The 72,089-nt window shown below is 38.0% G+C and overlaps 1 pseudogene; it reads left to right on the top strand.

The window, feature by feature from the left end:
- Positions 1-26,631: 26,631 nt before the first annotated feature.
- Positions 26,632-57,735, top strand: LOC145098830 (histidine--tRNA ligase, cytoplasmic-like; annotated as a pseudogene).
- The last annotated feature ends 14,354 nt before the right edge of the window (positions 57,736-72,089 follow it).

The following is a 72,089-nucleotide window of genomic DNA, read 5'->3' as shown; positions in this document are numbered from 1 at the left end:
ATATCTAATCACAAAGTCTACCCCTTATCTCTTAATTCCCATCGAAATCACCTTAGGAAAAGGATCAGATTGGTGATTTCGGCCAAGGCATAACCGAAATCACCTTGTACGTCATGCGATTTCCCTCCTAATCCCTCAACGAATGGTGTTTTCGGTCCTAGTGGTTTTGATCTTGGTGTGTTTTCGGCACAGGCATGTGATTTTGGCCCATCACAACCGAAACCTCACGTTCTTGGGTCCCCAAAAACTGAATCCCAAAGGCATGGCATAAGTCTTAAATCGGATCCTAACTATTTGACTTGGCTTGACTTGTTATAACTTGTTAACTCTTAAGTGTTTATTACATATATGATCTTCAAGGTATATATACCTATATATACACTTACACAAATAACGCCCTTTTGATTTTCAAGGATCTATCGCAACAAGGTTACATTGTGAATTCATTTATATATAGTTACAATTTAGACCTTGCTTGTTCCAAAATTTTCCAGTTGTCATAGTAAGGAACAGGTAGATTAGCGTAGCTGATCGTACTTAAATACTAAGGCGAGTACCGCTGTCTTTTCCCCAAAATCAAGGACAAGAAAATTGTTTATAAAACATTTTATGGTGTCAATACACTTTCGCAACCTTTTATAGAGGTCAAAGGGACATCCTATGTTAAGTTTAAAGCTCAAGGTGGAAACAACCTAGAGCGAAATCGTAGTGTAGAAAGAACGTCTCACATATTAGTAATAGGTTAAACCTCCGTGTTTCCTCGTGAGTCGAATCCGAAATGTCCGCCAATGCTATCCAAGTAATTAGTTAATGGCGAATCTTCTACCTACTTACGCGATGCTCTAATTCTCATCTGTGTTGGTATCAAAATGCTTTTCCTATTTGTAACTCTAGTACGAAAACGGTGAAGAGGTATTGAGGTACAATTGGCATTGGTTTCAACATAAGATTATTACTAGTTTCTATCTAGCTGCTAACCTTACGTCTAAAGTCAATAGCTACTAACGAATACTCATTCTCAGTACTAAGCAGATTGCTCCTAGAGTGGCTAGTGATATAGCCTAACTTGTTCGCCTAGCACTTGGTAAGGGATAAGAACATTTCTAAATAAGGCATTGTGATAAAAGTGCACTTAGTTTCTAAGTGTACCTAAATGAATGCCTATAATATGCAATGCCCATACGCACACCGAAAAATTTTGTTTTTCAAAAGTTCGAGTTAAAAATTGTTTTGAACATAATTCTACTATAATCGTTTCGAGCCTCGCATTAATTTTCCATTAATTATGCAGAGTTGGCCAGGCTATACTTAATTAGAGTCCAATAATGTGTACTCGACTTAGTTATACTAGTAGTATGTTCAATATTTTGAAAATTTTAGACTATAGTTGTGGTTCCCCAAAGGAAAACCGATATTCTCTATAACCTTCGGCTTTGATACCATTTCTGGTTGTGAACTCATGAATGGAAAATTGATGCATATATGAATCTTACAACACATTTTAGCAACGAAACTTGGATACTTATTTTAGTGATGAAACTTGTATACTCATTTTATTAACGAACCTTGTATACTCATTTTAGCGACGAAATTTGTATACTCATTTTATCAACGAAACTTGTACACTCATTTTAGCAACGCACCTTATTTACTCATTTTAGCAATGAACTTTATTTCCCATGAGAATATGAACTTTGCATCTCATTTTCGCAGCGTACTTTATTTCTCCTGAAGACAACGAACTTTGTTTATGCAAACTTATTTACTCATTTTAGCAATGTACTTATATTTATGGAAACTTCTATTAAAACTCTGATTATGATTCATGAAACCAATATTATTTTAACATGTGATTACTCACCAACTATTTTTATAGTTGACGCTCGTTTTACATGCTTTTCTAGGAATCATCTAGTAAGAGGCATGTAGAGACACAACACTTGTAGGAGCATTTGCATGTGTTGACTTTTAAATACGTTGTAATTTCTTTTAAAAAAGTTGTTCAAACTCGTTGTAAATTTTTTATGATTTTTAATACTATGGCTGGTGTTGTCTTTTAGCTTTTGCTATGAAACTGTTTGTATTGCCACACCCTGTATTTCCATTTTAGCAAGGTGTGACCTTAACTATTGGTAATATTTCTAAATTATAACAGGGTCCTTTTGGGTTGCCCTCACGACATAAAGGAGGAATTAAAAGAAATTGACATAAGGTGAAGATAAATTTATTATTTTACTAAGTTTAATAAATTAATCAGAAAATGTTTTAGAATTAGTTAATTCAAGGGTTGAATATTAATTAGTTAAAGGATTGGCTAACTGGAATATTCTAGAACCCTTAGGGAAAAGGGAAAAAGGAAAAGTTCGAAATCTCCATCCCGCATGGGAGAGGGGCGCGGGGGGGGGGGGGGGGGGGGTAGATTTCGAATTATATCTCCATCTTGCACGGGATGGGAAATGAAACTTGGAAAGGGGTGCTAGGGATTTCAATCCTCTTATCTTGGATTGAAATTTTCAACATATTCTTCCTTTTCCATACATGGGATGATTTCTAAACCCTCTTAGGGTTTGTTGAGATTAATCCCTCCCATAGTTTTCTTTTGGTTCTCTCTTTGGAGTCATTGAGTATGATTCCATTAGGGGATTCTACGTTGGGTCCTCTCATCCAAGTAACATGGTGGGATTAAGAAGGGATCAAGAAGCTTCAAGAAGGGTTCTTGAAGATTCAAGATTGAGCTGCATAAGAGGTTAGTACTTTTATCTTTCTTATTCACTTTACAGTTTTGAAGTATGTTGCTATAATTAGTAAAACCTAAGATCCTAGGGTGCATGTACATTTAGGTAAATTTTTGATTATTTTCGCTATCTTGATAGAGTTTATTGATGCGTAGAAAACCCAACGGGAAGAATGTGTAAAATTTGCAAAGGAATGAAACTGGAGCATGACAATGAACGAAATGAATAGCCAAGGGAAATCTACTTAGTTTTGTTGCTATAAAAGGGAAGAAAATGGTAATGGAGACACAATTACATGATTTATCAATGTCAGTGTTTGGCAATGAGAGTCAAAACTAATAATATACTAATAATTGTGCTAAAGTCATTTAATTGGTAACATGATTTTCAAGTTGGAAGGAATGGAATGTCATGGATGATAATGTGGAAAAAAAACTATTAAGTAATAGGTTGTTATGTGTATGGAACATACATTGGAAACTAATCATCCATTCCATCAAGGTTCTAAATAACGTTAGACGTGACTTGGTGGCCATGTCAAGTCTAAACTTTTTACGAACTGTGGCGAGCCAAATCATTTGTAATGTTTACATAAGTTGGCAATTTTGTATATAATTAATAGTTCTATATTTATTTTCTAATATTATTCATTATATATATATATATATATATATATGACTTATGGTGACATTATTTTGAAGCGTGGCGTAAAGTACAAGGCTTAGAGCCATGGAGAGCTTTTTAGAACCTTGAATTCCGTTAAAACAATTATATAAGGATCAGAAAGGTAATGAAGTTGGCTCTACGCAAATGTAAAGAGAAGTATTGTAGTTAGTGACCTAATTTCCTAAGGTGAGTACATAATAGTACTTTTTCAACTATGGAACACATATATTGATTGATTGTTGTGATTACATGAATAATTGAATATTATATGCTTGATTTTTTATTTGAATGAGTTGGAAGGAGTTTGTAACATGAATCATTGAATATTATATGCTTGATTTTTTATTTGAATGAGTTGGAAGGAGTTTGTAACACCTGCGTTCCAGTAATTGTTTAGTTTAATATTAGGGTTCAAAGATGGAGTTTTTATTAAAAACTCTGACGTCACCACATGGCGCAAGGATGTCGACGACGTGGCATACATGAAATGTTATGTATGTTTTAATGAGTTCCACAACACTAGAATAGGAGGTCGCGGTGTGGCAGCTGTTCCAGTCCATTTCCGAAATTTTAGGGTTTCATCCCATATTTAAACAACATTTATAGAGGATTAGGGAATCCTTGTAACATCTAGAAATTATGAGGTAAAAATTTCATTTTTAATTCAACCAAAACATTAATTATCTTTAAGTCAACATTCAATATCAAATATTTGAAGGTTCTTGTATAATAAAACAATTATCAGATTACAATCCCAAAATCATCATAACACGGAAACATGGGTGGATCCGCTGCGATCAAGCCGGACCCTAGCCTTTCAAACCGGATGTTCCGGAAACCATAACCATAAAAACCATATGAAAAAAGCTTCATGAGTTCCCCAAAATACAACATATCTTACATAATAAACACATATTACGCCCACGCCCTTCATCGGGCCTCACCCGGCATCGAGTCCCACTCGGCCTCGTGCCCCGCCCGACATCCATCCACACTCAGATTACAAATTTGTCATTGATTAGGCCCTGTCTGACACTGGGCCCCGCCCGGTACACATAATAAACATATAAACATATAATCATGCTAATACATGCAAAAACCACAAACCCATATCATACAATACAATCATCAGGCCTCGCCCGACATTAATCCTCGGCTAATAGACATACGAACACATAACACATGCAAGAGTCACACAAACGTCTAGAATCCTATCATAATAATCATGGGTCGGCATTGGTGCCTTCGACCCGCTAAATACAATGAAGAAACTTAACTCAATCTACTGATAATCAAATAACTGATCGGACCGTTGAACCGGATAACCTAGTGCCAACTAACAATAAATTCAATCTTAATCAATAATTAACCCGATGCTCAAAAATTTGAGGCCCACTCCATAATCCAACTTCCTAAAGGGTAAAAGATCATGTTACCATTTTCTTACCTGTTCCATAAGGAAGGTCCAGGCCAAAAGCCAAAATGCTCAAAATCTCAATATGGTAACCCAAAGCCCAAATCAAAAACAACAAAAGCCCATTATGGTCCAAAGTCAGGAGTCCAATGGCTTAACAAGGACCAAATCTCAAAAAGCCCAAAATGGCAAACTAGGGAGTATGCCATGTGTATTAGAATGGTACGCCCAACATACTCACTCTTGATGCGCAGAGTACAAATGGCCAACTCACAAAACTTCCATTACGCTGAGCATACTTCCTGAGTACGCCCAATATACTCATCAAGGACCAAAAATCCATATTAAGCTATTAACGGTTAAGACAATGACTTTCAAAATCATATATGACCCTAATGAGATGTCTTAACACGTAATGTTGACAATTTTACTCCTTTGCATGGCTTAATGAGACCAAAATCTTAATAACATTCAAACTCATGCATGTCTAACATAATTCATCAAGATGACATTTCCCAAAAGCCAAGATCCAACATTCTAAGCTCTTGGAGTAGCTTATACTCACAAGGATGACTCTAAGGACAAAAATGACCCCAAAATACTCCTTAAACTAGATATAACACCCAGAGTCATCAAGATAGAAATTGTATACCTCTAAAATTTAGATCAAGATGCAACAAGCCTGGATCCAAAAGCTTCAAGTAATGCCACACTTCTCCAAGAAGTTCCTTCTTCCTCTATGAACACCAAAAAGCATGAAATACCACCAAAAGCTCAAAAACCCACTCAAATGGGGGCTAGGATTTCTATAGTAGGGTTTAGAAGGATGGAGGATGATGATAATAGGTTTTGGTGGATAGTTATGGAGCTTAAATAGGGTCTAAGACCCTAAATTAGGGTTTGGGTCTGATTGGAGTACGCCCAACATACTCTTTAGAGCACCCGCCATCAAATTTCTTAGTTCGCCCAATGTACACTATTGCACTCCCCACATACTAGCCTTAGCAGTAGTACGCCATGCGTACACTTGTGTACGCCCCGCGTAATCTGTTTAACCCTAAAACCACCAAAGTTCTGAAGGCCATAACTTCTTAATTATAAGTCAGTTTCCGATGATCCTTATATCCATGAAAAGGTAACGAGAAGCTCTACACTTCTATCAACTCATACTTGCCTTAAAACTTCCCAAACAAAAATCCGATTTCCATAAAATTCTAAACTGACACTTTACCAAAATACCCCATGGCGCCAAAGCACAAACCAAACTCACAGATCATCTAAATTACATTACCCACACCTAATTGGGTCTAAATCTCTTTTCCTCAAAGTCCCAAATCCTGATGATACTCAGTCTTCAGGTCAGCACACCACATTAGGAAATGATTCGGAATAGGGTGTTACAACTCTCCCCCGAATAAATTAGATTTTGTCCTTGAAATCACTCCTACCACCCTCCTAGAAACCAACGCTCCGATCAAAACCTTCTAGTGCTAAACAAATGAATGACACGATAACCATCGATCCAATACGGCACTGCTAAAATCCCAAAATCCCATAACTTGCCTAACCTCCACATAGTTGGAACCAATACATAACATAATCACAAGAGTCTCGACCAAAAGCCACCTTTGTACATAACTCATAACCGGAGATCCAAAGATTTACACTTGTATTTCACCTAAAATCTTCTGATCCATTACATCCATTCACTAAACTGGGATATAAAATCCCCAATCCACCACTGAGACTACCAATCTCACACCTAGTCCAGCCACCAGGTTCCTGAAAGTCCAACAGATAAGGCTACTTTACCCTATGCACCACATTATGTCACACCCTGACCACATAATCATCCTACTAAAACCATAATCCAATTCCTTGACCCAACCCGTCTCTACCAGGTCTTACCTGTATTGCCAAAATCATACGGGCCTCGCCCACAGGTCTCACCCAGTCTATACCAATGGACGGTCCATGCCCACATGTCTCACCCTATCGAGAGCTACACGAGCCGAACCTTGCCTTGAGCCCCAATGGTCCTCATACCATAAAAGAGATAGATGCTCTCCGACCCCACTTTCCGCGATTCCCCAGCCCCTATGGTGCTTTGTACTCAAGACCACGCCAACGATGGTCTACCTTAAACTGGTAAATGCTACAATCCCACCACATACTTACAGCACTTTCATACTATCTATCGATCCAATGAAATCTACGGCCACCCCCGCAGTCTTACGACACATCTATCCCGCCATGGTCACCGCCCATGGTCTTACCACACATCTACCATATCAACCACAATCATCATGAGTCGAACCCATGTTGGATTGAACCCCAATCAGGTGTTCAGGTCATGCTTCGAACCTCAAATCCTTAGTCAGACAATAACATGCAGAGAGGCTCTAACACCGACCTCGACCTGAGTCCTTCCACATAACCGCTGTGCGCCACTACTGATGTGCAACGAAACAAAAATATCCTTTCTTGTGAAGTCCCTTACCCCAAAAGATTCTCCCCCACATGGATCCCACTGCACTCTTCCAATGCTCAAGATCTGATGGATTTCCAATCCATCTCACAACCTTACAATTCAAACTATTGACAACCTGAGTTTACAACTACCAGTGTTCCATTACTGTCTAATCTCGATGATCGCACAATTCTTAAAATCTAGATGAATACTCCCTGAAATTTTAAAAGCCCGATAACCCCAGTGGATTCCTATGATACAGCACCAAATCCTTAAGTCGTTTATGCTGGTGTCAAAACCATAACCCTTGCTCTGAATCTGGAGAACCTTCACTTCAAATTCCCATCCTCGAAATCATTTCTCAATCATAACCATCTTCAACCCTTGCGATATTAAAATTCCCCTGGCACTTCCAAAGACCAAACAAACTCCTGTTGTTTCCACCTTCATTTTTTGCTACCGCTCATTTCCTAGTAACGGTAGTGATTGAACCAAAAGGTTCTTCCATAGACAACCGTCGATACTTGTAGATCAAATGCTAACACGATTGAACTGTGGATTCATTAGAGAAGTAACCAGCTAATCTGACCATGCACCTTCCAGACGATAACCCTGAATTGAACCCATTAAGGAACCATAACAACAATCTGACAATCTCAAATCCACCCAGCAAGATACGACCCACTAATGAATTTTGGCATGAAAAATGACATATAACAATTCTTGATGATATAACCCAGGCAATAATGGAAAGATAAACCTTACCCATACCAAAGCAAGATCCCAAGGCTATATATATATATATATATATATATATATATATATATATATATATATATATATATATATATATACTGAAAATAAACATGAAGAACGCAAAAGATAACATATTCGCAACAAAATTTGATGAAACTCTGGCATCCACTGACTGACATTGCAATGCTTGGCTCTTCACTACCGGGGCTCTTGCCCTACCCTCACGACCACCGGTGATCCTCAAAGTAATGGAAGCCGGTACACTCACAATTCCACCCCTCAACATCGAACATTCTCCCTTCTCCTGGCCCACCTGGTTGCAGATAAAACACATTAGAAATGACCCATGAGCCAATCCCTAATAAAATGACTCATCTAACCACAACTAAAACATCGTCAACATGTATCCCAACATCCTCCCTCATGGGTCCCCCCACACTGGGCACAATGGCCCTTACCTGTAACTGCCCGAATTTCACAGAAAAATTTTCATTAAATAATTAGTAATATCAACCACATTTGTTTTCCAAAAATCCCATACACAGCCACATTGTTTAAAAGATCAGAGTATTCAAATACTAAGTGCGGAAATATTGGATAATGCATGTTGTGCCATCAAGCCGGGCCCTTGCCCTTAGAACCATAAGTACCTGAAACACCCAACAAAACTATAAGCACACGCTTAGCGAGTTCCTCAAAACACCTGAAACACATAACCACATAATTCCATGCACACATGAATAAAATTTTGCCATGGACTCCCTCCATGGTCTTCATTTGGAATGCCATGGGCTACCCTATGGTCTTGTATCCCAGAGCCATGGGCTCCCCCATGGTCTTGCCGAATGCATGAGCTCCCCCCATGGTTTTCACATAAGTCAATTAGAAAACCATAGCATATTTAATTATTATACACCTCATAACAAATAATAGGCTGACCTTGGTGCCTTCGACCCCTGGGTGTAGTGAGAAGCCTGAACTCAATCTACTGAACACAACAGTTGCTCGCCTAGCAATCTAAAACCTCCTACTAAACAATAATACAAATACCCCAAAATTAGGATAACAATTATGATGGGTTTTAAGCACTATAACATCCCTATGGTGTATATACAACCCTAATGCTTTGGATCTAAGTTTTCTCTAGTTATACATGAAATTTTCATTATTTCCAAAGCATGAAGCCTTACTAGCATACAACATTGATATTTGAAACATAAAACATTTAGTTAGATGATTACCACTTTGTCGTAGCTTGTAGAACTTGGTCTTTCAAGAGCTTAGCACCTTAAGTGTGATTCCTCTAATGTGTCACAAACACCATAAGCAAATGGAGGATAATGAGAGAGAGTGGCTAGGAGGCACACAAAAATGGCTAGGGTTCTTCTTGGAACTCTTAGTAGACTTTGTGGTGATGCTAGGGGTTACATTTATAGTGTCGAATTCCTAGGGTTTCACTTGTAAACCCTAAGTCACTTCCTTGGGCCTTTAGTTCAATAATTCATATGATAAGCCCTTTGTACTAACTCTTCATGGACTCCCACATAAAATTAGTCCATCCTAATCAACATGGATCATTAGCCCAAACTAAATGTATTACTGATTTACTTAATCAGTGTCTATTGATCACTAAATTAATTATTGACCAATACCAATTAAATAATATGATTTCTCAATTAATATATTATTCTTATAATATATTAATAAATCACAAATAACCTCTTTCTCAAGTATCCATCCTATGAAATTACTCTGGTGAAGGCAACCCAAAAAGGACCATGCTACTATCGGGTCACGTACATACCAATTATAGTTATGGGCTTAGACACCTAATCCAACAGTCTCCCACTTGGATTAGTCTGATAACTATAACTGCCAATACAACTTCAAAATCCGATTAGCAAGCGTAGCTATCAAAATCTGTTGTTGAACTCTGGTCAATAACGCGTCCTTTAGATAAGGGATCAAATATTCCTCCTTTCTACAAGATATCGTACGGACTGAGACATGGATTATAATCATTCTCTCTGTCCATGTGTTGTTTCCCGACTTCCGATTTATGACGAATGACAACAGACTACATTAAATACATCAACTTAGTCCAGGCTTGGCCAAGCGCTTAGGATGTCATCAATAAATCATCAAGTGGCCCACTGATATCTCTTTTATCCCTCTAAGGGTAAAAGGAACGGATAAACTTCGACTCATATGCTTGTACTATTTACTCATCAAACCACACACAACAACATGTTTTATAACATCAAGTTACTGATGCGTTTACGTATTATCAATGTGCAATCGAATTGTAAACAACAACTCATATCTCTTCGTTTCAAGAATATAAGATATTATTGTCTCACAATCACTCGTGATAAAATCCATGAAGTGATTCAGATGAGCTTGGGTTTAATCCAATACTCAAATCTTATTACAGGAGTACTCATGAACACTGCAACAAACTTGTGATATGTCTAAACACTTAGACAATGTACAGTTGGATTCATGACAGTCTTACCTCATTACTTACTTCCAAAGTATGATTGACTGTGGATGTTTAAATAATCTTTATTATTTGGGAAGTAAAACATGCAAAGTGAAACACAAGAGTAATCCAATCCAATATGGATTCAACCATATTGATTACACATTATTCATTGTATAATGTTTCAATTAATCAACTTAATACTTGAATTAAAACAACAATTATACCATGCTCCAAGCATGCATACTATGTTCGCCTATGGTCCTTACCTTGTGATATAGATCAACTGAACACATTTCCAATGATGGTCATTTCATAATTTCCTAACCTTATCACAAGTGTAAGAATGCCAGATTCTTGCCACTACTGGGATATGTTAAATTCTAAACTTTCATGCAATAATACTTTCGTAATGTCAAGGTATCAAAGTCACTGAGACTTGGACAATGATACAACAAAGCCTTCCATTGCAGATTTGTTACACAACAATTCCATGGATACGAAGTCTCATATTCAAAGTATATTCCTTTGAACATCCTTCTTGCATAAAAGTTTCTACACATAGATTCTTAACATCCAACTCCCATTATGAAACATTTCAATATTTTCCATATGATAATTCATTCTTAATAGAATCCCATCTATTCATGATTATGTCAATAGGGTCCATCCATTACTATACTTCCAACTGCCTATAAGCGACCAATTCTTACCGAACCTTAGATCGTTCTTGACAGTTGCTTAATTACTTAGTCATATCCGATTCTGGTCCTTTTTCCCTCTTAATGCCCTACACATTTGGAAACATCAGAACAGACGAATATTATAGCATATGCAATCGATCATATACCCGAAGCATATGGGATACGATTCATAATGTCTCACATAAAAATATGATACTAGACAAGTCTCTTGCTATAATATATAGAAATTCAAATGTTTAAACATTTCAACACAACATTTACATATATCCATGACTAAGTTCCATTAACATTTCACTTTAAGCTTTTAGATTTGAAATGAAGTATAAGTATCCTCTCCCTTACTATAGCGAAACAACTTTTCAAACCTTGCAACTTTGCAATTTAAAACTTGGTTTTCTATAAACAACATTGGTTGACTCGCAATATTTAGTTTAACAATTACGCTCCCACTGGCATAATAATTACATACTTATAGGCATAACACTTTTGCTCCCACTAGATTTGACATGTACCCATAAATCAGCTGGACTTTTAGAAATCAATACTTATTGACTTTCTTAGCAAAGTTCATATTTCTGATACAAGATGCTTTGATAAGTCTTTATCTACGCTTCTCAAACTCATATACCTTTACTTAGATAGCTCATATGTGTGTCTAAACTATTTCAGAACTTACAACAGTAAGTCCCGAATGTTCAGACTATTTGCCATTTCTCACAATTCGAACTATCAAGAGGGATGTCGTAATTGTTGGGTTTTATGTACTATAACATTCCTATGATGCATATATAACCCTAATACTTTGGATCTAAGTTTTCTCTTGTTATACATGAAACAAAAAATATCCAAAGCATGAAACCTATCTAGCATACAAATTTGGTACATGAATCATAAAACTAGTTAGAAGAATACCTCTTATTTGTAGCTTGTCGTTGTTGGCCTTTCAAGAGCTTAGCACCTCAAGTGTGATGCCTCAAACAAGTCACAAACACCATGAACAAATGGAGGACTTTGAGAGAGAGGCTAGAACCGCCAAAATCGGCTAGGGTTCTCTTAGATCCCTTAGGGTAATGAATTTGGAGGTAAGGGGTTACTTTTATAGTGTGGAATTCCTAGGGTTTCAACTTGTAAACCCCAATTCATTCCTTGGGGCTTTATCCAATAATCCATATGACAAGTCTTATGGACTAACACTTCATGGAATCTCATATAAACTTAGTCCATCACTAATCACTCATGGACCATTGGCCCAAATTATATGTATTGCTGATTTACTCAATCAGTCCCATTAATTTAATTAATCTCTTTTGATCACTATATTAATTATTGACCAATATTAATTAAATAATATGATTTGTCAATTAATATATTATACTTATAATATATTAATAAGTCACAAATAACATCTTTCTCAAATATCCATCCTGTCAAATTGTTCTGGTGAAGGAAACATGAAATGGACCATGCTACTCTCGGGTCAAGTACATACCAATTATAGTTATGTTCTTAGACACTTAATCAAACAGTAATCATAATCGAATTTGACATTTCAATTAACACAACTGCTATCTCTTTAAATCTACTTAGTGAAAGTGTTTCCTCACAATCATTTTCATGAAGTGGAGAGAAACCTTACGCCACTTAGATTTTATGGTGTATGCATTCCTATCCATGTGAATTTGTCATAACCATAATCAAAAGACCTGGTTTGTGACAAATCCAAACTCATATGGACTGAATTTGTTCAATCTTAATTTCTTGCCATGTGGTAGCGTAAGGGCCTACCATTGCTTCCAAGTTATTGAGCAGCTCACCCACACTGATCAATGTACTTTCACTGATCAAGGTGTTTTGCCTTACGCGAACAAATGACGACTCAGAACTCACATGCATAGTTAACTTAACTGGAATGGCATAGAAACAAGAATATGTCTACACGATGGGTTACAAACCTCAAGTCGTGTGCTAATGATTAACAATAGGTTTACTTTTGATTAGTTCTTGAAACTTTTCATGATCTTTAAGACTCCCACTGACATATTGACATATAAGATTCTTTTGTCAAGAAACATTCTTTGACAAACAAATATTCAAGAGTTAGTCCGGGTTCTTATCAAGAAAACACTTCATGCAATTGGTCTTAGTTGGTCTTTGTTTTATCCAAAACATCACAACTACCAATTCCAAACGTGCAATAGTAAGAAACATTTCTACTCCACATTTGATGAATGTTATAAAACTTCTTAAGATTATGTCACTCAAGTCACAATCTTGGAGTGTGACTCTAAGACTTGATTTTGGAACGAAGTATGATTCATCTTGTTGATTTAACCATTTCAACAATTCCCGATTCCTCTTCTTAGCCATATAGGTGTACTAAGGTGTCCTTAGAGGATCAATTGTGATATGGTTCCATAATCATTAGGATGATCATAAAACACGACACTAAAGTTCTCTCCTTTCCTTTCAAATTGGAGAAATGTTTGTCTTTCTGCCTAATTGATTCTTCCTATTCGTTTTGCTATACATTGAAAATTTTTCAATGATTTAAAATTACACCTAATCTTGTAAGCATAACTATATTTAACAGACTTCCAGTAAATCATGACAAATATAATTTATCATTCTTTGTGGTGGATCTGACAAGTACACATCAATGTGCACTAGATCCTTAAGTCTTTCACATGACTCACATACATATGTTAACAAGGAATTAGTCTTAATTTTCCAAGTACCAAGATTTTCATACTTCATATAATTCAAATCACATGATCCCAAGTTTCTGTCCAATTGAAACTTGGGCGATGAGAATCTTTCCTTACTTAGAAAATTACGACACTACCATAATCGATATAACTAAGAATCAAAGCATTTTCAACATTGCTATGAATATAAACATACAAACAACAATTTTCATAAATGTCATTGCAAGGATGATATAAGACAACATCAAGATTTTTCTGTATTTATAAAAATGCGGAAAACTTGTCCTTACAATGAAAATACATATGAAAACTATGTTTCTAAATATTCTTAAGCGATCTATCATAACTCCTAAACAGCAGCTCCAAAAATCTGATCATCAAACCATGCGATCAAAATTCATCTCTTCGCAAGCTGTCTCACTCACTCTTCCTTTTAAGATACCATTCTTTTTTTTATCCTACAAAACATCAAAATGCAATCTGATCACATCATGTGTTAAAAATATATAAATAGGAACTTAATAGAGTGAGTTATAGGATTTACCTGAAGTAGAGACATACGGTTTGACTTTACCATCCTTACGATCTTTTAGGTAGGTATGGCAGTTTCACATCCAATGCCCCTTGTCTTGGCAATAAAAACAAACAGACCCTTTCGGAATGGTACATGGGACTATCTCAGATTCAACCTTTCTCTTTACCATTTGGTCAAATGGTTTGACCTAGGTAATCCCTTTCCATCGGGAAGAGAAAACTTTTCTGGACTTCCAATGTTGCCATTGTCAATGTCCATGGAAGTTTGGGAGGTAGATCTTCCAATCAAATTTGCTTTACTAGTGCACCAAATCATTTCTGATTCAGCAACAATTAGCAAATATGTTAGCTCTATGTGGGTTACGTCATGACCTGTCATATAGTAGTCCTTAACAAATTGACTATAGGACTCGGGAAGTGACTGAAGAACCAAGTCAACAACCAACTTCCTCGGGAAAGCGACACCCAACATTCCCAACCTATCAATATGCAACTTCATCTCCAAGCCGTGAGCACATATAGACTTTCCATCTGTGTGTTTTATTGCGAATAAGGCTTGAGTGACCTTGAACTTTTCAAGTCGTCGAACATGTGGGTCAGGGAGAACTATTGGAGGAGGTGGAGGAAGTGAAGTTCCACCAATGCACGAAGAAGGGATTGATCTTTCACCTCGATCGTCATGTGGAATATCATCTTCAAATGGAAAGCTTTTTCTGAAAGGATAAGGAAGACCACAGTTGTCAAAACTAGACATCTACAAGGGAGAAATTCAAGTTAGTTGATTTAGTCCCTAATATAAGACCCAAATGAAATATTACGGCTGGGAACCGACACAATAATTTACAATTCAGAAGAGGGATGTTGTAATCCAATTGAAAACTATTTGTCAGTAGGTAAATGATGATTTACCAATTCCACCACGAAAATGAAATTTTTTAAACGAATTAAGTTTTAGATGAAATTCCTAGATCTTTTGATATTCATTGAATTTTTCAATGGCATGTTTAATCTCGATTATTCCCTTCAAGTTTTTGACTGGGATATCGAGGATCACAAATAAGGTGTGAATAACCATGCAAATTAGCTTGGTACTCTTGATGTCATTAATCACCTAATCAATGTGCCGGTTAACCACACACGCTCCATTGATCAATGAGAATTCATGAGCTACCCATTTTCATCCTTCATTAGTCCCATATTAGTGTGCCAGTTAACCACACACACTCCACTAATGACTAATAAGGTACAATGTACAATTTCATGGGTTAGCATCAATTCCACATTTTTCCTAAAGTGATTAAGATTGGGAATTTATAAAACATTTAGTTACTTTATATTTCCTAAAGTGATTAATATTCAGCTAACGACCCTCCACTGGTCAAGTGTGCGGTGAGTAAGAGTGTATATCCATTGGCGGTCATTTTATAGGCCACTTCATTAAACACCCCTTATAAACAAGCTTCGGGAATGACGTTGTGACAACTCGGATATTTCATTCGGTCAAACCCTAGAAGTGTGACATCCCCAAAATCTCGGCCAGAAAAGACCGATTTTCATTTATGCTTTTAAAATATTTTCAGAGTAAATCCTTTTGATTTGAAAGAGTTGCTGAATTTGTTCCCAAAAACAAAACATGATAAAACAATGTTTACCAAAGCATTTCATAAAAGAAATGTATTTTTCATTATATAATCAAAACTCGGGGTGTCATGTTCCGATACAGACCAGTAAGCATAAACGATAATATTACAAGTCATTCAACAAATATATACATATACAGACTTGTAAACAAAACAACTTGATGGTTCATCCATCTTATGCCCTCGCGCCACTTCCTGTAATACAAATTAACACGATAATATTACAAGTCATTCAACAAATATATACATATACAGACTTGTAAACAAAACAACTTGATGGTTCATCCATCTTATGCCCTCGCGCCACTTCCTGTAATACAAATTAAAACTGAGTGGGTCAGGCTTGGGAGCCTGGTGAGCATATAGGGTTTTCAACCCACAATAAATAATCATATTTAATTTTCACCAACCAACAATAACCCAATTACCCATTCCCGTTATTCTCACTTTGTGTCCCTAAAACAACTAACATAAGGGACCTAGTCTAAGAATATTTCATCGGAGCGACAACACATGCTTCAGGGGTACCTCAGCAATATAAGTCAAATAAGGCAACCATGAGGGGGATGGAGTACAGCGAATGAACACCCAAGTTCATTAACACCTACAGGTGGCGAACCTGCTAATGTTTCCACAGGACTATCTAGAAAAGTCCGTGGTCGTCATCTAAACTCCGCTAGATGACTAAACCAAACAACAACGAGGCCTCTCATCTGTTTATTACACACCAACTATCTACCCATGTTCTACCCAGCATATTAGTAGATAAGAATATAAATTTTTATACATAGTTTAAAAACCTGTATAGCATGCTTTAATCAATACATATTCCACATAACAGATGAGGCACACAGACATAACACGTATTTCATAGAAAACAAATAAGATCCATGAGATAGAAGAGAGTGAATATACATTCACACATATAAACAACAATATACTTAATACACTCAAACCATACTTGTATTATTATCGTGTTTATGAAAGGTAATATACACTCACTTGATCAGAAGATGATCGGACAGCACTACGACTTGCAGAAGTAGAAATCCTCAACAGATCTGAAAGATCTTCACAAAAATCAAACTTCTCGCAGGCAGAGCTTAGGCTCGGGAACCACACTTCTCGAGATCTTCGGGATCTCGGGACTTGCCTCGGGGATCGAGAATAATACCAGGGCTTCGGGGTATTTCTGGCACGCAAATCGATGCAATACGGGAGAGAGAAGAGAGAAAATAGCAAAAGAGCTCGGCTGCCCTCGCATCCTATTTATAGGAGGCTGGAGCCTCGGAGTACGCGGGGCGTACTGGTCCGAATGCGTCATGGCGTTCGTCATCCGAAGCCACTTGCTGCGAATGTCGACACTTCGGAGTACGCGGGGCGTACTCGAGTACGCGGTGACTCCTTCGGATAAGGCTTCCGAATTAAAGATTAAAAATAAATACAAATTATTTAATAAACTCCGGAAATTCATATCTTCTTCATACGAACTCCGTTTTCGACGTTCTTTATATCCACGCGAAGGTGAGACTACGCTCTACAACTTTCGTTTAGACTCCGTCGGCTAATTTTAACTTTATTTTTATTATTTATTTTTAATAGTCCGCGACAGAACAACTTCGTTATAAATTCATAACTTCTTCGTTTGACGTCCGTTCTTGCCTAACTTTTTATCGCTTCGATACCAACAACGAGACCTTCGATCCTCGTTTAGATTACTTCGGCTAAAAACTGCTCGATATCAAATCGAGTATTTCGGGCTGCACACCGCTAAGTCGAAACTTCAATAAATCATAACTTCCTCATACGAAGTCAGATTTGGGCGTTCTATATATATTTGGAAACCTCGTTTCAACTACTACAACATTAACTAAAGATATCAAGTTTATTTTACACTTAAATTTTGACGCTTATTTTTATTCTTAATTAATCAAACCACATAATTAAGCAATTAAGCACAAAACACATAATACTCAAATAATACAATCTTATTATTTCAAAATGGGTTACAAAGGTTAACCTAGACTATTACTTCAATCAACCTTTTGTTCTCATCAATTCTCAATTCAGAAATTGGAATTATGTCAGGAACTTCTCCCGTGAACTTCCTCAAATAACACACATGAAAAGTGTTGTGAATTCCATTCAGTTCTTCTGGCAATTCGAGCTTGTAAGCTTGGTTCCCAATCCTCTGAAGAACTTTAAACGGTCCAATAAACCTTGGACTCAACTTTCCCCTTTTACCAAATCTTATAAGTCCCTTCCACAGCGAGACTTTAAGCAAAACCGAAATCTCCAATTTCAAAAGTCATCGGTCTTCGCTTCTTGTCAGCATAACTCTTTTGACGATCCTGAGCTGCTAACATTCTTTCTCTAATTATTTTTAACTTTTCAGCAGTTTGATGAACCATCTCCGGTCCCATAAACTGCTTTTCCCCAGCCTCAAGCCAACAAGACGGCGTACGACACTTCTGTCCATACAAAGCTTGATAAGGTGCCATCTTAATGCTCGAGTGGAAACTATTATTGTAGGAAAATTCTACCAAAGGTAAATGTTCATCCCAGTTACCTAGGAATTCCAAGGTACATGCTCTCAGCATATCTTCAAGTGTTTGTATTGTTCTTTCACTCTGACCATCAGTCTGTGGATGGTAAGCTGTGCTTAAACATAACTTGGTACCCATTTCCTCTTGTAGACTTTTCCAAAACCTTGAGTGAAACGGCTATCACGATCTGACACAATCGTTAACGGAACACCGTGAAGCCTCAGAATTTCTTTCACATAAGAATTTGCAAGCTTCTCCATAGACCATTTCTCCTTGGCTGCTATGAAATGCGCACTCTTAGTGAATCGATCAACGACCACCCAAATCATGTCGTGATCATTCTTTGTTCTGGGCAGTTTAGTGACAAAATCCATAGCAATGTCTTCCCACTTACCCATAGGCACAGGCAATGGTTCTAAACTCCCGTAAGGTTTCTGATGTTGTGTCTTGACTCTCGCACAAGTCACACACTCAGTCACATACTTTGCAACATCTAGCTTCATCGTCGGCCACCAATAGTAGGGTTTCAGGTCCCTATACATTTTAGTGCTACCCGGATGAATTGAGTACATGGTTTTGTGAGCTTCTTCCATCAAAAGGTCCCTAATTCCTCCTAACTTAGGTACCCAAATACGATCTTGGAATACCTTCAGTCCATGACCGTTTGTACCAAACACTAACGTTTTACCCAAACGTTCCTCCTTTTGGTCATTCTTCTCAGAAGCTTCGCTTTGAGCTTTCTTTATACTTTCCACAATGGTCGAGACAACTTCAATTCTCAACGCTCTTGGCCTTCTCCTTTCAAGATTGACTTTCCGACTGAGAGCATCAGCAACAACATTAGCTTTACCGGGATGGTAAAGTATCTCGCAGTCGTAGTCTTTAAGTAATTCTAGCAACGTCGTTGCCTCATATTCAATTCCTTCTGATTAAAGAGATATTGGAGACTCTTATGATCAGTAAAAAGTTTGCACTTCGTGCCATAGAGGTAATGCCTCCATATTTTCAGAGTGAAAACTACCGCTGCCAACTCCAAATCATGAGTCGGGTAATTCTTTTCATGCTCTTTCAGCTGTCGAGACGCATATGCTATCACCTTTTCTCTTTGGGTCAAAACACAACCCAATCCAACCCTAGATGCATCACTATAAACAACGAAGTCTTCAACTCCATCGGGTAAAGAAAGTATTGGTGCCTCGCATAGCTTCTTCTTTAGCTTCTCGAATGCTTCTTTATGCTTATCACTCCAAGCATAAGTAGCTCCTTTGTGGGTCAAAGTTGTTAATGGAGTAGCGATCGAAGAAAAGCCTTGGATAAACCTTCGGTAATATCCGGCTAATCCTAAAAAGCTTCGAATCTCCGTGCGACTTTTCGGTTGTTCCCATTTCATCACAGCTTCAATCTTTGCTGGATCAACCATGATCCCTTCTTGGTTGACCACGTGACCCAAGAATTGGACTTCACGAATCCAAAAATCACACTTACAGAACTTTGCATACAACTTCTCCTTCTTCAAGACTTCTAACACTTCTCGCAAGTGTCTGCCATGCTCCTCCTGGCTTTTCGAGTAAATCAGAATGTCGTCTATGAACACTATCACGGATTTATCAAGGAACGTATTACAAACCATATTCATTAAATCCATAAATGTTGCCGGAGCATTGGTTAGTCCAAACGACATAACCAAGAACTCGTAGTGTCCATATCACGTTCTGAATGCAGTCTTCTCTATATCTTGCTCTCTTACTTTTAGCTGATGATATCCTGACCTAAGATCGATCTTCAAGAAATAGCTCGAACCTTGCAATTGATCAAATAGGTCATCAATCCTCGGCAACAGATATCTATTCTTTATTGTTGCCTTGTTTAGCTCTCTGTAATCGATGCACATTCTCATGCTTCCATCTTTCTTCTTCACAAATAACACCGGAGCTCCCCAGGGCGATGAACTAGGTCTAATGAAACCTTTGTCCAATAACTCCTGAAGTTGCATCATCAGCTCCTTCATCTCCATCGGTGCTAATCGATAGGGTGCTTTTGTTATTGGCGTGGTTCCTGGTAACAAGTCTATTCTGAACTCCACTTGTCTATCAGGTGGTAATCCAGGAAGATCTTCGGGAAATACTTTCGGATAATCACACACCACTGGAATACTCTGCATCACCTTCTTTTACCTCTTAGCATCAATCACGAATGCTAAATATGATGTACATCCCTTGGTCAAACACTTTCTGGCTTTCATTAGAGAAATGATTCCAGAATTCACTCTGCGTTTGTCCCCATACACCATAAACGAATCTTTCCCAGGTGGGTTTACTTTAACTATCTTCTTCTTGCATAAAATTTCGGCATCATTGGCGCTAAGCCAATCCATTCCCAACACGATGTCGAAACCATTAAGATCGATGGGCAATAATTCCTCGTGAAACTTATTCCCATTAAGGTCAATTAAGATGTCTTTCATACGATGGCTAACAGGTACAAACTTGCCACTAGCTACTTCGACTAATAAAGCATCATCTAATCTATCAATAGGCAAAGCTAGCTTTCTACCAAACTCATGCGAAATAAAGGAGTAGTTGGCTCCAGAATCAAACAAAATTTGAGCAGGTAATTCATTTACGAGAAAGGTACCTAAAGCGACATCAGCTTCATCTTTCGCAGCCTCGAGTGTCATCTGGAAGGCTCTCGCCTTCGGCTTTGGTGGAATGTTGGGCCTAGCTGCCTCCTTCTTCTTCGGACAGTCTTTCAAAATATGCCCCTCTTCATTACAGCCAAAACACATCCTTTTGTTGTTCGGACATTCATTGGCAAAATGTCCAACCTTTCCACACTTGTAGCAGGTCACATCCTCGCTACATTTCCCAAAGTGCTTTTTCTTACACTTATCACACCACTTCGCTTCGCCTCCTTTTCCTCCAAACCTTTTCGAATCAGATTTCGAAAATTTGCTTTTCTTACCGGAACCAGATGTTCCCTCAAACTTTCTTTTCTCACCAACCTCAACCTTGACGGTGGTTCTTCCCTTTATCATGTTCTCAACAGACTTGGCAGCCCAGATAGCTGCCTCTAGAGTAAGTGCCTGACGTACTGGCACCTCGTACTCCCATGGGAGTCCCTTCGCATACCGGTCCACCTTTGTCAACTCGTCTGGAACAATACGCAAAGCAAACTCCATCTTATCGGTGAAGTTATTGGTGTATTCATCAACTGACATGCTGCCTTTCGTCAATGTCAGGAACTTGTTCTCCAACTCCAACAAATTTTGAGCCGAACAGAACTTGCGCTTGAACTACGCCAAGAATTCTGCCCATGACAATTGTAGTGGCTCATTAGGGCTTAAGGTCTTCCCTAGAGTGTTCCACCAACGAACGGCTCCACCTCGGAACTGACGCACGGCATAGATAGTCTGCAACTTACCTCTGCAGCCACAAGTCATAAAGGCCAATTCCATTTCGGAGATCCAATCCATAACCCCAATCGGATCCTCCTTTCCATTGAAGGTCAATGGTTTGCAAGTTAGAAAGTCCTTGTACTTGCATCCCATTCCATCATTCCTTCCATCATGGTTATTTTGCCTAACTATCGGTGGGTTGGCTTGACCAATAGACCCACTGAAGTTTTCCCCTTCCGAGTGCCCTTCGTTTAATTCAGGCTCCTCCACACGAATTGATAGTTCTTCATGATTCTGTTGAAGCAAGTGTCTAGTTTCATCCATCTGACGATCCAACATCGTCTGAATCATCATTTGCACACCAGCCATGGCTATTGGCTCAGGTGTTGCTGCTATGACATGTACTTGCTTAATCACAGGTGGTTGATTCCTGTTTTCATCAGCATTTCCAACTCCACTTCTTGTTCTCACCATTTTGATCTACACACCAAATAAGGTGAAATTAGATCCTCAATCATGATAGATATTCAAATCATCCTTATCGCTCCAAAACGTTTACATGCTAGTTCTAATATCGTAGACGTACGCTTAGAATCCTACACACATAAGGTTTCTAGATCTGGTCGGCAACAGACCATAGATCCGAACAAATAATATCATATATGGCAACATATAACATTTAGCACATAAAAGCATTTCAGGCAACTTTCCTAAAATAAACCAGTGCTCGTGTCTAAAACATAACAGACACACATCTCAAAACTTCACATAGCATCCTAAGTTTAAGTCTAGAAATCCTACAAATTTCTAGTTCGCCTAAACTAATGCTCTGATACCAACTATGACATCCCCAAAATCTCGGCCAGAAAAGACCGATTTTCATTTATGCTTTTAAAATATTTTCACAGTAAATCCTTTTGATTTGAAAGAGTTGCGGAATTTGTTCCCAAAAACAAAACATGATAAAACAATGTTTACCAAAGCATTTCATAAAAGAAATGTATTTTTCATTATATAATCAAAACTCGGGGTGTCATGTTCCGATACAGACCAATAAGCATAAACGATAACATTACAATTCATTCAACAAATATATACATCCACAGACTTGTAAACAAAACAACTTGATGGTTCATCCATCTTATGCCCTCGCGCCACTTCCTGTAATACAAATTAAAACTGAGTGGGTCAGGCTTGGGAGCCTGGTGAGCATATAGGGTTTTCAACCCACAATAAATAATCATATTTAATTTTCACCAACCAACAATAACCCAATTACCCATTCCCGTTATTCTCACTTTATGTCCCTAAAACAACTAACATAAGGGACCTAGTCTAAGAATATTTCATCGGGGCGACAACATAAGTCAAATAAGGCAACCATGAGGGGGATGGAGTACAACGAATGAACACCCAAGTTCATTAACACCTACAGGTGGCGAACCTGCTAATGTTTCCACAGGACTATCTAGAAAAGTCCGTGGTCATCATCTAAACTCCGCTAGATGACTAAACCAAACAACAACGAGGCCTCTCATCTGTTTATTACACACCAACTACATACCCATGTTCTACCCAACATATTAGTAGATAAGAATATACATTTTTATACATAGTTTAAAAACCTGTATAGCATGCTTTAATCAATACATATTCCACATAACAGATGAGGCACACACACACATAACACGTATTTCATAGAAAACAAATCAGATCCATGAGATAGAAGAGAGTGAATATACATTCACACATATAAACAACAATATACTTAATACACTCAAACCATACTTGTATTATTATCGTGTTTATGAAAGGTAGTATACACTCACTTGATCAGAAGATGATCGGACAACACTACGACTTGCAGAAGTAGAAATCCTCAACAGATCTGAAAGATCTTCACAAAAATCAGACTTCTCGCGGGCAGAGCTTCGGCTCGGGAACCGCACTTCTAGGGATCTTCGGGATCTCGGGACTTGCCCCGGGGCTCGAGAATAATACCGGGGCTTCGGGGTATTTCTGGCACACAAATCGATGCAAAACGGGAGAGAGAAGAGAGAAAATAGCAAAAGAGCTCGGCTGCCCTCGCATCCTATTTATAGGAGACTGGAGCCTCGGAGTACGCGGGGCGTACTGGTCCAAATGCGTCATGACGTTCGTCATCCGAATCCACTTGCTGCGAATGTCGACACTTCGGAGTACGCGGGGCGTACCTCGGATCAGACCGGTGACTCCTTCGGATAATGCTTCCGAATTAAAGATTAAAAATAAATACAAATTATTTAATAAACTTCGGAAATTCATATCTTCTTCATACGAACTCCGTTTTCGACGTTCTTTATATCCACGCGAAGGTGAGACTACGCTCTACAACTTTCTTTTAGACTCCGTCGACTAATTTTAAATTTATTTTTAATAGGCCGCAACAAAAAAAACTTTTTTTATAAATTCATAACTTCTTCGTTTGACGTCCGTTCTCGCCTAACTTTTTAATGCTTCGATACCAACAACGAGACCTTCGATCCTCGTTTAGATTACTTCGGCTAAAAACTGGTCGATATCAAATCGAGTATTTCGGGCTGCACAACGCTAAGTCGAAACTTCAATAAATCATAACTTCCTCATACGAAGTCAGATTTGGGCGTTCTATATATATATTTGGAAACCTCGTTTCAACTACTACAACATTAACCAAAGATATCAAGTTTATTTTACACTTAAATTTTGACGCTTATATTTATTCTTAATTAATCAAACCACATAATTAAGCAATTAAGCACAAAACACATAATACTCAAATAATACAATCTTATTATTTCAAAACGGGTTACAAAGGTTAACCTAGACTATTACATTGCTAAAAATGGCAAGCCCGAAACATAGGCGTTACAAGAAGTCAATCACTTCTTACTATAAGTTAATGTCATTATTGCTTATTTTACCAAATTCAGTGTTCGTTTGATTATTTTAATATTATTCTTTAAACGAATGGGTGTAAGAAGGTGTCGTCTCAGGTTTTTAAATTTAAAAACCGCAAACACCTCGCGTCTTAGAAGTTCCCGGCCAAACTATTTCGTTTGGGTCGAAAAATCATACCAAAATCCGTAAACTCATGCTTATCCATGAGTTTACTCCCTAAGTCTAGTTATAATGTGTTTACTCCTCGAAAGAGTAAACTCAAGAAAACCTCTCAAATAGCAAACTAGAAAATATTCAAGATCTTCCAAGTTGTAAGTGTTTTATCCATTTCAAGTTGATTAAACACTTAATCTAGTGTTTGTGCATCTATTCATCCATTCATTTTTGTGTTTTTGATTAGATTTCCAAAAACACCAAGAACACACACTAAGTGTTCTTGGACTTCTAGCATATTTCAAGCTTCCTTATAGTAAGTACTTCACTCCTTGAGTCTTATTGAGTTAGTATTACAAGTTAGCATCAAGAAAATATGCCAAGAACACATGGAACAAGGTGTTCACGGTCCAAGAATGTTCTTGGGCCGTAAACACCATATAAGGCACCAAAGTGTGCCTAAGTCATTAATCTAAGCCCTAGTTGGATGTTTCACTACTAGAAAAACAGCCTTTTACGACGCGCAATCAATGACACGCGCTAATAGAGGATACGCATTTGTGCGTGCCGTAAAAATCGATGTCAGTTTTCCAAAATTTGAAGGATAGAGGACACGCATTTGTGCGTGCCCTACAATTGGTGTCAAATAAAAAAAATTAAAAACACGGAGGGCACTTATTTTAAGTGTGTGTCGTCTACAAATGTCGCTTTATATTTTTTAACTAAACGCGCGTTTTTAAAGAGGGATCTAAAATTCTAAAATTTTGAATACCCCGCTTCTCACTCTGATCCTATGGGTCGCCTTATCTATCGTACAGAGCCATTCTCTCCCTCCTCTCTCTCTCTCTCTCTCTAACCCTAGACACAATCACTGGCCATTCACGTTCCTTCTTCCTTGCTCCATATTATTTACCTTCGTCGGATCTATCTTCTTCTCCCCCGTCGTTATCTTCTTCGTGCTGCATATAATAAAATCGGCGACCAAAAAATCAGGCTCACTTCTTATTTTGCTTTTCCGTCTCCCACAAAAACCCTAGTTTCTATCACCACTTCTTGTCCCTCACAAAATCTTTCATAGAACCGGTGATTAGGGGTCTGCGACTCTTCATGTTGACAACGCCCTGCTGCAACTCACGATGGTGCCCAACGGTGAAGCAATTACATAACATGGTTGACTGCTCTGGTGTATTTACTTTCGTATTCATCTTCTTCCTCTCTATCTTCCCGTAAATACAAAATTAATCCCACTGTTGGATTAGTGAATTAGGGGTTAGGGTTTGGAGTGATTTGGGGAGAAGATGGTTTGCTCTAATGATCAAAACTTCCCGGAATTGGGATTGAGAAAAGAAGATTGTGTGGAAGGAAGTTGGATTGACTACGTAATTTACTGGGCCTACTTCAACAACACAACTGAAGACACAGTGAAGGTAAATTTTACGGGTTGCAGCTACTCTTCCCTTCCATTTCTCTCTTCCTCTCTCATCTTTCATCTCTCTCGCTCTAATAAACTCCCATGTTTATTCCTTTTGAATGCTCTCTCTCTCTCTCTCTCTCTCTCTTACAATTTTTAGATCGAGGTGCTCTCCTGGACCACACCGCCTCCTCATTAGCACCAGTTTCTGATGCTGTTGCTGCCTTGTCTTGCGAGGCCTTGAAGGCCGACACTTCCACTGCCTTCAGCTTCACAGATTCTGGTGATGGTTGTGCTGATAAAGATGTGACTTATGTTTCTAGTGTTATGAAGGTTTTACTTAATGGCTCAAAATTATGTGGTAATCTACAGTGTGACCAAGTTGATAACATTCCTATAGTTCATGGTCGTTTAAGGTCTCTTTACAGATTAGTCCACTCTTCAACTTGAATTGCAGTGAATTCTTCTACCCCATTCACAAATGGAAATGGAAGTGTCAGTAAGGATTTGACCGGACTCTTCTCTTCTCTAGCTCGTGCCCTTAAGAATCTTGGCAAGAGTAGTTGGCACCGAGCACATATTTGTCTAAAGGGCTTCGAAAACCATAACTTATATCCTACTTTGGTTGATAGTTTCAATGTTGGATGCCCTGGTCTTGAGAGGTTGAATAACTCCATTAAGGCTGCTGCAAAGTTTGAGTTGGAAGACAAGTATGTCGAATCATTGCATGAAATTTATATTTTGTCCAAGGCTGTAAGAAAGATTCTTTCTTGGGAAGCCATAATTTCGTTTATATCACTGGAGGGGAGTATGAAAGGGGAAGAGGGTATTGATGAGAAACCCGACAAGAAAAAGAAGGTTATGGGAAAAGGCACAACTCTTTTGATGCAGTTTATAAAAGATAATTTACTGTCTGTGTCTGTGGCTAACAATGTAAACGACAACTCATGCTCAACTCTCCCGGAGAAAGTGGCACAATGTTTCCTTTCCCACTTTGAAAGTCTACTACCAAAAATAAAACAAGTCGTTGAAAGCAATGAAAGCAATGAAAGCAGAAGGCTTCCGAAGCTCGCCAACGTAATAATACCATGCATGCTTATGTTTTATCTTTGATAAAATATTCATTTGTTTCTTGATTGATATATATAATCATCTTACTTTTTAAACTTTACAAGGGACTCGTGATTTTGCAAAAGAACAAATGGTTGTACGAGAGAAAGCATTTGCAATCGTTGGCAATGTCTTTAAGAGGCACGGTGCAATGGCACTTCATATATCCTTTATGATCTAGCTGACCAGGTTATATATTTTTGTTTTATTTTTTTTAAGCAGTGATATATCCTTTGATAGCCATTGGGCAAAGTTTTTGTTTGTTTTTTTAGGGTGGGGAGATTTGTTCCCTCCGATATGACTTGACGGTTCCATTTGCGAGATATGTTGCTATGAATGGTCTTACATCTTTCAGAAGGTAACAAATTGCAAAAGTGTATAGAAGAGATAACCCATCTAAAGCAAGACACCGTGAATTTTATCAATGTGATTTTGACATTGCTGGTGATGAAACAATAGCAGCTGACTTCGAGGTGGTTAGGATCTTGGTTGAACTACTTGATGAGCTAAACATTGGTGATTATAAGGTAAGTGTTTTAGTCACATTTTCAATTTCATTTCCTTATCTTTTCTTCTACTTAAGTGACATTCCACCATGCACAGATAAAGTTGAACCATAGAAAGTTACTGGATGGAATGCTAGAGATATGTGGTGTACCATCTCACAAAATGCGAACTATTTGCTCAAGTATTGACAAATTAGACAAACAGTCATTTGACCAAATTATAACCGTTTTATCAACATCTTTCCATTCATGCATCTTGTAGATATATCAAGTTATAATAATCGGTTATATATTGTTCTCATGGCAGTATTACCGTTTGTATCTATCGATGGGTGGGTCAAGAAAAATAAGAGGTGTTCAAAATCTGGAAACAGTAAGACCACATCAATTACTAGAGCAAATGGTGTGTACTGCTTTTAGAGCTGCAGCTGACACTCTTAACCAGACTAGATTTGGTGGGTTAAAGAACATGACAATAAAAATCGACCAATTATACTTCACCATTGCTTCTGCATTGAAGCCTTTACAAGGTATGTGTAATGTCTCATTTACAATTTTTAGACACAAGGGTAAAATAGTCATTTTTTTAATTTGACTTATTGCATTGGCAGCAAACAAGCTACCGGGTGACATGGAAATAATCCAAGATGTAAAACGGCTCTGTGTTGTATTCGAACACGTGGAGAAGCTGCTAACACTTGGTAGTGGCAGTGGGAATCAATGGAATCACCAACAGAGGGAGATTGGAATCTAGAGTTGCAAGGACTGTGGGAAAGTGAAAGCAGGGGGTCCATACACATTGAAGTAATAATATTTAATTTTTAAATTTTCTTCTGATATTTTAATGTTTTTAATTTACTGATATATATTTTTTTGTTTGTTTGTGTATGAATGATGATAGTACTGCAAGTGCTGTTACAGTTAAGAGCACAATTTGAAGGCTGAATGAGCCAACTGAGAGTTAAGTAGAAGGTTCTTCAATGTTGAGGTCTTTCAAACATTTAATGGTATTTTGACCTTTAAAACAATGATTTTGTAGGTATATTCCCTCCTGTTACCAATCTACAAGAAGTGAAGTATAAACCAACTTTACATACAAATATTTACAAGCTCATTCTATTTATAAACAAGATGATATTTTATCAGTTATGTTTTTACGTGTATAGCTTCCGATAGCTGAGATTTTGCTTTTCCAATCACTTATTTTGGATTCAGGTTTGATGCAAACCTGAGACCAGAGACTAAGGTTCTGATAGATCAATGCCAGGTGCAACCATCAGGTTTTTATTTAAAATATCCTTTATATTATTATTATTATTATTATTATTATTATTATTATTATTATTATTATTATTATTATTATTATTATTATTATTATTTTTGTTAACATTTGAATGATTCTTTGTATGACATTATAATTTGTGCAATTTATTTTATTTTTTGAGAACGAGATTTTATTTTATATTATGCAATGGATTGTATTTTTTGTATATGGTATTTTATTTCTATTATAATAAACTAAATGAAAATTTAATTTAAAAATAAATAAATATATAAATTTATTTTTTTAAACATTTAAATTTACGATACGCAAAAATGTGTGTCATCTTCATTTATGACATGGCCTTTCTTGACAGGGGCTTTTTTGATACGCATTGCGTGTCATTAACACGTGCGTCGTAAGGTTACGACACGCGAATGCGTGTCGTCTTCCTTTATGACAGGGCCTTCCTTGATCCGCATTGCGTGTCGTAAACGCGCGTCGTCTATAGACGACGCGCAAAAGCGCGTCGTCTCTCTTTATGACAGGGCCTTCCTTGACGCACATTTGTGCCTCGTCTAAGCCTTTTACGACGCACAATGAGAGTCGTAAAAGGCTGTTTTTCTAGTAGTGTTTAAGCCTTCCTTAACATGTTTGAACCTTCCTTTAATGGGTTTAAGACATGAAAAACACCAAATAATGCCATTATCATGTGTTTACGGTTTGGGGAGCTCCCAAAACCGTAAACACCCTTTAGTGTGTTTAAATGGGTCATTTTCCTTCCTTAGGCCTCAAAACTAACTTAGGCAATTACCCTGATGAGTTAGGGACTTGAAAACATAACAATACCAATATCCATATGGGTTTAAGGTAGTAAACCCAAAGAGAAATGACCATGAGGCCGTAAACACCTCAAAAGGGGTGTTTTGTTGCCCTAGTCTCTTCCAAAGGCCAAACCACCAAGTAGAAATGCTTCAAAGGACTTGCAAAACCTCAAAACAACTTATGGTCAAAAAAAGAGGAGTTTACGATCGTAAAATCTTGAGTTTACGACCATAAACTCATTAGGTCAAGGTCATGAAAACCGTAAACTCCAAGGGAGCTTACCCTTGAACCCCAAACACAATAGCAAGGTCCTTTAGCACCTAGGTGCAATCCTTATGACTTGTAGCACTTATATAAGGTGTTTTACATGCCTTAGGATGTCTTAACTTTGTCAATTAGTGTTTTAAAGTCTAATTGGATACATGTATGTGTGAGTATATGTTAACTAGGATCATTGAGTGTGAACAAGTCTTCACTTGTCACCTAGTTATCCTACATCATTCATTTCATCCAAACCACCATCTACAGGTGAGTTCATACCCCTTAATTAGTGTTTAAATGATTTTAAATGCTTTAATGGGGGTGGGGGGAATACAAGTAGATAACAACATGTTATTAAACATGTTATTGAGTCTTTCATATGTATTTATAAACTCTGTTTTCATCCAACAGATTTCGCATACTTCAAAATGTGATGCATGAAATGGTTTTCTATCTTAAAAATACTTTGTTACCAAATGTATTAGTTTTGAAATGTTTATTAAAATGACATCAGGTCATTGTTAATTATTGTTCAAAACTCATAGATTTTTTACAAAACCATTTTTACCTTCTTGAACAAAACTATATCTATAAACTCATGTTCTTATATATGTATTGATGTTATAGTTTTCATCCTTCATTTAGTTTCCCACACTCTTGTGTAGCAAGGGTGTATAAACCTGCATGAACAACCAATTACCTTCCAGTTAACTATTATAGGGATAGTTAGAAGATACAAAACATTATTCCTATTACAAGGAATTACATCAGAGTCAGTTCATTCATGAGTCTATACTATACATTACATGTTACATGGATACACTTACATGAGTACGTTTAAATGAATACATTACATGAGTACCTTACATGAATACATTACATGAGTACCTTTACGTAGATACAATTACCTGTATACACTTACATGAATACTTGTATCTCGATTCACGAGGATGATTTATTAGTACCTTCTGAGTAAATTGTCCTGCCTATACCAGTTCAACGGGATATCTAGACGTGACTAACCATTCTGAATCCCAGCTGTTAGCACCAGTAGTTGATGAACATCTACGGATGCCTACGGTTATTACTTATACTAGGAGTACCTTTACGGGATTAACCATTCCTTGGGGCTACTGCTCGCCACAGAGGTTGATGAATATCTACGGATGCCTACGGTTAATACTTATATTAGGAATACGTTTAGCGGACTAACCCTTCCTCCCACCTGCTGTAGCTACAGAGGACAATTGGACAATCTACGGATGTTCAAAGGTTATACATTTCACTAATCGCGATGGCGTGTTAATCCTAATACAAAAGGATAACAATTAAATTAGTACATTTTCCTATTACTTTATTGTGTGATACATTCACATAAATGATGAGTTAGACTAAGTACTGTTAGTATTAGTCAAAAGAAAGGAAAAACTATCATTTTTACTTACAAAACATTCGGGTCTTGGTAGAAGACTACATTTCATACTAGTAGGAAATAAGGGATTTTCTAGGGTTTTCATACTTATATCAATTGTTTCATTTAAAGATTTACAAGGCATTCATAATAGTTTTCCAAAACGAGACAATGACACTTAAATACTTATGAATTCACCAGCTTTAGGCTGATACTCGCTTTAAAAATAACTTGTATTCTCAGGTCACTAGTAGATAGGTACGATGGCCAAGTTTTGAGAAGACGGAGCACAGACATGACTCGTCTTTTATTTTTATTGTATATTTTGGTGTCTTATTACATTGAAAGAACACACATGTATTAAAACTTTACTTTTAATGCAATGGATGATGTTGTTGCTTGTTTACTACTTTACATTGTTATGATACTGTACATGACGTCCTCCACCCCGGAACGCTTCCGCCGTTCTTGGTTTTGGGGTGTGAGAGATTGGTATCAGAGCATTGTTTATAGTGAATATAGTATATCAACCCATAAAAGATATACTAACTATAAATACATTGGGATTAAAACACTCTGTCTAAGAGTTATACTTTTAAATTATAAAATATTTAAGTAAGTATACGTGCCTGCATTCATACTAAAATCAGTGTCACAATGACAAGAACAAAAGTATTACGATTGTTGAATATCACAAGTAAGCCTGGGGATATATGGTTAGTCTTGGGAATGGCGTAGCCTGATCAACTATGTTGGTCCAAAGAGTGATTAACATATGCCCAAGAATGGTTGTGATGTGGCAACAAGTCTAAAAACTTACCAACACAACCATAAAGTAATATCATAGGGGTATTTAGTCTTACTGTAATTATCTTGTCAGTTCGTCTATCTAGCTATTTCTTATATCCCTTTTCTCGCGTAGATTTTAATGGCTGGATTTCACCACGGCGATCCGTACTTCCCAAACCAAGGAAACGCTGGATGGCTAGAGTGAGAACCAGAAGATGATCACCCAATCCCTTTGGATGATCACCATGCTGAGGGTTTTTCCGATAGTTTTGACTCGGAGCCTAAAGTCAACAACCTACCCCCAGCTGCTCAAGACCCAAACCTGAACCCCCGTCCCGCATTTCAAGGACCCACACCTCTGTGGGCCACTAACTTGACTAGATGGAGTCAGGAACAGGGTCAACCCATTCCCTACAACGGAGACAGAAGTTTCTACAACCTAACTGAAGGAGGTTCTGCTGACAGGGTCCTACCCATCATGGTTCGTAGAATTTCTAGGAACACGATACTGGGTCAAGCAACTATCGATCGATTCGTGGAGATTGACGCCAACTCTGGCATTAACATCACCCACATTCGCCAACTAGAGTCTACTCATGAAAGGACTCTGGTCCGCAATGCAGCTCTGCAGAGGGAACTTGCTAAAACCCAAGCTGAAGTTAGGGAACTTCAAGCTCAGCAAGTGAGAGCTGACAGGCATATAAGGGACATAGAACGTCTACTGTCGGGATCAAGAACTCATGCTAGCAGTTCTCATCGCCGATAGAATCTTGACGACTCATCTTTTGGATATAACCTAGTTTATGTAAAAACTTTGGTCTAATTTCCTATCTTTGTAAATCTTAGACCTGTTAGGTCTTGATCTAGTCATATTTCTATCAAAATTTTCTTATCTTGGTTGATGTAAGGCCTACTTCTAGGCCATTTTCCCGAACTTGTTACATTTGTAATCCCAGTATTATTGACAGACATCTAATCATATGGAAATTATTATCCAAATGCTATCATTTTCATTTAGCTATGCTATTCATTTTGTAGTTGGACTATGGAGAGTTAGTTCATGAGGCACATTCATTATTTATTTGTTCTTATCCATGTTGTCATCTTTTAAACGTATAGTTAAAGATGCCGCCACACAGGAACCCCAGACATAACCCAAACAACGAAACACCGATACCACCACCTAAACCTCCTCAACCACCTCCTCCTTTCGATGCCACTATGTTCCAGGCAGCTTTCATAGCAGCAGTTGCAGCTACTGTGTCAGCCATCAACGCTCCTGTCCCTAGTGGATCGGGAACAGGTGCACCTCCCTCGAACCATGGCAAAAGCCATGGACATCCCCGGGAGTGCACCTACAAGGACTTCACGAATGCCAAACCCCGCAGCTTCAATGGAACTGGTGGGGTTATGGTGTTAAGGCAATGGATTGTAAAGATGGAATCTGTCTTTGAAATCTGTGCTTGCCAGGAGGGCAACAAGGTCCAGTTCGCAGCTTGTACCTTCTCTGACAGAGCATTAACATGGTGGAACAGTTATGTTAAGTATCTGACTTTAGTGGTGGAATATTCCATCAGCTGGGAACACTTGAAGGACATGCTGATGAGAGAGTACTGTCCTCGAGGTGAAGTGCAAAAACTCGAGCAGGAACTCTGGGGTCTACAAATGGTTGGATCCGACATATCAACCTACACAAATAGGTTCTGTGATCTGGCAATCCTATGCCCTGACATGATTGCTCTCGAGAGCAAGAAGATAGAGAGATATATCTGGGGACTGTCGCCTCAGATCTAGTCCAGTGTGTTAGCTTCCAAGCCTGTCACTTTTGATAGTGCGAAGGAGCTGGCACAATCTCTCATAGATCACAGGAAACCTCAGAACCCAACAATCCCTGCACCCGTACCACAAAAGGTCCACGACAACAGGAAGGGGTGGAACAAGAGGAAAAGAAGGGCTTCGCAAGAATCCTCCAAGAGACAACAACTGGTGGCAATCAATGTCGCCACGGTAACTCCCGTTGTCCCTGCGAACCTCTTACCAGCAAAAACTTATGCTGGAACTCTCTCGAAGTGCAACAAATGTAGCTTCCACCACCACAGACCTTGCAAGGAGATGCAGTGCTCTAACTGCAACAGGACGGGGCATACACCCCGTTTCTACAAGACTCCAACAGCTTAGGCCGCCCAGGTTCCTAACGCCAGTATGAGCCAAGCTTGCTACGGTTGTGGCGAAGTGGGCCACTACAATAGGAACTGCCCTAAAGCGGGGATGGTTGGAGGAGTAGGAAGAGTTATGGCCCTAGGCCATGAGGAAGCGGTAGCTGATCCTACGATAGTTACTGGTACGTTTCTCCTCGATAACTCATATGCTTGCATACTTTTCGACAGTGGAGCTAAGAAAAGTTTCGTAAGTCACAAATTTGCACACCTGCTTAAAAAAAACCATGTGCATTAGATAATTCATTCACGGTAGAAATGGCTAACGGGAAAACGGAGCATACTAACTGCATATACGTAGGTTGTACTTTAACTTTAGATGGCCATACTTTCAAGATAGACCTCATGTCGGTCCCAATTAAATGTTTCGACGTTATCATCGGCATGGATTGGTTAAGTCTTCTTCGCGCCGACATCATGTGTTTTGAAAAAGCAGTTCGTCTTAACCTTCCTAACAACGAAACCCTAATTATCTATGGCGACAAACCTAGTGCGAGCCTTCGCATCATTTCGTGCATTCAAGCCCAGAAGTGCTTGCGAAAGGAATATCATGCATTCCTCGCACACGTCGTCGATACGAGTCAAGAAATGAAAGACATTCAGAACATCCCAAAAGTACGCAACTTTCCCGACATTTTCCCAGAAGAATTTCCCGCTTTACCACCACAATACCAAGTCGAGTTCAGAATCGACTTAGTGCCAGGAGCTACTCCAGTAGCCAAATCTCCTTATCGTCTGGCACCGGCCGAGATGCAGGAACTTTCCAGTCAGCTTAACAAACTTCTCAAGAAGGGATTCATTAGACCAAGCTTCACATCATTGGGAGCACCAGTCTTGTTCGTCAAGAAGAAAGATGGATTGTTTCGTATGTGCATCGACTATAGAGAAATCAACAAGCTTACCATTAAAAATCGTTATCCCTTGCCCCGCATTGATGATTTATTTGATCAACTTCAAGGAGCCAACTACTTCTTGAAGATAGATCTACGATCCGGATATCACCAACTACGAGTGCTAGAGGAGGATGTTCCCAAGACAGCCTTCCGGACTCGTTATGGACAATACAAGTTTGTGGTGATGCCGTTCGGATTAACTAACCCGCCCGCAATATTCATGGATCTGATGAATAGGGTGTGTCGTCCTTACTTGGATCAGTTCGCCATTGTTTTCATTGATGACATACTTATCTACTCTCGAAGTAAGGAGTAACATAGTCAACATATCCGTAGATTCTTAGAAACATTACGAGCAGAGAAGCTCTATGCGAAGTTCTCCAAGTGCGAATTTTGGATCTGACGAGTCGAATTCTTGGGTCATGTTGTTAGCGAAGAAGGAATACACGTGGACCCTTCCAAAATCAAGGCCATTGAGAACTGGTCAGCACCGAAGACACCTACAGAAATTCGTCAATTTCTAGGTCTCCCTGGCTACTATCGAAGGTTCATGCATAACTTCTCCCACATAGCGAAACCTCTTACAACACTGACCCAGAAGGGCGTGGCCTTTGACTAGGAAGAGAAACAAGAAAGAGCGTTCCAAACGCTCAAACGAGCCTTGTGCACCGCACCAATACTATCCCTCTGCGAAGGGATAGAAGACTTCGTTGTTTATTGCGATGCATCAAATCAAGGACTCGGATGTGTTCTGATGCAGCGAGGTAAAGTCATAGCCTATGCCTCAAGACAGCTGAAGACACATGAGGTTAACTACACCACCCATGATCTTGAGCTAGGAGCAGTTGTGTTTGATCTGAAGATCTGGAGACACTACCTGTATGGTACAAAAAGCACGATCTTTACAGACCACAAGAGTTACAACACATTTTCAACCAGAAGGAGCTCAACATGAGACAACGACAGTGGGTCGAGTTACTAAGTGATTACGAGTGCGAAATTCATTATCATCCGGGTAAAGCCAATGTAGTAGCTTACGCCCTAAGTCGGAAAGAATATGATGGTCGTAGAGTCAAATCTTTGACTCTAATTATCCATTCACACTTGTCCACGCAAATTAAGGAGGCTCAGCTCGATGCTTTGAAACCTGAAAACGTGGCAGGTGAATCCCTTAGAGGGATGGATAAGAACTTGGAAGTCAAGGGTGGTGGAGCCTTATACCTCATGGATCGGATCTGGACACCGAAACATGGTGGCTTCAGAGACATGCTCATGACCGAATCTCACAACACTCGTTATTCCGTCCACTCGGGTTCAGATAAGATGTATCTGGATCTTAAAAAGTTATACCGGTGGCCTAACATGAAAGCAGATATTGCTACCTTTGTAAGTAAGTGCCTTACTTGCACGAAGGAGAAGGTTGAATACCAGAAACCCTCCGGTCTTCTACAGCAACTGGAGATACCAGAATGGAAGTGGGAGCGGATCACTATGGACTTCATAACCAAGTTGCCCAAGACGACAGGAGGACTTGATTCCATATGGGTCATCGTCGATAGACTGACCGAGTCTGCACACTTCTTGCCAATCAAAGAAACAGACTATTGGGTTAGTGTCTAAGTCCATAACTATTTAGGTATGTACTTGACCCGATGGTGCATGGTCCTTTTGGGTTGCCTTCACCAAAGCAACTTGATAGGATAAATTATGGAGAGAAAGGATTAAATATGATTTATTAATATATTATGAGAATAATATATTAAAGGAGAAATCATATTGTTTAATTAATATTAGTCAATAATTAATTGGTAATTAGTTTTGTGACTAAAAGAGATTAATTAAACTTAAGGGACTGGAATTGTAATTATAAGATAATTGCAATTTGGGCTATGGATTATCTTAAAATAAGGAGTGGACGAATTCTATGGCGAAACCCATAAGGAAATCGTCCAAGGCCTTAATTAAAGGAGTCCATGGGTTGCTTAGGGCTTAAGCATCCAAATTAGGGTTTCCTTGTTAGATAACCCTAATAGCCTCACTATATATAGACCCCTTAAGGACTAAAAACGTGGCTAAGCTTTGTACTAGAGTTTGTAGACGTTTTTGGGCAGCCTCCATCCTCTCTCCTCTTCATCCTCTTGCTTATGGTGTTTGTGAACCATTAGAGGAGTGACAATTGTGACTCTAAACTTTCTAAAGTCAATACAAGGAGATTTGGGATTGTTATTGCTACACAACAATCAAGGTAACATCTTAAACCTATTCTCATGTTAATATGATTACTTAATTGCTAGAATTAGGGTTTATAGTCTTGGATAACTTGCATGTACAATAGAGAAACCTAGATCCAAGCATTCGGGTTTGTATGAGCACATAGGATGTTCTTAGGACCAAAACCCTTCAGTGGTATCAGAGTTAGATTGGTTTGTATTGTATTGATGCTTTGTATGTTGAAAAAATTCGTTTTTTGTGCTTCTGGGGTCAGAACTCGTTGAGTTTTTTAGATGAACTCGTCGAGGTCATGATGAACTCGACGAGTCCATGTTTGACTCGACGAGTCAGTTGGTCAGTGAGAGGGAAAACCGGGATTTCTTGTTGTTTTTGCTTAAGGATAGTTGCCTTATCATATTAGATCAATATAAATCTGATTTTATGATATATTTGACTATATTCTTGATCTAAATGAAGATATTTATCAATTAATAAAATATTTGTTTCCTTATGTGATAATTGATTAATTATTTTAGTTAAATTGGTAAATTGTTTTGCAAGAAATCATTAAATAAATCAAATATGGATAATTATGTGGTTAAATGTTAATTTAGATTATTTGTTATTTGATCCTTGTTGTTATGAAAAGTTTCATGTTTTCCCCTTTAGGTTTTATTGTTTAAATTTGAACCCAAAAGTTTTGTAGTTTTGAAATTTAAATAGTTGAAACCCTAATGTTTTGAAAAGGTTTCAAAACTTGCCCACAGGTTTTGGAATTTAAATTTTGATTAATAGTTTAATTTTGATGTATATTTAAATTCTAAACCCTAATGTTTTGAAATGTTTCAAAACTTGCCCTCAAGTTTTGGAATTTAAAAGTTGATTAAAAGTTTAATTAGGAATGTTAAATTAACCCCAGTATTGTTTTGAAAAGGTTCAAATCACACCCTTATGGTTTTATTAATTAATTAAGGTGTATAATTAAAAGAAGTTTAGTAAATCCATAAAAGTTTTTGGTTTAAAATTTAATTGAATTAAAAGTATAATTGTTAAATTTGACCTCCTAATATTTTAAAAGTGTAAAATACACCCTATACTATATATAACATTAAAAGTCTAACATTATATATGTGTATGAGTAAAAGTCAGTCTTACCGTTAGTAGGCCTCATTCACGAAGCTGGTCTATAAGGGGTGTTTAAGGAAATTGCCTATAAAATGGCGATTGAATGGGTATCCACTCTTACCCACCGCACTCTTGACTAGTGGAGGGTCGTTAGCCGAACGGGTAGGATAGGACGAAACCTTCCATTATAAGTATAATGAATTATTAAAGTAACTAAATGTTTACATAAAATTCCCAATCTTAGTTACTTAGGCAAAAGTGAATTGATGCAATTCCATGAAATTACACTTTGTGCCCTTGCGGAGACGTTAGTGGAGCGTGTGTGGTTTACCGGCACACTAAATGGTTCTAAGCAAAGGTAGCAAAGCGTGAATCAATGTTTGTCATAGTTCGGTGGAGCGTGTGTGGATTACCGGGACATCGAATAGGTGACTGTAACATGTGAGGGCACCATGTAAGTTTGCATGGTTATTCACACCCGCTTTGTGATCCTCGGCATCCCAGTCACAAACAAGAGGGGCATATCGAGATTTAAACATGCCATTGAAATGTTCAATGAATCTCAAAGGATCTAGGAGTTTTCATAAATTTAAAACTTAAATTTATTTTTCGTTTTTCATGGTGGAAATTAGTGAATCGTCATTCACTTACCTTCAAATGTTCTGCAATTTGGGTTACGGCATCCCTCTCCCGAGTTGTAGAATATTTTGTTGGGTCCTAGCCTTAGTATCTCATTTGGGTGATTTACTAAGGACTCAATCAATCAACTAACTTGAATTCATTTTCTCCCGTTTTGTAGATGTCAAAGTTTGACAACTGTGGTCTTCTCAACTCCCGTGGAACAAGAATTCCACATGAAGATGATATTCCACGATTCGATCGAGGAACAAGAGATCATGCTTCACTTCCTCCACCTCCTCCAATTATTCTCCCTGACCCACAAGTTTGAAGGTTTGAAAAGTTCAAACTCGCTCAAGGCCTTTCGGCAAGTAAACATAAAGAAGGAAAGTCGGTGTGTGCACACGTCCTAGGGATGAAGTCACATGTTGATAGGTTAAGAATGTTGGGATCCATTGTCTGTGAGGAAATGGCTGTTGATAGGGTTCTTCAGTCACTTCCTAACTCATATAGTGAGTTCGTAAGAGAGTACTATATGATGAACCGCGACGTGACCCTTATAGATCTCACCTATATGCTTATTGCTGCTGAATCAGCAATAGTTTGGCGCAATAGAAAAGCAAAGTTGATTGGTGAATCTGCCTTCGAGACCTCTATGGATATAGACAATGGCAACGAAAGACATGCTATGATCGAAAAGTTTGGTCATAAGAGAAAGGCAACGTCTGAAGTAGTTCCATGTCATGTTCCAAAAGAGTCAATTTGCTTTTATTGCCAAGAGAAAGGGCATTGGAGACGAAGCTGCCCCATTTACCTAAGAGATCTAAGAGATGGGAGAGTCGAAACGTATGGCTCTAATATAGGTAAAATCCATTAACTAACTCTTTTAAGCTTCTATTCTAGATTCTTAATACATAATGTGATAAGATCGCAATTGATGTTTTGTAGGATCGAAGAAAAGAAAGGAAGCTTAAGGGAAGAAGTGAGCAGAATCTAACCGTGAAGGAATGGATTTCGATCGCATTACTTGAAAATTAGATTATTAAGCTACTACTTAGAGTCAGAATTAGATTGCTAAGAAAGATGTATTAGCATAGTTTTTCAATGAATTGCATTGAAAGGACAAAATTTTTCAGCAATAAAATAAATTTTGATTTTATATTATTTATTTATCCTTGCAATGGCGTATGTGAAAAATTGATGTTTGAATGTTTCTATTATTAGCAATAATAGATTTGGTTCTTATTATGTTTTTTATGGAAAGTTGAGAATTTACCAAATAAGGAGAGTTTCTCATCGCCAAGTTTCAATTGGACAAAAACTTGGAATCATGCAACTTGGTTGCACGATGAATGAGAAATTTCATATTTGGAAATTAGACTAATTCATTGACAAAGTGTCAAGTGAAGGACTAGGAGATCGAATACACAAAGTTGTGTGTTGATCAAGTACACCATAAGAGTAACAAAATATTTGTCATGATTTACTAAAGGTTTAGTAAATATGATTATACTTACAAGATTAAGTTTAATTCTGAATTGATTAAAAAAGGTTTAAATCAATAGCAAAACGAATAAGAAGAATCAAGTAGGCAAAAAGATAAAAGTTTCTCCATTATAAGAAGAAGGGAGAGTAACTTTTATGCTTTATGATAGGTCTTAATGATTAAGAACCATATCTCAATTGATCCTCTAAGTGAGTCTTACTGCAATTATATGTCTAAGAAGAGGAATCAAGAATTGAAGAAATGGTTAAATCAGAAAATCAATCATACTTCGTTCCAAAACAAGTCTTAGAGTTAAGATTGTGACATTTAGTGATAAGTATTAAGAAGGTTTATAGCATTCATCAAATATGGAAAAGTTGTGATGTCTTGGATAAGACAAAGACCAACTAGGACCAATTTATGAAGTGTTTCGATAAAAACTACACTAACTCTTGAATATTTGGTTGTCAAGAAATGTTTATTGACAAGAGAATCTTATATGTCAAAGAGTCAGTGGGAGTACTAATGCTCTTGAAAGGTTTCAAGAACAAATCAAAATAGACCTTATCGATCATCACTAGCACACGAGTTGAGGTTTACAGCCTATCGTGTTGACATTATTTTGTTTCTGTGCCATTCTAGTTGAGTTAATTATGCATGTGAGTTTTATGAGTTCTCATTTTGAACGCATAAAAGGCAAGGCACCTTAATCAATGAAAGGTACATTGATAGGAAATGGTGAGCTGTTTAACTGCTTGGAAGACATGGTGGGAAGCTGTGCTACCATAGGGCAAGAAATCAAGATTAAGAAAGTTCGGTCCATATGAGTTTGAATTTGTCGTAAACTTTGGTTTTAACAAATTCAAATGGATAGGAACACATACACCGTTTAAATCTAAGTGTCATATGGTTTCCTCCTTCATGAAAATGATTGTGAGGAAATGCTTTCACTAAGAAAGATTTTAAGAAGATAGTGATTGTAAAATTGCATTCTCAAATTCGATTATGGTTACGGTATCCCTTTCCATGATTTGAATTGTGAGGTTTGGCAATTAGTCTTAAGTGTTTAGACACACATATGAACTATCTAAGGCAAAGGTGTATAAGTTCAAGAAGCCTTGATAAAAGATTATCAAAGCATTAAGTATAAGAAACATGGACTTAAGAAATTCAATATGTATTGTTTTTCTGAAAGTTAAGTTGTTTCTGAATACATGTCAATGCTAGTGGGAGCATAAGTGTTATGTTTTATAATAATCATCATGATAGTGGGAGCATAAATGTTATGATTGTATGATTATTAAGGCACGTATTGCAAGTTGGCAATATTAATTATAGAAAACAAGAGTTACACCTTGCAAAGTCGTAAGGGTTGTAAAGTTGTTTTGCTATAATTAAGGGAGATAATATTATGCTTCATTTCAAATCTAAAGGCTTAGGTTGAGAAATGTTAATAAATTTAGTCGAAGGTATATAGTGTGTTCTTAACATTTCGATTATGATTACGGCATTCCTCTTCACAATTCGAATTTTGAGAACATAGCAAATAAAACATTATGCGTCGTGTCCCATACGCTTCGGGTATAGGATCGATTGCGAATGCTTTAATGTTTGACCAGTCTAAAATTTTCCAAATGTCGAGCGCATTTGGAGGGAAAAGGGACTAGAATTGGTTTTGACTAAAATAATTAAACAACTATCAAAGGACAATCCAAAGTTTGACGAGGATTGGTCGCTTGTGAGTAGTTGGGAGCATGGTATTGGATGGACCATATCGACATAGAAAAGATTCTATTAAGAATGAGTTGTCATATGGAAATTATGGAAATGTTTCCATATTGGATGGACCATGTCGACATCATTACGAATAGATAAGATTCTATTAAGAATGAGTTGTCATATGGAAAATATGGAAACGTGTCCATATTGAGAATTGGATATTGAAAATCTATGACTAGATTAGAAACTTTTATGCAAAGGATGTTCAAAGGAATGTACTTTGAGTGAGAGACATCATATCTAAGGAATTGTCTTGTAACAATCTCCAATAGAGAACTTTGTAATATCATTGGCAATAGTCTTTGTGACTTTGGTGCAGTGACATTACGAAAGGATCATTGCATAAAATGTTAGAATCTAACATATTCTATAAGTGGCAAGAATTTGATATTCTTACACTTATGAAAAAGGATTTGGAGTTGTGAAATGAGAATGATTGGAAATGTGTTCTATTTGATCTATTTCACAAAGTAAGAACCATCGGTAAACATTGTGTGCATGCTAGGAGCATGGGACAAGTGTAATAATTCAAGTAAGAAGTTGATTACCCGAAACGACAAATAATGAGTAATCAATATGGTGATAAATAAAAGGAGTTTTATTTATACTCAAAGGTTTGAGGCCATATGGGATTAGTATTATTCTTGTGTTTCACATTTGCATGTTTTGACTTCCAGAATAATTGAATTTATTAAGAATAATCGAATTATTCGAACGGGCCACAGTCGTTCATATGTTGGAAGTAGATATGAATGAAGACTGTCGTGAATTGGTGTGTGGATTGTCTAAAAGAGTATTATACATAAGCAAATGTTTGCTGCAACATTCATGAGTGCTTATGAATATGATTTGAGCATTGGATTAAACCCACGCTCACTTGGATCACTCCATAAATTGTATCACGAGTGATTGGTGAGACGATAACATCTTATATTCTTGAAACCGAGATGTGTGAGTTGTATCTTGCAAATCGGTTGCACATTGATAATATGTAAACGCACTAGTAACTTGGTGTTATAAAACATATTGTTGTGTGTGATTCGGTGAGTAATATCAAGCAAGCATTGTATCAAAGTTTATCCGTTCCTTTTATCCAAGGTAGGATAAAAGCGATATCTTTGGGCCCCTCGATGATTTAGTGATGACAAACGTAAATGCTCGGCCGGGCTAGGGCTAATTTGATTTGTTCAATTAGTCAGTCGTCATAAATTGGGAATCGAGAAACAGTACAAAGAGAATGATTTGAAATCATGTCTCATACGATATCTAGAATGGCGGAATATATGATCCCTTATCTAAGGACACGCGTATCTGATAGGATCAGAGTTGACAACGGCTTTGGAAATCTACGATTGCAGATTAGGATCTAAAGTCATACGTATAATAGTTATTAGGCTTATCCAAGTGGGAGACTGTTGGATTAGTGTCTAAGTCCGTAACTATTTTGGTATGTACTTGACCCGATGGTGCATGGTCCTTTTGGGTTGCCTTCACCAAAGCAACTTGATAGCATGAATTATGGAGAGAAAGGATTAAATATGATTTATTAAGATATTATGAGAATAATATATTAAAGGAGAAATTATATTGTTTAATTAATATTAGTCAATAATTAATTGGTAATTAGTTTTGTGACTAAAAGAGATTAATTAAACTTAAGGGACTGGATTGTAATTATAAGATAATTGCAATTTGGGCTATGGATTGTCTTAAAATAAGGAGTGGACGAATTCTATGGTGAAACCCATAAGGAAATCGTCCAAGGCCTTAATTAAAGGAGTCCATGGGTTGCTTAGGGCTTAAGCATCCAAATTAAGGTTTCCTTGTTAGATAACCCTATTAGTCTCACTATATATAGACCCCTTAAGGACCAAACACGTGGCTAAGCTTTGTTCTAGAGTTTGTAGACGTTTTTGGGCAGCCTCCATCCTCTCTCCTCTTCATCCTCTTGCTTATGGTGTTTGTGAACCATTAGAGGAGTGACAATTGTGACTCTAAGCTTTCTAAAGTCAATACAAGGAGATTTGGGATTGTTATTGCTACATAACAATCAAGGTAACATCTTAAACCTATTCTCATGTTAATATGATTACTTGAATGCTAGAATTAGGGTTTATAGTCTTGGATAACTTGCATGTACAATATAGAAACCTAGATCCAAGCATTAGGGTTTGTATGAGCACATAGGATGTTCTTAGGACCAAAACCCATCACAGACAAGATGGAGAAACTTACAAGAACTTACATTAGGGAGATTGTAAGACTGCACGGTGTTCCCTTATCTATTATCTCGGACAGAGATAGTAGATTCACTTCGAGGTTCTGGCAGTCGTTACAAAGTTCCCTAGGAACTAGGCTGGACATGAGTACAGCCTACCATCCACAGACCGACGGGCAAAGTGAGAGAACTATCCAAACCTTGGAAGATATGTTGCGAGCCTATGTGATAGACTTTGGGAAAGCTTGGGATACCCATTTACCCCTTGTCGAATTTTCCTACAACAACATTTATCACACGAGCATAAAGGAAGCACCATTCGAGGCCCTCTATGCCCGAAAGTGCAGATCCCCTCTGTGCTGGGCTGAGGTGGGTGATACCTAGTTAGCTAAGGGACGAGCTCCCGAAAGCACTCTCACAGGTCCGGAGATCATTCGGCAAACAACAGAGAAGATCGTTCAAATTTGTGAACGATTGAAAGCCTCTACAGACCGACAGAAAAGCTACGCCGACAAGCGAAGGAAACCGTTGGAATTCCAAGTGGGCGACCGAGTTCTACTGAAGGTCTCACCCTGGAAGGGCTTGATATTCTTCGGAAAGCTTGGGAAGCTCAATCCAATATACATAGGGCCTTTCGAGATTCTCGCAAGAACCGGCCCTGTAGCTTACTAACTCAATCTACCGCGTGAACTCAGTAACGTACATTCTACCTTCCACGTAATGAACTTGAAAAAGTGACTGTCCGACGAGACTCTTGTTATTCCACTCGACGAGATCGAGATCAATGAGAGCCTCAACTTCGTGGAGGAACCAGTAGAGATTATGGACCGAGAGGTCAATCAAACGAAACAAAGCCGTATCCCGATAGTGAAGGTTCGCTGGAACGCAAAACGGGTGTGACATCCCCATATTTCTCGGCCAGAAAAGACCGATTTAATTTATGCTTTTTAAAATAAAATCAGAGAAATCTTTTTAAAAGATGTTGCGGAATTGGTCCCCAAACAAAATATGATAAAAGTCTATCAAAACCCTTCATTAAGAAGGTATATGTTTTCCATATATATATCAAAACCTCGGGATGTCATGTTCCGATACAGATCAAAAGCATAAACAAGACATTATATGCCTTTCAACAGTTATTTACAACTACTGGCCTATAATCCAAAAATCTCTCGTCGTTCTCTGACTATGCTCGGGGTCCACTACCTATAATCATAAAACTGAGTGGGTCAGGCTTGGGAGCCTGGTGAGCATATAGGCTTTTCAACCCACAATAATAATATACGTATTAAGTTCACCAATCAACAATAACCCTGATTACTCATTCTCGTTGTCCTCACTTTACGTCCCTAAACACCTATCACAAGGGACCTAGCCTAAGGATTATCATCGGGATGGACACTACTGCTAAGGGGTTTCCTCAGCCATACATGTCCTTAAGGCAACCATGAGGGGGATAGAGTACGCCAATGAACATTTAATTCATCAACACCTACAAGTTGCGAACCTGCTAGTGTTCCACTGGACTATCTAGAAAGTCCGTGGTCGTCATCTATACTCCGCTAGATGACAACAACAACAACAACAACAACAACAACAACATCGAGGCCTCTCACCATTTTAACACACATCAACTATTTCATCAACCCATGTTCTACCCAACATATTTTGTAGATAAAAACATATACAGTTTAAAACTTGTATAAAACATCAATTCAAGAGTCACCTCGAATAAACAATTAGCATATTTACTCATAACACGTATTTCAAGGTAAATACTTCATATCTATGTGTAAATTGAAAGTAACTACACACTCACTTATTTTGGTGAAAATCGGGCAGCAATTCATTTCCTAAAACGATCGTTTCCAATAAAACCAGGAGTTTTATTGAGAAATCGGGCTCTGCAAAAGTCGGGCTTCGAAACCGAAAAGATAATTTTTTCGGGCTTCTCGGGCACTTCGTGGGGTATTCCGGGCTTTACAATCGATATCGGGGCTTTGCGGGATGTTAAGATGAAGAAAATATGAAGAAAGGGGCTAAATGTGGCAATTTCTTAAAAATATCCGAGAAGGCTTGCAGCCTTCTATTTATAGGGTGAAGCTTCTGATCCAAGGGCTGAGAAGCTTCTGATCCAATGGCTGAGAGGGTTTGTAGGCGAAGGCTCGCACGAGGCTGCGCATGGCTTGCACATGCGAGGGCTCGCTGGCAGCTTCTAAACGGACTGGAGTCTACTGGTGCACCTGCGAGGTTCGGAGCTAGGCTAAGCGAGGCTCGGAACACGCGGCAGCAGGTCGAAACTTTGGCTGGGGAGCTGGCTGCTTCAGATTGGGCCTCCTCCTCGGTCGAATCAGAAGAGGACATGTGGCTTCGCATGACTCAGCAGTTTCGGTGACTCAGCAGCCTGGTGACTCAACAAGACACGTGTCACATTCTAAGCGAGGGTGACGTGGCAAAGTGTGACTATGCGAATTTTCTCGATTTTCATGCCAAAACTTCTAAAATCCATAACTTTCGCATACGAGCTCCGTTTTTGACGTTCTTTATATGCACGCGTAGCTAAATTTACGATCTACAACTTCCTTTTAGACTTCGTCGGCTAATTTTGAGTTTAAATGTTATATTATTATTTTTAACAGACCGGGACAGGAAACGCGTTAAAAAATCATAACTTCTTCATCCGACGTCCGTTTTCGTCAGACTTTTTACTGTTGTGCTCCTAATGACGAGACCTTCAATTCTTGTTTAGGTTGTGTCGGCTAAAAATTGCTCGATCTAAAATTCGAGTTTTTAGCTATCTACTGCTACGCTGAAACTTCGAAACATCATAACTCCTCATACGAAGTCAGATTTGGGCGTTCTTTTTATCGAACTTCTCGATTTAACTCACTTTTTACTACGACTTTCATGTAGATTACTAAGGCTAAAAAGTAGTTTATCGAAAACTCACTTTTTACGACATTCAGCACCGTGCCGGTTTTGTCGCGAAACTTCGACAGGTCATAACTTCTTCGTTATAACTCGGATTTTGGTATTCTTTATATCCCCGAAATCCTTGTTTCGACCACTACAACTTTATGTAAAGATATCGTGCTTATCTCACACTTTAATTTTGGCGCTTATTTTTATTCTTAATTAATTAAGCCCTAATAATTATGCATAAAACACATAATTCACATAATATTCACATAATTCCTTTTCATTTCTTCAAAATGAGTTACAAAGGTTAACCTAGACTATCAACTCAATATAAATGCCTAGGCTAGAAACACGAGTGTTATACGGGGACCTGAATTCACTTGGGAACGAGAGGATAAGATTAAACGGAAATATCCTCATCTTTTTCCTTAGTTACCTGTAAATACTTTTTTTGCTTAGACTTTAATTTCGGGACGAAATTCCCTTTAACGGGGGGATGATGTGACAACCCGGAATTTTCATTCGGTTAAACCCTAGAAGTCAATCAATTCTTATTATAAGTTAATGTCATTATTGCTTATTTTAACAAATTCAGAGTTCGTTTGATTATTTTAATATTATTCTTTAAACGAACGGGAGTAAGAAAGTGTCGTCTCACGTTTTGAAATTTAAAAACTGCAAACACCTCGCGTCTTAGAAGTTCCCGGCCAAACTATTTCGTTTGGGTCGAAAAATCATACCAAAATCCGTAAACTCATGCTTATCCATGAGTTTACTCCCTAAGTCTAGTTGTAATGTGTTTACTCTGCAAAAGAGTAAACTCCAAAAGAGTAAACTCAAGAAAACCTCTCAAATAGCAAACTAGAAACAATTCAAGATCTTCCAAGTTGTAAGTGTTCCATCCATTTCAAGTTGATTAAACACTTAATCTAGTGTTTGTGCATCTATTCATCCATTCATTTTTGTGTTTTTTATTAGATTTCCAAAAACACCAAGAACACACACTAAGTGTTCTTGGACTTCTAGCATATTTCAAGCTTCCTTATAGTAAGTACTTCACTCCTTGAGTCTTATGGAGTTAGTATTACAAGTTAGCATCAAGAAAATATGCCAAGAACACATGGAACAAGGTGTTCACGGTTCAAGAATGTTCTTGGGCCGTAAACACCATATAAGGCACCAAAGTGTGCCTAAGTCATTAATCTAAGCCCTAGTTGGATTTTTAAGCCTTCCTTAACATGTTTGAACCTTCCTTTAATGGGTTTAATACATGAAAAACACCAAATAATGCCATTATCATTTGTTTAAAGTTTGGGGAACTCCCAAAACCGTAAACACCCTTTAGTGTGTTTAAATGGGTCATTTTCCTTCCTTAGGCCTAAAAACTAACTTAGGCAATTACCTTGATGAGTTAGGGACTTGAAAACATAACAATACTAATTTCCATATGGGTTTAAGGTAGTAAACCCAAAGAGAAATGACAATGATGCCGTAAACACCTCAACAGGGGTGTTTTGTTGCCCTAGTCTCTTCAAAAGGCCAAACCACCAAGTAGAAATGCTTCAAAGGACTTGCAACACCTCAAAACAACTTATGGTCAAAAGGAGAGGAGTTTACGACTATAAAATCATGAGTTTACGACCGTAAAATCATTAGGTCAAGGTCATGAAAACTGTTAACTCCAAGGGAGCTTACCCTTGAGCCCCAAACACAATAGCAAGGTCCTTTAGCACCTAGGTGCAATCCTTATGACTTGTAGCACTTAAATAAGGTGTTTTACATGCTTTAGGATGTCTTAACTTTGTAAATTAGTGGTTTAAAGTCTAATTGGATACATGTATGTGTGATTATATGTTAACTAGGATCATTGAGTGTGAACAAGTCTTCACTTGTCACCTAGCTATCCTACATCATTCAGTTCATCCAAACCACCATCTACAGGTAAGTTTATACCCCTTAATTAATGTTTAAATGATTTTAAATGCTTTAATGAGATTAATACAAGTAGAAAACAACATGTTATTAAATCTTTCATATGTATTTATAAACTATGTTTTCATCCAGCAGATTTCACATACTTCAAAATGTAATGCATGGAATGGTTTTCTATCTTAAAAATACTTTGTTATCAAATGCATTACTTTTGAAATGTTTATTAAAATGACATCAGGTCATTGTTAATTATTGTTCAAAACTCATAGATGTTTTACAAAACCATTTTTACCTTCTTGAACAAAACTATATCTATACACTTATGTTCTTATATATGTATTGATGTTATAGTTTTCATCCTTCATTCAGTTTCCCACACTCTTGTGTAGCAAGGGTGTATAAACCTGCTTGAACAACCAATTACCTTCCAGTTAGCTATTATAGGGATAGTTAGAAGATACAAAACATTATTCCTATTACAAGGAATTACATCAGAGTCAGTTCATTCATGAGTCTATACTATACATTACATGTTACATGGATACACTTACATGAGTACGTTTACATGAATACATTACATGAGTACCTTACAGAATACATTACATGAGTACCTTTACGTAGATACAATTACCTATATACACTTACATGACTACTTGTATCTCAATTCATGAGGATGATTTATTAGTACCTTCTGAGTAAATTGTCCTGCCTATCCCAGTTCAATGGGATATCTAGACGGGACTAACCATTCTGAATCCCAACTTTTAGCATTAGTGGTTGATGAACATCTACGGATGCCTACGGTTATTACTTATACTAGGAGTACCTTTACGGGACTAACCATTCCTTGGGGCTACTGCTCGCCATAGAGGTTGATGAACATCTACGGATGCCTACGGTTAATACTTATATTAGGAATACATTTACGAGACTAACCCTTCCTCCCACCTGCTGTAGCTACAGAGGACAATTGGACAATCTACGGATGTTCAAAGGTTATACATTTCGCTTAATCGTGATGTCGTGTTAATCCTAATACAAAAGGATAACAATTAAATTAGTACATTTTCGTATTACTTTATTTTGTGATACATTCACATAAACGATGAGTTAGACTAAGTACTGTTAGTATTAGTCAAAAGAAAGGAAAAACTATCATTTTTACATACAAAACATTCGGGTCTTGGTAGAAGACTACATTTCATACTAGTAGGAAATAAGGGATTTTCTAGGGTTTTCATACTTATATCAATTGTTTCATTTAAAGATTTACAAGGCGTTCATAATAGTTTTCCAAAACAAGACAATGACACTTAAATACTTATGAATTCACCAGCTTTAGGCTGATACTCGCTTTCAAAATAACTTGTATTCTCAGGTCACCAGTAAACAGGTACGATGGCCAGGTTTTGACAAGACGGAGCACAGACAAGACTCGTCTTTTATTTTGATTGTATATTTTGGTGTCTTATTACATTGAAAGAACACACATGTACTACAACTTTACTTTTAATGCAATGGATGATGTTGTTGCTTGTTTACTACTTTACATTTTCGTATTACTTTATTTTGTGATACATTCACATAAACGATGAGTTAGACTAAGTACTGTTAGTATTAGTCAAAAGAAAGGAAAAACTATCATTTTTACATACAAAACATTCGGGTCTTGGTAGAAGACTACATTTCATACTAGTAGGAAATAAGGGATTTTCTAGGGTTTTCATACTTATATCAATTGTTTCATTTAAAGATTTACAAGGCGTTCATAATAGTTTTCCAAAACAAGACAATGACACTTAAATACTTATGAATTCACCAGCTTTAGGCTGATACTCGCTTTCAAAATAACTTGTATTCTCAGGTCACCAGTAAACAGGTACGATGGCCAGGTTTTGAGAAGATGGAGCACAGACAAGACTCGTCTTTTATTTTGATTGTATATTTTGGTGTCTTATTACATTGAAAGAACACACATGTACTAAAACTTTACTTTTAATGCAATGGATGATGTTGTTGCTTGTTTACTACTTTACACTGTTGTGATACTGTACATGACGTCCTCCACCCCGGAACGTTTCCGCCGTTCTTGGTTTTGAGGTGTGAGAGAGGTCTACTAACGGTAAAACTGACTTTTAACTTATACATATACAATATATTAGACTTTTAACTTTATATAGTATAAGGGTGCCATTTAAACATTTAAAATACTTGGTGGTTTAATCTATTAATAAATTAGACTTTATTTAATTAAATTTGAACCATATCATTATGGATTTATTAATTTCGTCTTTTAATTAAACACTTTAATTTAATTAAAATACAAGGTTCTAAATTTACACTACCAAAAAACAACCCTTTAATGACGCGCAAACAATGACACACAATGATAGAGGACACGCATTTGTCCGTGCCCTAAAAATTAATGTCAACTTTCCAAAATATGAAGGATAGAGGACACGCATTTATGCGTGCCCTAAAATTAGTGTCCAACAAAACAAAATTAAAAACACAAAGGGCACCTACCATAAAAGAGTATGTCGTGTAGAACTGTCGCTTTATAATTTTTCTCATGAACGCGCGTTCTCCAATATTTTAATTGCTAAGAGGGGAATGAAATACCACAAAATTAAAAGCCCGGCATTGTGTGGGTTCCTGATATGCGCTTTTTAGTTGTGAAGTTCCTAAAATCATATTTTTGACTTGATTTTTCCAAATTGGTATTTGATGTGTAGAAGATCGATAATTTCATATTTTTTATGTTCTTAAAATCCTATTCGATCAATAGAAACCCTAAAACCCCTTTGAGCACCTTTTGATGCTTGTTTTCATTACGTATCATGTACAAAAGTCAAAAGATTCATTGGTTTCTGGGCCAATTTAGCCTTTGAAACCACCTTCCGTTTAACCTTCGTTGACTTTCTTTCATTTTCATCACCGGTTTTCACTCTCTTGTTCGGCTTACAACCCGTTTCTTGTTCCGCAAGAAGCACGTTCGTGTTTGTGTTGCTACTGTCTGATTCATCGGAAACCAATTCCGATACATCCTATGTTTCACGTTCACAATCCAAATCTCGGGGTTCGATTTCTCTCACGTTCACAAGCTTCCCGGTTAGACTCGTGTCAACGACTGTAAACTTGAATAAAGCATTCCGTGACTCGGGGGACTAGGTTGAAGGTAACAAATCCTCTTCTTCTTCTAATTTCATTTTAATTTCTCCGTTTTCATCATCAATTTCGAGAATCTGTGGGTGTGAAGCGACTCTGTTTAAAATATCTGTAACCACTTCCCTTTTTCATGCCTAAGCTTGCCGAAAAATGCTGTCTTCACTGACAACCTGCCGTCTCTTTCCTTTCTTTGTCGCAGACAACCCTCTAGCACCCTATAAAAAATTCAATCTCTCTCCCCGGCCAGGTTGGATTTGGTGACAGTGGAGTAATAAATCAAGTGATAATAGGAGCATTTTTTTACATCTGATGGTTCTGTGTTTGAAGGCATAAATCGATTTTGATGTGAAATTTTTTAGGTCTTTTTGCAACTAATTTTGATGGATAATCTATTTTTGGCATGTAGAACTAGAATATGATAATCTATTTCTCTAATTTAAATGGTTGTATATATGTTTTAGGTACACAGATCACCTATAGAGGTTACTTGTTCAACATAAGCACTATTTTGAACACATTCTTTAGTTTCAATGTGTTAAATTTTAGGTTTTGATCACTAGTTTGGCACTCATTATTTCAAATGAGCTATCTAGAGGTGGAAACAGACAGAAAATCTAGGAGAAAACAGTCAAGGACAAGATAAAGCTTCTGGGATTCTTGTCAAGTGAAGAACATTCGCTTTTGAAAGGAGTAATGTCGTAATTTGTAATATTATATACTTGTGTTATAGTTGTTGCTTAATAATGGTGTTTTTTTTTTCTAAAAATAGTTGTTACATAAGGATTCAAGCAGGCGACTTGGGAGTAGGGCAGGTGAAGCTGACGAATTAAAAAAAACATGGTTGATTTTAGTTGATTAATTAGTGGAAACTGGAGGGTAGAGAAATAAAGCCAAGTTTTGTTCCACAAGTAGCTGGGAAGCAATGCATCGTGAATTTTGAAGAGTGTTGGACAAATTTGCCCCTGCTTCTGGATTCCCCTTCTACGAGTCCCAAATGTAAGGAAAACCCGTTTAAGGGATTTACTTATGCCAGGCCTGCATAGGAATGAATGATTCCAAAAGTTTGTATCAAGTTTTTTAAATGTAATTTTGAGTATCTAAATTATATGGATTATTTTTTATTGTTAAGTTGTTTCATTTATGATAATTTTAATTTAGTGATATGGTTGACCCAAATAACATTCGCACACAGGCAAGTATGGTTAGCTTTATTTTTTCATGTGCCAAAAATACCCTTGTCTTATGTGCAATGTTTATACTTGTTGATCAGGTTATTAGAATGGTTGGGGAGAGTGCAGAAGTTGTGTGTAGGAGCTTTGGAAACAAGATGCCAACTCTATAGGAATATGCAAGTGATTTAACTCTTCATCAAGGTTTCCTTTTATTAATTATTTCTTCCATTTTGTAGGGTAATTTTGACCCCAGAATTAGATGATGATTATTAGTATTTGAAAAAAAAATGATAACTAGTTAAAACTTGATGAACATTACAAATAGGAAAAATAACAAGATTGAATTCTTGTTTTGGCTTCATACTTGAATCTAATTGATAGATATCAATTTTCCTAATTTGTGATCACCATTCAATTTATTGTTAGTGAAGTTCCATTTTGGGGCAAGGTCCTCTTACTAAGTTTATATATTGGATTTTGGAATTAGGTTTAATGATTATAGTTCTGCTAGGTGCTAATTAGGGTTTTACTATAAATGATCAACGGTTACTAACTTCTTCACTGTTTTAATGAATTTGTAGGAAGCATTGACAAAGAGTATAGATATGAGATTATTGGAGCAGAACTTCCTTCAGTACATGAAAGAGATAACTTGTGGCAGGTGTTTTATCAAAGTACTGCATTTCCAACAATATCTATGAGAAAAGAATTCATCTGTCTTCTACATTCTTTAGAGCTTGCGCCTGCTCCCAATATCTAAAAAACTGAATTACATATCTTTATAAGGTTTTCATTCTTCAGGTTTCTAATATTTTATATTTTGATATGCAGACGTTGCTTTGAATTGGCTAACGTGTTTCCCCATTTCTGCAAAGAAACATTTGTATGATGTATTCTTTTTCAGTGGTTGTGTCTCAGAGGTTGGACAAACTTTAGTTCCTTATCTACAACATCACTCAAATGGACTACTTGAAACCACTGTCTGCTCAAATACTGAAAGGTATATCCCCAACGATTGTGTATCATTTAGTTAATTGCTATAAAATTATGTGGGTATAAACATATAATCCCTATGTTAATGATAGATTACTTGCACTATGCTTGCTTGAAAATGATGGGGTACTCAACTTGGCTAGAGATTTTTCTCACCAATCCAAAGATATAAATCTTGAACAGAAAAAGGCTGCAATTTCTAGAGTGGCACAGCTTGATACATCTGTCCCTCACAAAGCACGATTGGGAGCTTCCACCTTACTTTCATCACAATATCCTTCATATTTGTGATCAACTTTCTTTTCATCCCAAACATGTTGGATTTTGTTTTATCTTGAAAAAATGTGTCAGCTTATACATCAAAAGGATTATAATTCAACTCATTTAGGGAGCAGAAGAATGGAACAAGAAGTATTATGATGAATTAGTTAACTTTAATGGAAGTGACTCCAATGGTTCTATGCTATTTATTGGGGATGCTTTTGCTCGTAATTGTAGACGTGGGTCTGCAAGTATGCTATTGTATCACAAAGACAACAAATTTGATTAATTTGCATCAATATTTTGAAAAATAATAATAATAATAAAAGAACTCCTCATCTCATGCAGACGTGCTAATAAGTGAAGTGATCCCATGAATTGTTACTCAAGTTCAAAGCCTTTTACATCAAAAGACTGATTTGTCCATTGTGGAAGTTTTTAAATCAAAACCTGCTCTACAGTTTTGGTCAAAGATAATGGAGACAATTAAAGATTCATATGCTCTAGAAAGAATATCGGAGTAGCTAAGTTTGATTTCAGCCCTTTTTAGCTGGAGTGTACAATTAGTCGGTCTCTTTTATACACATTTTCTTTTGTTGTGTTTCTTTAGTCTTTATAGCCCCTCTTTTTATTTTCTATTTTTCATTAACTGTTTTTTGAGAAAAAAAATTATTTATTATTTTTGCAGTTTCTCTCAACTAAATTTTTCATTAACTGTTTTTTAAGAAAAAATTATTTACTATTTTCACTCACTTTCATCATAAAATTAGAAGTTGCTAGAAGTTTATTTGATTGATTTTTATTGGTGTACAACTATGGCAATCCATCTTCCTTTTCTTTCTGCTATCATCATATATAACTTTTAATGCGAAGTATTACTTCAAATTGACATGCATTTGAGGCTTAATAATCCTTAGGCAGGAATCACCAGAGTTGTAATCGGGATTAGGCATCCACTGCGACATCTATGGGGAAAAGCTATTCAGACATTGAGAAGTGAAGGATTGCAAGTTGATGTTCTTGGGGAGGATTTAAGAAGTGTCTTGATGGAGGTATCATATTATTGTGTAACTATTCTCTCTGAACTTAACTTTGTTTCTGCCATGGTTATATGGCATGTTATGGATGCTCTTTTCCTTCTAATGTGTTGCAGATTTGTAGGATGCTCTGAAATCATTTCTTCTTGTCAATGCCCCTTTGCTATATAGATCAGCTTCTCGAGTCCCATTCTCTATTCTCAAGTACGCAATGACCCTTGACGGTGAGTATTAACTTCTTCAAAAAATGTTGCATTTGCACCATTTGATCCTCATTTTCTGATAGGAAAAATTTTTGCTAGCAGCGGACATGCTTCATGGATAAGCAGAAAAAATCAAGACCACGAGTTTTTGAGTTACATGATAGAAGCGATGCAGTAATTTTCGGTGGAAATACTATACGCAAAGATAGTATGAAACTTTATTGTCAGCCACTTATAATTTCTGCAGATTCTTGAAGCACTCTTGTCCTTTTCTTACTACATTTTGAAATATAGATCCACGATTAACTCCAAGACATGGTGGTGGGCATTTACCTATGCGAATCAATATGTCCCAAACTCTTGATCTTCCCGAGGTTGCAAATCTTTGGGATGTTAGAGAAGTGCCCACCATAGTTGTCCCTCAGAGAGGTGCAAGAAGAAGCTTCCAGAAACTTCTTGCTTCTAAAGGTGTTGAGGTGGTGGAATTTTACATCTTGAACCCTAAAGATGTTGTGGAATATCTTTATGATCCTGGGTATCTTTCAATCTTGTGGGAATGTGGAGGGACATTATCGGCATCAGCTATTTCCTCTGGTGTCATACATAAGGTTTATGAATTATAATTTTGGTTATCTTTCATTTTTGTTTGAAAGTAGAATGCTATAATTGGGTATATGGTTTGTTTGATGCAGGTGCATGCTTTTATTGCTCCTAAGATAATTGGGGAACTTGGGTTGGATGAAATGACACAGGCTTTGGAACTAATCAATGTTTCTTATGAGCAGGTGAAGAGCCTTTGGCACAAAATTTGATGATGATTGATGAGGGAGGTTTGAAAATACTCTTCTATAGGGGAAAGGAAAGTGAAGAGGAAGCAATGAAAAAACAAACATTAAAAAAGAGAAGGAATTTTCATTCGACTTTGCATTTCTTAGATGTAAGTTAATTTATATAATTTAGTTTTAAGTTATCATACAACTTTATTTACAATAATTGTATTGTACAAAGAAGGAATGTTCATTTGACATATTATTGCAATGAATTAGCTTTATTGTTTATGGTATTTTATTTTGTATTATGAGACTTTTAATTTGCTATTTAATTTGAAAATTAGTAAATCTATCAAAAATATATAATTTTAAAAACATTTAAAATTATGTCACGCAAAAATGTGTGTCGTCTTCCTTTATGACAGGGGTTTCCTTGATACGCATTGTGTGTCATAAACACGCGCGTCGTAAGGTTACGACATGAAAATGCGTGTCGTCTTCCTTTATGACACGACCTTCCTTGATACGCATTGTGTGTCATAACTGTGTGTCCTAAATGTGTGTCATAAATGCGCGTCGTAAATGCGCGTCGTAAATAGACGACGCGCAAAAGCATGTCGTCTCTCGTTATGACAGGGCCTTCCTAGACACGCATTTGCACGTCGTCTGAGCGTTTTACAACATGCATTGTGCGTCGTAAAAGGTTGTTTTTCTAGTAGTGTTAAGATTTCACAGTTAAGGAAACTTATTTAAATTTTTAGTTTCAAAACCAAGAGGTGCATTTTTGAACCTTTTCAAATTACTAGGGTTTTTGGAATTTAATGTTTCATAAATGAGACTTTTCAAGTTCCAAAACCTGAGGGCAAGTTTTGAAACTCTTCAAAACCATTTGAATTCCATAACTTAGAATTTAAAGTTCCATAAATGGGACTTATCAAATTCCAAAACTTGAGGGCAAATTTTGAAACTCTTCAAAAATCACTTGGATCAATTTGATAGCATTTAAACTAATCATACAATTAACTATATCACAAATTGACCTAATCTAATTTCACATAACAAATTATTCAAATCAAATTCTACAAATAATTAACATTACATAAATAATCTTAAAATTTGACAGTCATCATTCAATTTGGATGAGGATAATCATTACCTTATTAGAAAAATTAAATTTTATCATTCAAAACAGTTTGTAGTAATGATCCAAATCCAAAACTGGTCAAAAACCTAGAAAATCCGCAAACAGAGGATCCTACTCGTCGATTTCATGGCAAGGACTCGCCGAGTTAATCACATATGATCCAGATCGTCGAGTTCCCTTATGGGACTTGATGAGTCCAGCAGCCACTGGCCAAAAATGTCATTTTTTCAACTTTGAAAATCAAACAAATGCATCAATATAACAGAAAACACCCAAGGCTCTGATACCACTGATGGGTTTTAAGCACTATAACATCCATATGGTGCACATACAAACCTAATGCTTTGGATTTAAGTTTTCTCTAGTTATATATGCAATTTTCATGTTTTCCAAAGCATAAAGCCTAACTAGCATACAACATTGATATTTGAAACATAAAACATTTAGTTAGATGATTACCTCTTTGTTGTAGCTAGTAGAACTTGGCCTTTCAAGAGATTAGCACCTCAAATGTGATGCCTCTAATGTGTCACAAACACCATAAGCAAATGGAAGATAATGAGAGAGAGAGAGAGAGGCTAGGAGGCACACAAAAATGGCTAGGGTTCTTCTTGGAACTCTTTGGAGCCTTTTTTTTTGGTGATGCTAGGGGTTACATTTATAGTGTGGAATTCCTAGGGTTTCACTTGTAAACCCTAATTCTCTTCCTTGGGCCTTTAGTGCAATAATCCATACGATAAGCCCTTTGGAATAACTCTTCATGGCCTCCCACATAAAGTTAGTCTATCCTAATCAACTTGGATCATTAGCCCAAACTATATGTATTACTGATTTACTTAATCAGTCCCCGTTAATTTAATCAGTCTCTATTGATCACTAAATTAATTCCAAATTAATTCTTGACCAATACCAATTAAATAATATGATTTCTCAATTAATATATTATTCTTATAATATATTAATAAATCACAAATAATCTCTTTCTCAAATATCCATCCTATCAAATTGCTCTGGTGAAGGCAACCCAAAAGGACCATGCTACTATCGGGTCAAGTACATACCAATTATAGTTATCGGGTTAGATACCTAATCCAAAAAATTCAACCTGGCCAAACACTTAATCCTAAGCCCTTCCATGGTGGCCCTAAAGTCTTTCCTTTACTAATGGGCCTAGAATCCAAGATAAAAGCTATTAGGGCCACATGGCCCAACAAGCACAACCAATACAACTATGGCTCAAAACAAAATAACAGTCCACTAACTCTAAATAAGACTAGGCCCAAAACAGAATAAGGCCCAATAAGCTGACAAGCCCACAAGAAGACCAAACCCATATGTGGTGCATACGCCCACCGTACTACTCCAGTACGATTAGCATACTAAGCCATTTGGTTGTGCGTGCAACGTACATGATATTACGCCCGACGAACAACTTGATTATGCACCAACGACCATTAAGTTGTTAATACTTGGGATTTCAAGAACCAAACCTAAACGGACTTCATAACAATCTTTAAGCACAAGGATCACACTCTCATGAAAATATGGGGTTAACAGATGAAATGAGGCTATGGAGGCGGATTAGGATTTAGTCCAAATGATATAAGGTTGCTTAAATAGGGTGGAAGTCAGGATATTAAAGTTTTGGCCACCTGAGACATACGCCGCATGTACCTGCTCGTACGCCCAGTTTACGAGCCTCAAACACCCGATACATGAATATAATGTACGCTAAGCATACCAAATGTATGCCCAATGTACGGAGGAAGGGTCCTTTTTGCCAAAATGAAAATACTTGAAGGTGGACAAAGGAATACCTGGATTGGAGTTTTACAACTCTCCCCCACTTGAACTAGACTTCTTCCTCGAAGTTCGTTGCTGCGAATATATCTGGGTAATACTCTTGCATCTCGTCCTCCGGATCCCAGGTCCATTCGGAGCCCTTCCGGTGCTGTTACTGCACCTTCACTAGCTTCACCGCCTTGTTACAAAGAGCTTTAGTTTTTTATCCAAAACTACAATGGGCATCTCCACATAATTCGGGCTCCTATACACCTGAATATCATCCAAAAAATAACGGCAGCCTCATCTGAAACACACTTCCGGAGCTGAGACACGTGGAAGGTGTTGTGGATCTGACTAAGCTCATCTGAAAGATCCAACTGATAAGCAACCGTTCCAACACGAGCAGAAATACAGAAAGGACCAATGAATCGGAGCCCCAACTTGCCTCTCTTCTGTATCCGAATGAAATCTTTCCACAGTGACACCTTAAGCAACACAAAATCTCCCACCTGAAACTTGAGATCTGATCGGCACCGGTCAACATAACTCTTTTGACGGATCTGCGTAACCCTCAGCCTATTCCGCACCTGCTGAATCAACTTCGTGTTCTTAAGAGCCCTTTGGTGCGTCATGTGACTCGATGTCCAACCTCCCCCAATAAACTGGAGTCCTACACCTCCGACCATATAACATCTCAAACGAGGGTCGGTCAATACTAGCATGATAACTATTGTTGTGTGAAAACTCTACTAATGGAAGGTAAGTATCCCAACTCCCTCCAAAATGCAATACACATGCCCGAAGCATATCCTCGAGCGTCTGGATCGTCCGTCTCTAACCATCGGTATGAGGGTGAGAAGCAGTTCTGAAATGCAACTGAGTACCCAACTCATCATGAAACATCCTCCAGAATTTAGAGGTGAAACGAACATCACGGTCTAAGACCACAGATATCGGAACCCCATGCCTAACCACCACCTCCCGAACACAAATATCTGCTAAATTCTCGGCGTAGATACTCTTGGAAATCAGAATAAAATACGCACTCTTAGTCAACCTATCCATAATAACCCAAATGGAATCGACAACCCAAGTCGTCCTAGGTAATTTTGTGATAAAATACATGGTGATATCTTCCCATTTCCACATGGGAATAGGTAGCGGCTGAACCTTGTCGTGAGGCCTCTAATGTTTGGTGAAAATGATGCATCAGACCCCATATAAATAATACCTCCAAATCTTTAGGGAAAATACCACTGCCCCTAATTCCAAATCATGAGTGGGATAATTTGCCTCATGACACTCCAGCTGCCTCAAGGCATAAGCAATCACATGCCCCCTCTACATAATAACAACTCCCAAACCCAAAATAGAGGCGTCACAATACACAACAAAATCATCCAATCCCTTGGTTAGCGCTAGAATTAGGGACTCACATAATTTCTGTCTCACAGTCTCGAAAGCCGATTGTTGATTTGGATCCCACCAAAAGATCACACTCTTCTTGGTCAAACGGGTCAAAGGTACGATAATCTTGGAGAAATCCTAGATGAATCTCTGATAGCACCTTGCTAACCCCATGATACTCCGAATCTCGGATGCGTTCTTCGGAACCTCCCAATGCATTACCGCCTCAATCTTAGCTGGATTTACCAAAATACCCTCTTGGTTGATGATGTGCCCTAGAAACTACACCTCACGCAACCAAAACTCGCATTTGGAGAATTTGGCATAAAGCATCTCCCTCCTCAAGGTCTCCATCACCTCCCTTAAATGTTGCTCATGCTGCTCCTTGGTCTTAGAATATACCAAAATGTTATCAAGGAAAATGATTACGGGCCGATCCAACATCGGTCTGCAAACCCGGTTCATGAGATCCATGAATGTTGTTGGAGCATTGGTGAACCCAAATGGCATCACCACAAACTCGTAATGATCATAACGAGTTATGAACTCCGTCTTTGGTTTGTCTTCATCCTTAATCCTCATATGATGATACCCTGACCAAAGATTAATCTTGGAAAACTAAGATGCACCCTGAAGCTAATCAAATAAATTATTAATCCTTGAAAGCGAATAACGGTTCTTCACCATTAGCTTGTTCAAATCTCAATAATCAATACACATCATGTGTGACCCATCCTTCTTTTTCACGAAAAGGATCGGTGCTCCCCACGGGGAACTGCTCGGACGAATGAATCCCCGATCTAGCAACTCTTGAAGTTGCGTAGGCAGTTCCTGCATCTCAGGCAGAGCTAGACGATACGTCGCCTTGGCTATCAAAGCTGCATTAGGCACCAAATCAATACGAAACTTCACTTGCCTCTCGAGAGGCACCCCAGACAACTCCTTTGGAAATACATCCAAAAAATTTCGCACAGTAGGTACCCTACTCATCTCTAACATAGCCTTTACCCTCGTATCCGAGATACAAGCCAAAAACCCAGAACAAAACTGATGAAGGAGTCTCCTATCCCTCGCAGCCGAATAGAGAGTTGGCCCATGCGAGGCTCTCTCCCCATGGATAACAAGTTCTCCCCCACTTGGGGTTCAAACCCTCACCAGATGACACTCGTAATCTATCATGGCCTCATTGGGCCCCAACCAATCCATCCTGATGATCACCTTCAATCCTCTCAAACGAATCAGAACCAGATCAGTAAAAAACCTCTCCCCAAACATATCCAGGACACTCCTCCGAAATACCCTCTCAGCGCTCACGGTATGATCATCCACAATCTCTACCTCGAGTGGGGAATCCTATGTCCCCGGAGCATCTCGAAACTTCTTGTTGAGCACAAGAGATACAAATGATCGGGTAGCCACCGAGTCAAAAAGAATATGAGCCGACAAACCATTGACCAAAAAGGTCCCTATACAAGATTATAACCATATAAGCATAAATAATAAAATAAATAAAATAGAAATAGATCACATACCGATCACGATGTCTGCGCTACTCGGACCTCCTCTTTAGTCAGCTGAAATGTCCGACACTTCACCACAGGGACTTCCGCTTTAACCGGGCGGCCATCCGTAATCCTGATTGTGGCGAGCGTAGGCGCCACCACCGCTGTCACGCCCCGAAAACCGAAGGCGGAAACATTTCCGGGGCAGACTCCACGTTGAGTATCAAATCTAATGCACATAGTAAGCATAGTAAACACAAAACTTTACATTACATAGATTCATTTATATTGTCTAAAAACAAGAGTTACGTGAGTTATACATATACATATCATATGAACAAAAGTAAAGTCGTGTCTTCTATGTACTCCTTCTTCACCAAAATGATCGTTGGGTACCGGTCTAATATGGACCTGAGAATACAAGCAGTTTGAAAATCAGCATAAAGCTGGTGAGTTCATAAGCAGATTGTTTTCTGAAAATGAACATGTTTCCTTCCAGTTTTCTGAAAAAGTTACGAACCCAAGAAAATTCCATATTTTCTTAAAAGTAATGTTTACCAATCCTAAATGTGATGTAAAAGATATTTACTGAAAACCCGGTTGCCCTTGTGAGTTGTAAATTTTAGTTATCTGGTTTATCACATAAATCTTTTTATGTACAAATGTTTCCCCATGAAAATCCTATATTTTCCTAAAAGTTGGTTACCAATCTGAATGTAATGTAAAAGATGTATACTGAAAACCTGATTATCCTTGTGAAGTGTATGTTAGTTTTAACATGTATATAAAACTAATAAATAAGTATAAAACTTTCATTATCTTGATTGCGAGTCCTTAACCATACTTCAGACTAGATATGACTCAGATCGGGGCTAGTATCTTTTTATGACTTTTGTCACCCTTGAACCTTTCGGTTCGGCTATAGCTAGCAGCCAGGTGCGGGATAGTCAGTCCCATATAGATCTATACACTCAAGTCACGTTCTCCCATCCGGAGATTCTGGTTACAGGGATAGTCCTCCACTCTCGTATCAAGGGGAAGTGTTACAAAGGACGTGTCTCCAATCTTAAGAGTACTCTTTACTCTCGTATCTAGGGGGAGTACTAACTAAGACCAACTAAGTTCTAATGATACCTGTCCTTCACACTCGTATCTAGGGGGTGTTTTATTAAGAACAACACAAAAGTTCTATGGTTTCTAACAGTAAAAGTGTGAATAATCAATTGCGTAGTAAAAAGTATAGCACTATATAATAAGAATTTAAATCAGTTTGAAAAACAACTCTCAAGTCAAACAATTTGTTAATATGTTTTCAATTCTTAAAAGTGTACAGATTATGAAACCATTCAAATGAAATAATGAATTTAAGTACAAGATATTCTTGTACCTTTGCTTGTATTCCCCCCCCCCCCCCTGAAAACATTGAAAAACATGGAAAAAGGGTAGGGGTATGAATTCACCGGACGAGGAATGTGTCGACTAGGATGCTAAACGTCGGATCGAGGCTTGAAAATGTGTGAGGTTCCTATGTAATATTAAATGATACACAAATGTATCTAATTAGACTATAATTCACTAATTATATACGATTATACACTCCAAGACGCGAAAACACTTCAAATCAAGTGTTTGGAGTGATCCGGGTGACATCTATGGACGTATATGGCTCGGATATGGAGTTTACTCTTCAAGAGTAAACTCCCAAGAGAGTTCATAGCCCTAAGGACCCACTCCCCATGAGTTTACGGTCGTAAACTCATGGTGGGGTGTTCTAGTGTGCTAAATGGCCTTGAATCAATTCAGGGGTAATTCTAGGTTTGGTTTTAAGGCATTGGAAAGGGATAAAACCACCATATGGACCACTTAAAGGAGTTTACGGCAGTAAACTAGGAGTTTATGGCCTTAAGCTACCTCATACCCATTCCTTATATGTTTTGGTGGTGTTAGGACAATCACATGTGATTTAAACTCATTTTACAAGCCTTGGATGGAATTTAGGGCATCATTTGACTAAGTTTTAGGAGTTTACGACCCAGGAACCCATCCTTGGGGGGTTTACGGCCATTAACTCCTAAGGGAGTCATTTTCATCAAGTTTAAGGCTCCTAATTCAGTTGTGGTTGGTTCTAGACTTTAATCCAAGGCTATTGGTGTGTTTAAGTGGCATTTAAACACTTGGAAATGAATTTACTCTCCATGATAATGAGTTTACGGGACAAGCATGTTCTTGGGCTGTAAACTCATGTTTACTCCACAAAAGTTAAGTTTAAGGTGTTCTAAGTCCGTTCCATTAAGCCATCTAGCCATATCTAAGCTCCAAAGGTCGATTAGAAGGGTCTTGGGGCTCCAAAACCCATTTTATATCAGTTCACGGCCTAGGACTGTTCTAGGGCCGTAAACTCATGAAAATGGTCCTATTCCATAGTTTGACCATGAATTTGGAAGCTAGAGAGGTTGTACAACAAGTTACGAAGGTTACCTTGATGAAATGGGGCTTGAATTGAGTGATTTTGGATCAAAGACTTGGATTTGAGGAGAGGGGTTAGAGAGAGAGTAGTGAGAGAGTATAAAACATCAAAACGAAGTCTTTTGAGCTTTAAACATTTTCTAAGTTTCGGACACGGTGGAATTCTACCCGATACCGACGTTAAACGGGGCTTTTGGTCGCACCCGATTAAGTTGTCGTAACCCGGCGGGATCGAATCTAAAAATTTTAAATTTAATAATTTGGGCCAATATCATGAGTTCCTGAGGGGTTTGGACACTCATGAGTTTTTAATAATCATATAAATTTAAATAACTTAGCCCAAAAACGAAATCGGAACGAATCGCTAAAGACGGGTTTTACGGACGAAATGGGTTACGGCGATGGACAAACTTCGGGTTGTCACAACCGCTCCTCCTCTAACCAACCTCGGAAAATCGACCTTTTATGATTGGTATGGTTGTAGTGGAAACAAATCAAGCCCTTCTTGAGGCAATCCCTGCTCATGTGATCCGGCTGGCCACATGCATAACATGTCGAGCGTGCTGCTCGACAAGCTAAATTGTGCGGCTTACCACACTTGGCACATCTGTCACGAACCTGGTGGCGCCTGCTGGGAGGATCGGAGGTCTTAGGCTTCTTGGCCTGACCCATGGCTTCCTGAACCTGCTCTAGCTTCCACTTTGTCTAGAGCTCCAACGCAATTTCCTGTTCTCGGGCCATCTCCCCCATGTCATTTAGGGTCTTGCACCCCGAAAAGCTCACAAACTCCTGGATATCATCCCTCAACATGGAATGATACCTCGTCTTCTTCATCTCCTCATCTGCAGCATAGTACAAAACCAATAGTGCTCTCTCCTGAAACTTGGCGATGATCTCCGCCGCTATCTTTGTAGTTTGATGTAGATCCTAAAACTCTCTCACCAAACGCTGCACCTCGATGGACGGTGCAAAATCCTGATGAAACCTCCTCACAAACTCATCCCAAGTAATCTCAGCCACACCCAGTGATCCCACCTCGCGGGTAACCTCCTCCCACCAGTCTCGTTCTCGATCCCTCAACATACAAGATGTGAACCCCACCTTTGCTGTCATGTGGCAAAAGCTCATGCGTTGGGCATTCTCCATGTTTTCCACCCAACGTTGATTAGTGATGGGTTCCCTGACCCCAAAGAACTCAGGCACACCACACGCCTTAAACTCCTGGAATAAGGGAGCTCGGGCCCGAATTTGGTCTGTAGCAATCTCAGCTCAGAAAGACCTAAGCCGCTCCTCCATGATCTCCATCATGCCCTCCTTGACGGTACCAAAGATCACTGAGGTAGCGTCAAGGATGCCACGAGTAACCTCAGTCATGATAAGATCGTGTAGCCTCTCATCAATAGGCTCTGCATCAGAGCCTGAACCCAATCTTGATCCTAATCTTGAACCCGAACCTCGCGTGATCATCACCATCCTCAACTGAAACTAATACCACAAGAAAAATGTCAAGGAATTTGAAAGGGATTCCTGCTCATCGGACTACTTAGAGCTTCCAGGTATGACATTGTTTCGGGTACAGGTCCTGTGCTTTCAGTAGTATGGGCCCAATACTACTTTCCACACCTACGTGTACCTTCCCCAAGGCCATACCTGATACCCCTAATTCACCCAGCCACAAATCATGACCCACGAAACACAACACCAACTCAGATCCTAGACTATTCTAGGATTTCCCAATCCCTACAAAACTAGAAACTTAAGCCAATCATAGCAGGTTGCCTTATGCATACAAGTTATACACAAATAGACTCACATAGACAGTCAAATAAGCTTCTAACCTAAACCATAACCAAACAAGGAACATGAATAATGCAGAATTCATCATTCTTGGGCTATGTAATCCTAGAGATATATAACTTTTAAAGCATACACATAGCAAGTAATTAATTCAACATCAATTTCAAAATATAACTATAGCATGGCTAGCACATCGAGAACACTTACTTAAGTTTGGCCGATTACGTGCATTGCACTCTCCCCTTTTACTTACAAAAACCGTTTTCAAGAAAATTTGTAACACTTGGTTTCTTTTTGAAAAAGGGTTTACCATTTCCTCAGTTTGAGTTCTGAAACACCCAAGCATGTACCCGAATCCCTCAAACCAAGGCTCTAATACCAACTTGTAATAGCCCGAATTCACAATAAAAATCATTAAATAATTAGTAGTATCAACCACATTTATTTTCCAAAAATCCCATTACATAGCTACATTGTTTAAAAGATCAAAGTCTTCAAATACTAAGTGCAAAAATATTGGAGAGTGCACGTTACGCCATCAAGTCGGGCCCTTGCCTTTAGAACCAGAAGTACCTAAAACACACAACAAAACTATAAGTGGAGGCTTAGCGAGTTCCTCAAAACACATAACCATATAATGCCATCCACACATGTATAAAAGTTTTCCATGGACTCCCTCCATGGTCTTCATTTGGAATGTCATGGGCTACCCCCATGCTCTTGTATCCCACAGCCATGGGATCCCCCATGGTCTTGTCAAGTGTTATGGGGTCCCCTCATGGTCTTCACATAAGTCAATTAGCAAACCATACCATACTCAATTACTAAACACCTCATAATAAGTAATGGGTCGACCTTGGTGCCTTCGACCCCTGGTGTAATGAGAAGACTCACCTCAATCTGCTGAACATAATAGTTGCTTGCCTAGCAGTCTGAAACCTCAAACTGAACAATAATATAAATACGCCTAAATTAGGATTATAATTCAACCTATTCAAAGAGTCCAAACACTTAATCCTAAGCCCTTCCATGGTGGCCCAAAAGTCTTTCCTTTACAAACGGGCCTAGGTTCCAAGATAAAAGTAATAAATGGGCCACATGGCCCAACAAGCCCAACCAATACAACTATAGCCCAAAACAGAATAACATTACCCTAACTCTAAATGGGACCGGGACCAAAACAGAATAACGCCCAATAAGCTCACAAGCCCACACGAATCCCAAACCCATATGAGATGCGTACGCCCAACGTACCACTCCAGTACGCTTAGCGTACTGTGCCCTTTGGCTATACGCACAACGTACATGATATTACACCTAACATACAAATTGATTAGGCACCAATGACCATTAAGTTCTTAATACTTGGGATTTCATTGTTAAACTTCAGATCTAAGTCCATTAAGATGCCCTAGGGCATAAAGTTGGAAACCTTATGCCCTTACATGCCATAAGGGTCCCCAATACTCCATTCATCCCATTAAGACTTCATTTAAGACCTCAAGCTCATGCATGCTATAAAAACAACCTTTAAGATGGCACCATTATGCATCAAACATGCTTAAAGATCTTAGATCTAACAATCCTAGTCTCTAGAGTTGCCAACATCACAAGAGAGGGTCCAAGAACCAAAAAGGGATTTCATAACAAAACCCTTTCTCAAACTAACAAAAAAGATAATAAGGTTATGACTTTATACCCAAGACTTGCTCACCACCTTCTCCTTTTTGAATGCTCTCTAAAATGGCCACCAAAACAATCTTTAAGCTCAAGGATCAAACTCTCATTACAATTTGGCATTAAGGGATGAAATGAGGCTATAGAGGCGGTTTAGGGTTTGGTCCAAATGATATAAGGTTGCTTAGATAATGGGAAAGTCAAGATATTAGGGTTTTAGCCACCTGAGATGTACGCCCTGCTTACCTACTTGTAAGCCCAGCGTACGAGCCTCAGCCACCCGATGTGCTGATCTCATGTACGCTAAGCTTACCAAATGTACGCCCAGCATATAAATGAAGGGTCCTTTTTTCCATAATGAAAATTCTTGAATCCTGGAGTGGAGTGTTACACGACCCTGATGGCCTCCCAAATGAGAATCCTAAGTCATGGGTCTCATCATCTGGCCCACTGAAATCTGAGTCAGCTCTGGCTTCTGGTAACATCCCAGACATTAAGGCCAAAAATTCCATTTTAAATTAAACAATTATAAAACCATTTGTCTGATAGCAATCATAATATCACTCATATCAAAAACAAATGTATCGATAGTCAAAATATTTCATAACAAAATATCATCAGAGTATAAATCCCAAAGACCTCCAGAGCGGAAAATGTCGTGTGATGCGCTGCGATCATGTCGGCTCCTTTCCCTTTGAAGAGGAAGTACCTAAAACCAAGACTGAAAACCGTAAGCACAAAGCTTAGTGAGTTCCCCCCATTATACCACATACCATACAATAAGATGCTGCCTAGCATATCTGGGTGCTGGCCTACCCCTTCGGTCTCTTTCAACCGGTAACCGCCTAGCATATATAGGTGTTGGCCCACCCCTTCATTCTCTTTCAATGCCTAGCATATATGGGTGTTGGCCTAACCCTGCATTCTCCTTCAACTGGTAACGGGGACTATTTCACCCCTATCACTACCACATATCATCCTAGTACATAAACATATTAGTCACATACTGCCTAGCATATATGGGTGTTGGCCTACCCCTTCGGTCTCTTTCAACCGGTAACAGGGACTATTACTATCACATAATATCATAGCATACTAGCATATAAAGCATAACAGATAGGGGCATACTAGACAATTATCACAAAGACAATCATCTCAGCTATAATCAACTACTAGTGGGCCGACATTGGTGTCTTCGACCCACTTCTACTAGAAGGTAACTCTCCTCAAATGCTGTGAAGTAGCTGAACTATCCTCGGCTCTAAAATCAACCCCACTCAAACTCTTACACATAAAAGATTTTCTTTACTTACCCTTTCATACTTATAATCCCTCCTTAAGGGACAACTTTGGTCAAAGTCAAAGTCAAAGTCAACACCCTAGTCAAAGTCAATATTCTGTTCAAAGTCAACATTCTGGGTTGACTCAACTCGTCGAGTTGGTCCATCAACTCGTCGAGATCCATGAATTGTAAACCCTGAAATGATGATCCAACTCGTCGAGTTTCTCCTATCAACAAAATCGGGACTTCTCCATTCAACTTGTCAAGTCATCCTTGAACTCGTCAAGATCTTCCTTTTACCAAATCGGGATACTTCGACCCAACTCATCGAGTTCCTCTATGAACTAATCGAGTTCTTTAGTCTGTTGAGCCATCTTAATAGATTAAGCTCTTATCCTTCAGATCTAAGCTCCATACTCCATATTTATACTGAAAATGTCCTTTTATGGGTAAAGTTTCCAACTTTACCCATTAATACCCTTCCTTAATGGATTTAGCTCAAACCCTAACTCTTTAAGACCTAGATCTTGATCCAAAAGCCATTAATACTTCAAGCTAAGGCATACAAACTGAGACCTAGACAGTAGACATTACATGAACATATAAAGTCTTTGACTTTCTCTCCATGCATGGACTTTTTGGAGCTTAAAAGGCCAAAATGACATACTAAAGCTTGCATGGGGCTTTAATGGCCATAAATTTTGCACCTTTATGCCATAAAAGTCCTCGAAGGTCATAGATCAGGAAGTATACTCACATGGGACCATTCTACTTGGACCAAAACCCAATAAATGTGAAAATGAAGAGATCTAAGTAATCATTAAGCAAGGTTGAGACTTTCTTACCAAAAAGTGATGAGGATGGGGTGAAGTTTCTGGATCTAATCACTCCTTCTTGAGTCCTGAAGCTTTTTCTTCTTCCACAAGCTTTAAATACACAAGTTTTCTCTCAAAAATTTCTCACAAGCTCACACAAGGCATTAAGGTTTTGAGATTTAGGGTTTGGGACTTGGAGGCTGTAAATGAGGCTAGCCTAAGGAAGTTTAGGTGTTTAAATAGGGTCAACACCCTAAAAATTAGGCTTTCACTCTGCCATTCCTACTCGTTTAGTTGAGGCTCTTAACTTGTCGAGTAGACTTTACAACCCGCGTCCAATTCCATTCCTACTCGACGAGTTTGGGGCCTCCAACCCGTCGAGTTTCTATACAAAATTCAATAAATTTTTAATTAAATACATACCAGGAACCGGACGTTACACTTCCTCTTCCTGAGATGCTCCAAATCATTCTCACGCTCTCGAGCTCTAGCAATAATATCAATCAGGGTCTCGCACCCTG

This window comes from Lactuca serriola, chromosome 4, assembly GCF_051521515.1.
Source record: "Lactuca serriola cultivar US96UC23 chromosome 4, Lser_US96UC23_V15, whole genome shotgun sequence".
NCBI classification, from domain to species: domain Eukaryota; kingdom Viridiplantae; phylum Streptophyta; class Magnoliopsida; order Asterales; family Asteraceae; genus Lactuca; species Lactuca serriola.
This window is presented reverse-complemented; position numbering and strand designations above follow the sequence as displayed.